The sequence below is a fragment of the Mesocricetus auratus genome, unplaced genomic scaffold (genome assembly GCF_017639785.1).
Source record: "Mesocricetus auratus isolate SY011 unplaced genomic scaffold, BCM_Maur_2.0 Super-Scaffold_100006, whole genome shotgun sequence".
Classification (NCBI taxonomy): Eukaryota; Metazoa; Chordata; class Mammalia; order Rodentia; family Cricetidae; genus Mesocricetus; species Mesocricetus auratus.
The window spans coordinates 70060122-70128385 of record NW_024429190.1 but is presented as its reverse complement, the minus strand read 5'-3'; the positions used below and the strand labels follow the sequence as shown (position 1 = coordinate 70128385).

The following is a 68264-nucleotide window of genomic DNA, read 5'->3' as shown; positions in this document are numbered from 1 at the left end:
TAGGGATGTTTTGGCTATCCTGGGCCTTTTGTTTTTCCATATAAAGTTGATTAATGTTCTTTCCAGGTCCTTGAAGAATTGTGATGGAATTTTGATAGGGATTGCATTGAATCTATAGACTGCTTTTGGCAAGATTGCCATTTTTATTATGTTGATCCTACCAATCCAAGAGCATGGGAGATCTTTCCATTTTCTGGTATCTTCTTTGATTTCTTTCTTTAAAGACACAAAGTTCTTGATATACAGGTCTTTCACTTCCTTGGTTAACATTATCCCCAGATATTTGATGCTGTTTTTGGCTGTTGTAAAGGGTGATGTTTCTCTGATTTCTTTCTCAGTCACTTCATCATCTGTATATAATAGAGCCACTGATTTTTTTGAGTTTACTTTGTATCCTGCCACATTGCTGAAGGTGTTTATCAGCTCTAGGAGTAACCTTGCTGAGTTTTTCGGGTCACTTATGTAAACTATCATATCATCTGCAAATAGTGAAAGGTTGACTTCTTCTTTTCCTATTTGTATCCCCTTTATCTCCTTTTGTTGTCATATTGCTGTAGCTAGAACTTCCAGTACAATATTGAAGAGATATGGAGAGAGTGGACAGCCTTGTCTTGTTCCTGATTTTAGAGGAATTGCGTTGAGTTTCTCTCCATTTAGTGTGATGTTAGCTATTGGTTTACTGTATATTGCTTTTATTATATTCAGGTACATTCCTGTTATCCCTGATCTCTCTAGGACCTTTATCATGAAGGGGTAATAGAGACCCTCAAAGAAGAAACGAGGAAATCCCTTAAAGAAACAGAGGAAAAAACAAACAAAAAAATCCATGAAATGGGGGGAAAATTTAAAGAAATAAACAAATCTCTCAAAGAATCTAAAGAGCACCAAGAACAAACAACCAAACAAATGGAGGAAACAACTCAAACAGTTGAAGGATTGAAAGCTGAAATAGAAACAATAAAGGAAACACAGAATGAGGGGATGCTAAAAATAGAAAAGCTGGGTAAACGATCAAGAACTACAAATGCAAGTATCACCAATAGAATACAAGAGATAGAAGAGAGAATCTCAGGTGATGAAGACTCATTAGAGGATATAGAGTCGTCAACCAAAGAAAATCTCAAAACCAACAAATCTCTAACACAAAATATCCAGGAAATATGGGACACCGTGAAGAAGCCAAACCTGAGAATAATAGGTATAGAGGAAGGTGAAGAAATTCAACTTAAATGTACAGAAAACATATTCAACAAAATCATAGAAGAAAACTTCCCTAACCTAAAGAAAGATATGCCTATGAAAGTACAAGAATCTTACAGAACACCAAATAGGCTGGACCAGAAAAAGAAGTCACCTCGCCATATAATAATCAAAACATCAAACCTACAGAGTAAAGAGAAAATATTAAGAGCAGCTAAAGAAAAAGGCCAAGTAACATACAAAGGCAGACCTATCCGAATTACACCTGACTTCTCAATGGAAACGATGAAAGCCAGAAGATCCTGGTCAGATGTCCTACAAACGCTAAGGGAACAAGGATGCCAGCCCAGACTACTATATCCAGCAAAGCTCTCAATTACCATAGATGGAGAAAACAAAATATTCCATGACAAAGCCAGATTTAAACAATATGTATCCATGAATCCAGCTCTACAGAAAATGCCAGAAGGAAAACCTAGAGCCAAGGAAGATAACTACATTCACAAAGACACAGGCAATATATAATCCTACTTTACAAAACACCAAAAGAAAAAGGGAGGAGAAACTACACAAAATAACTTCACTAACAATAAGTCAAGCACAAACAAGAATCATCAATCAATGGTCATTAATATCCCTCAATGTCAATGGCTTCAACTTGCCTATAAAAAGACGCAGACTAGCAGAATGGATACAAAGACAGAACCCTTCCATCTGCTGCATACAAGAAACACATCTCAACATCAAAGACAGACGTTATCTCAGAGTAAAGGGTTGGGAAAAGACCTTCCAATCAAACGGTCCCAAGAAATAACCGGATGTAGCAATCCTAATATCTAACAAACTAGACTTCAAATTAAAATCAATCAAAAGAGATGAAGAAGGGCACTTCATATTCATCAAAGGAAAAGTGCATCAAGATGAAGTCTCAATTTTAAACAGCTACGCCCCAAATACAAAGGCACCTACATTCGTGAAAGAAACATTACTAAAGCTCAAAATGCACATAAAATCTCACACACTAATAGTAGGAGACTTCAACACTCCGCTCTCACCACTAGACAGGACCTCCAGACAGAAACTTAACAAAGAAACAAAAGAACTAATAGAAGTTATGACCCAACTAGGTTTAACAGACATCTATAGAACATTCCACCCAAATACAAAGGGATATACCTTCTTCTCGGCACCACATGGAACCTTCTCTAAAATTGACCACATAATAGGAAACATAGCAAATCTCCACAGATACAAAAAAATTGGAATAACCCCCTGCATCTTATCAGACCATGCATTAACATTAGAATTCAACAATAACACAAATCGCAGAAACCCTACAAACTCATGGAGATTGAACAATGCACAATTGCACCATCCCTGGGTAAAGGAACAAATAAAAAAAGAAATTAAAGACTTCCTCGATTTCAATGAGAATGAAGACACAACATACACAAACTTATGGGACACTTTGAAAGCAGTGCTGAGAGGAAAGTTTACAGCACTAAGTGCCCACATGAAGAAACTGGAGAACAGTCATACTAGAGAATTAATAGCACAGCTGAATGTTCTAGAACAAAAAGAAGCAAACTCTCCCAGGAGGAGCAGACGCCAGGAAATAATCAAATTGAGGGCTGAAATCAATCAAGTAGAAACCAGGAAAACACTGAGAAGAATCAATGAAACAAAGAGTTGGTTCTTTGAGAAAATCAACAAAATAGACAAACCTCTGTCCAAACTAACCAAAAGACAGAGAGAGAGCATGCTAATTAACAAAATCAGGGATGAAAAAGGGGACATAACAACGGACTCTGAGGAAATCAAGAGAATCATCAGGGCATACTTTGAAAATCTGTACTCCACAAAATTTGAAAACTTAAAGGAAATGGACAATTTCCTGGATAGATATCACTTGCCAAAATTAAATCAAGAGCAGATAAACAATCTAAATAGACCTATAATCCCTAATGAAATAGAAGCAGTCATCAAAAGTCTCCCAGACAAAAAAAGCCCAGGCCCAGATGGCTTCAGTGCAGAATTACCAGAAATTCAAAGAAGAGCTAATTCCATTACTCCTCAAAGTATTCCATACAATAGAAGCAGGAGGCTCACTGCCAAACTCTTTTTACGAGGCTACAATTACCTTGATACCCAAGCCACACAAAGACACAACTAAGAAAGAGAACTATAGACCAATTTCCCTCATGAACATCAATGCAAAAATACTCAATAAAATACTCGCAAACCGGATTCAAGAACACATTAGAAAAATCATCCACCATGATCAAGTAGGCTTCATTCCAGGAATGCAGGGATGGTTTAACATTAGAAAATCTATCAATGTAATCCACCATATTAAACAAACTGCGAAAGAAAAACCACATGATCATCTCACTAGATGCTGAAAAAGCCTTTGACAAAATCCAGCACCCCTTCATGATAAAGGTCCTAGAGAGATCAGGGATAACAGGAATGTCCCTGAATATAATAAAAGCAATATACAGTAAACCAACAGCTAACATCAAACTAAATGGAGAGAAACTCAAAGCAATTCCTCTAAAATCAGGAACAAGACAAGGCTGTCCACTCTCTCCATATCTCTTTAATATTGTACTGGAAGTTCTAGCTACAGCAATAAGACAACAAAAGAAGATAAAGGGGATACAAATAGGAAAAAAGAAGTCAAACTTTTACCATTTGCAGATGATATGATAGTTTACATAAGTGACCCGAAAAACTCAGCAAGGGAACGCCTAGAGCTGATAAACATCTTCAGCAATGTGGCAGGATACAAAGTAAACTCAAAAAAATAGTGGCTCTATTATATACAGATGATGAAGTGACTGAGAAGTAAATCAGAGAAACATCACCCTTTACAATAGCCATAAACAGCATCAAATATCTGGGGATAATGTTAACCAAGGAAGTGAAAGACCTGTATATCAAGAACTTTGTGTCTTTAAAGAAAGAAATCAAAGAGGATACCAGAAAATGGAAAGATCTCCCATGCTCTTGGATTGGTAGGATCAACATAATAAAAATGGCAATCTTGCCAAAAGCAGTCTATAGATTCAATGCAATCCCTATCAAAATTCCATCACAATTCTTCAAGGACCTGGAAAGAACATTAATCAACTTTATATGGAAAAACAAAAGGCCCAGGATAGCCAAAACATCCCTATACAATAAAGCAACTTCAGGAGGCATCACCATACCTGACTTGAAGCTCTATTATAGAGCTATAGTCCTGAAAACAGCTTGGTATTGGCACAAAAATAGGCAGGTAGACCAATTGAACCGAATTGAAAACCCTGATTAGAATTAACCCACACCTATGAACACTTGATTTTTGACAAAGAAGCTAAAGCTATACAATGGAAAAAAGAAAGCATCTTCAACAAATGGTGCTGGCATAGCTGGGTACTGGTATGCAGAAGACTGTAGATAGATCCAGGTTTATCGCCTTGTACAAAACTTAAGTCCAAATGGATCAAAGATCTCAACATAAATCCAGCCACACTGAAACTTTTAGAAGAGAAAGTGGGAGATACTCTTCAATGAGTTGGTACAGGAGACCACTTCCTGAACATAACACCAGTGGCACAAACACTGAGATCGACAATTAACAAATGGGACCTCCTGAAACTAAAAAGCTTCTGTAAGGCAAAGGACACAGTCAACAAGACAGAAAGGCAGTCCACAGAGTGGGAAAAGATATTCACTAACCCCACATCTGACAGAGGGCTAATCTCCAAAATTTACAAAGAACTCAAGAAGCAAGTCTCCAAAACACCAAAGGATCCAATTAAAAGATGGGGTACAGAACTAAATAGAGAATTCTCAATAGAGGAGGCTAAAATGGCCAAGAGACACTTAAGAAAGTGCTCAGCATCCTTAGCCATCAGGGAAATGCAAATCAAAACAACTCTGAGATACCATCTTACTCCTGTCAGAATGGCTAAAATCAAAAACACCGAAGACAACTTATGCTGGAGAGGATGTGGAAAGAGGGGAACACTCCTCCACTGCTGGTGGGAGTGCCGACTCGTACAGCCACTTTGAAAGCAGTATGGAGATTCCTCAGGAAAATGGGAATCAATCTACAACAAGACCCAGCAATTCCACTCTTAGGCATATATCCAAATGAGGCAAGTTCATACAACAAAGGCATCTGCTCCACTATGTTCATAGCAGCATTGTTTGTAATAGCCAGAACCTGGAAGCCACCTAGATGCTCCTCAACTGAAGAGTGGATAGAGAAAATGTGGTACATTTACACAATGGAGTATTACTCAGCAGAAAAACCAATGAAATCTTGAAATTCGCAGGTAAATGAATAGCACTGGAAGAAACCATCCTGAGTGAGGTAATCCAGTCACAAAAAGACAAACATGGTGTGTACTCACTCATATATGGATTTTAGACATGGATCAGGATAGTGCCAGTCTGCACTTCCACTGATAGAGAGTCTGGGAAACAGGAAAGAACCTAAAAGATATGCATAATACCCAAGAGAAGAAGAATGAGGCAAGATTCTCTGAACAGATAGGGAACATGGCGAGGGGTGGGGGGGAGTGGGAACTGGGAAGAAGAGAGTGGGAGAAGAGGAAGAGAGAGTAGGTCATGGGGGAACAGGAAGGTTGAGTGGGGGGTAGAATAGGGGAAGAGGGAATCATAGGTTAGAAGACAGATCTGGCACCATTGTGACCTCTAGTGATCTAAAGGGATGACACCAATTGGCAAGCTAAGCAATAGTGAAGAGACCACCTCGTATGCCCATTCCTGATAATGAACTTGATGTCTGTAACCATCCGGAAGCCTTCATCCAGTGACTGATGGAAGCAGAGGCAAACACCCACAGTTAAGCACTGAACTGAACGCAAGGAACCCAGTGACAGAGAGAGAGGAGCAATGAGCAAATTGGCAAAGAATGGGCTGGCAAAACCAGCAGAGACAGCTGATCTGAACAGGGGAGAGCTCTTGGACCCCAGACCGACAGCAGGGAGGCCAGCATGGGACTGATCCGGCTGCCCCCCCCTCCCGAATGTGAGTGTCAGTGAGGAGGCCTGGGCAACCTATGGGGCCCTGGGCAGTGGATCAGTGTTTATTCCTGGAATACAAACAGACATCGTGTGCCCATAGCAAAAAGAGGGATGCTCTCTCAGCCTGGACTCTTAGGGGAATGCCTGGACCCTACCCTGAGTGAAATGACAGATATCCCCTATGTGGAAGGAATTAGCAATAGGGTGGGAGGCTGGGGGGAAGGGGGTGCGGGAGGAGGGGAGGGAGAGGGAACTGGGATTGATATGTAAAACAAGCTATTTAAAATTAAAATTAAAAAATGTAAAAAAAAAAGAAAACAAAGAGGCACCGAAAGAATAGTAAGAGTTAGGTGTGGTGGCACACACCTTTAATCTCAGCACTCTTGTGGCAGAGGAAGTCAATTTTCTGTGAGTTCAAGGTCAGCTTGGTCTACAAAGTGAATTCTGGAACAGACAAGTCTATTAGACAGAGAAAGCCTGTCTCAAAAAACAAACAAACAGAACAAAAACATAAGGTCAGATCTGGAGGAAGGATCAGAAGACCTGCCCCTTCCTCGATTGGACAGGGGCCCTGTGAGGGGATGCCCTGTCAGGAGTGGACATTGGCCAGCTGGTAGCTGTTGCTTCAGGAGTTTTGAATCCAATTTGTAGTTTTGTAACTTCTAGAACAGCTACTGGGGAGTTTGCCTCCCATTTAAGAATATGAAATTTGCAAGTCTTTGAGATGGGCTCTTCCTTTATCTAAGTGCTGTGTTTGTTTGTTTGTCTTGATGATATTTGTTGTTCTGTTGTTTAAATTTCAAGGCGGGAAGGAACACGAACCAAAAGATTTGTTAACTACATGGAGTTCATTAAAGGAGGAGAGGCAGAGAGAAAGATACAAAGAAGGGAGAAGGGAGAGAGACACAGAGAGAGAGACAGTGGGCAAATGGAGAGAAAGAGGACAATGGATACACCTGCTGTAAGGGGAAGCTTACCCATGTGTACTGAGTCCTTATGCAGCACCGTAATGCACGGCATAGCCATGAATTGGCCGCACAGCTCAGGGTTCTTTAAGCTGCCTAAGTATCTGCCCAAATGCCGATAAGGGCGTCCCACCCATTGTCGGGGGCCGATCATCATAATGCCGGGTTCCAACAATCTCACCTCTTATTAAAAAGGCATGGTAGGTTAGGGGATAATGATGTAAATTTCTCAAGACTACTTCCTGCTAATCTGGGGGATTGACCATCTTTGGGGGACCTAAGAAAGCTGGGATCCTGCTAAGTCCTGGGGTAGCTGGTTGTGTCATCGCAGTCCTGGCTGTATGGAACTCTGGTACTTCTTTAGACCCGGAAAGATGTTGGCAGAGCAGAAGACAAGCTTAAGTTTAGAAAAAAAATTCTTAGGTCCTAGTACTTTAGGAAAGATTGTAAGAATAGGGAGGGGTTCTTGAGGGGGTTCCAAGATGAGGGAAGGGAGTCCTGGGACCAGGGAAAGATTGAATAATATTTGGAATGAATCTGACCTGTTTGGGTGGGTCAAATTTGGCTCCCTGGAACTTACAAGAATTCTTCGAGTTTGTGAAAACATAAATTTTAGACACATTAGCAGTATATTCATGTCAAAAATGATTTGGTTGAAAGCATTAACATTCTTAAAACTGTCAGATATTTTTAAAATAATGGAAAGCATTTTAATTTTGCTCTTGCATTTACTGTATAGTGGTATAGTATGTAGTTTATTACCCTGTCAGAGTTGGAACTTTATTGATTAATGTTAAGACTATGAACAGTAGCATAATGAGAAAGAAATCTGATAACTTGCATTTGTATACCTTAAGTTAGTTTGTTATACCTGAAAATATTTTTTAAACAAAGAAATGATAAGAAGCTATACTGAAACCAACAGCCACCAAACTGCATGAGAGTTCTTGAGAGAGATAAAATTTTACCTGAATTAATTATTTGAGAATGAGAGAGACTTATTATCTGGCCTCATGGATAGCCACCTCCAAGGGTCCTCTACAGTTTTTGAGGGCAGAGGCTTTAAAGACACCTGCCTTCTACTGATAGCAGGAGACCTGTGAATTAGGAGCTGTAGAAAGACTTGCCTGCAATTGGCCCAAGCAACGTAGAAAAAATCGATTCCACTGTCCTCTTGTCCATGGTCCAAAAGAGTCCTTTGCAGCAGTTGAGGGGGTAGGATCAGCATAATGATGGGTTCCAACAATATTGACTGTATGGATGTTGATCAGATGCAACCTAACATGAGACAGACACCTTCCTGACTCATTGGAAGAACATAAAACAGAAAATTTGGGGTTGTGGTTAGAAATGTTGGGAAAAGCCCTCTGTGAAATGACAGACTCTGGATATCCCCTATGTGGAAGGAAGTGGGGATAGGATGGGAGGCTGTGGGGGATAGGAGTGCGGAAGGAGGGAGGGGAGAGGGAACTGGGATTGACATGTGAAGCAAGCTATTTAAAATTAAAGTAATAATAATAATAATAATAATAATAATAATAATAAGTGTTGGGAAAATAATTTCTTTCAGGAACACTGGCAGCCAAGAAAATTCTATCCTTCTCACCACCCCTCACCTTCCATCCTAAGCCAAATTCTTCTTCACTGTGACAACAGTCAAGATCTCTTCCGCTGGCCAGAAGCTTCACACCTTGACCCTTCTCTGTGCTGGTTCTGCTTGGAAAACAAAAATGTTGAATTATGCCAGCCTATATACTTTGGGAAGCTTTGACTTTAAAATAAGAGTCAAAAATATATTATGCTTGGAAAAAATTACACTTTTGTTTCCACAGCAAAAGAAAAATATATGGATTTTAGCCATTTAGGTCTAATGGGTTGTACTGCCTTGCCATCATTTAAGATGTTTCACACTGGTACAGGGTTTAATGTATGGATACAAGTTTAGAGTTATTAAAACCACAAGAAGGACTTTGGTAAAAAGTTTTTATGTTGAGGAAGAAATGAGAAAAATGTAGGAGACTAAAGAAATAAAGAGGGAAAGAGAAATTTGTCTAAAGTAATACTGCCTAAGGAAATCAGAAAAAGAGACTGAAGGTAATACAGAAAGTTATCGAGGATCAAAGAAAGTTGTTGAAGGTCAGAGGGAAATGTGAACTGTTTGCTATGGCTCCTCACACTTGCAAATACTAAATTTTAAAAATTGGTAATAGAAGTTAAAATTTTAAGCATTTTGAGTTAAATCTGGTTAAAAAGTTTATTTCTCAAGAAAATTATGTATGTTTGTTAGAAAGGTTTGTTTTCTGGTATAATCATAAGTTTTATAATTTAATAGTCACCTAGGTGATAATGGTTTTAAAGGCATAAAGGGTACTTTATTTTTGTTATTGCAAAAAGACATTGAGAGATTTTTAAATTAAATTTACAGGACTATAGGATACTTGTGCTCAAAAAATGTTTTTATTGTTCATATTTGTACTTAAATTAAAAAGCTAAAATTTAGCCAGGTAGTGGTGACGCATGCCTTAAATCCCAACACTGGAGAGGCAGGGGCAGGAGAATCTCTGAGTTCCAGGTCAGCCTAGTCTATGACAGCTCGTTCCAGGACAGCCTCCAAAGCCACAGAGAAACCCTGTCTAGTCAGAATTTCCTGTGGGGATTGGGAGCATGGTGGGAGGGGAGGGAAGAGGGAGCTGGGAGAAAGAGAGGGGGAGAAGAGGAGGGGAACGGAAGACATGGGGGAGCAGGAAGGCTGAATCAGGGGAAGAATGGAGGAGAGCAGGATGAGAGATACCATAATAGAGGGAGCCATTATAGTTTTGAGGAGAGATCTAGCACTAGTGAGATTTTTCAGAGATCTACAAGAATGACACCAACTGGCAATCAAAGCAATAGTGGAGAGGCTTACTTAAATGCCTCCCTCCATAATGAAACTGTTGACTACCTTATATGCTATCCTAGAGCCTTCATCCAATGACTGATGGAAGCAGAGGCAGACACCCACAGCTAAACACTGAACTGAACTCCTGGAACCCAGTTGCAGATAGGGAGGAGTGATAAGCAAAGGAGTTAAGACCTGGCTGGTGAAACCCACAGAGACAACTGACCTGAACAAGGGGGAGCTCCTGGCCCCCAGACTGGTGACTGAGAGGGCAGCATGGGATTGATCCAGACTCCCTGAACGTGGGTGTCAGGGAAGAGGCCTCAGCAATCTATGGGGCCTCGGGATAGTAGATCAGTGTTTATCCCTGGTGTAAAAAATGGACTTTGGGAGCCCATTCCATATAGAGAGATGCTCTCTCAGCCTGGACACATGGGGAGAGCCTAGGCCCTGTGCAGTATGATATGACAGACTTTTAAGATCCCCCATGGAAGGCCCCACCCTTCCTAGGGAGCAGACAGGAGATGGGATGGGGGGTTGGGGAGGTTGGGGGGGCAGGAGTGGAGGGGAGGGAGAGGGAGCTGGGATTAACATGTGAAGCAAGCTTCTTTCTAATTTAAATTAAAAAATTTAAGATCACAGGCACAAGCACTATATGCTTACCAGAGATTGCAGTGTTTATTTCTTGTGAGACAGTAAGACAATGACCTAAGTCTGAACAAAGGCTTAGAGAAGCTTCTAAGTCCATAGGTCACAATCCTTTGGGGATTGAAAATCCTTTTTATAAGGTTATCCTAAGACCACCTGCATGTCAGATGTTGGCACTGATAACAACTTTGTAACTGGGAAAACTTTGTAGTAGGAAATCGCCACAACATGGGAAACTCCTTTAAAAGGCCAAAACATTAAATTTTTAAATCTAAACTTGGAAGTGTAAAGTCCTAGTGTTATAAAAGCTGCTAACAAACTATATTGTAAAATGTTACAAAATACAAGTTAATAGCCATCCTTATAAATGATTAAGTTTGTTAATTGCAGTCATTCTAAGTACTGATATAATTAGTTACAGGGATATACTTTACTTGTCACCTGTAAATGTTTTCAAAACAAGTAACTGAAAACAAAGTTGTCTACTTAGATGTATCTATGCAGCCATCTTAATACTTCAGAGATCTGCAGAATATGACATTTAAAATGTTAATTTAAAAGCTAGTAATATCAGACAGATATCCCAGATACTGATAGTGACCAAGGTCTCCAAAGAACATTATGGGGCAAAGATGATAAAGTCTGCACCTAGATTACAATGAGGCTAACCAGTGGGCAAGGCCCCGCTATTCAATACCTGGTGCCAGGACCCAGCCCAGACTGTGAACAAGCTGCAGGACACTGGAGAATTGGTTGTACCACTTCTGCCTAGACAAAATAAGGTCAGTATTTTCCATGTCCCTCTTCCACAGAGAGAGCAGAAAAAAAACCTCTCACCTTATGAACCTGGTGAAGATTAATGCTGTTCTTTGATACTTCTGCCTCCAACACTATGGAGACTTGGGTATGTCTAACTGGTCCCTGTCTTTTTTAATAGATTTGGAAATTACGTAAATTTATAAAATTTATCCTTCTCAGATCTCTGATAGGAATGATGGTTGGGCTAGCTATAACTTTGTCAACTTGGCAACATCAGGCAACTAGATCCTTCCACAAGGCTATAGCCAGCTTGATAACTCAATTTATATATTAAAATCAAGCCTTGATACAGTTCCTAAATAAGGATCTGAGGATGTAAAAACATATACATTTAAGGACATAAAAATAATTTAATATATAAAAATGGTTTTAAATTGTTTTCCCTTCTATGCTATGAAAGTTCAGAGCTTAACATTTAATAGAGTTCTGATAAGCTGGTAGAGCAATGACTACCTGGTGTTCAGTTACAAGCTCAAGAATTTGTATTTATTTTGGTTGTCATGTAAGTATAAACCTAAAGGGCTTCTCATCAGGCCAAAGGCCTCTCTGTCCTATCTATACTTGGGCCTCTCTAAGCAAAAAAAAAGTGCAAATCTGTAGTTTTTGCTAGGACTCTAAGGTATGAGTCTATTACAGATACCTGATATCTGCTTTTCCTGCAATGTGGATTTCATACAGATTGATAATGCTAATGTGCCTAAAACTTTTATTTCCAGTTGTAAAATAAAGTTCATATAGGCTTCAAAAGATCAAAAAGTCATAAATCTTGAATCTACTTTTCACAGGTCAAAAGGACTCCAGATAAGTTTCTCACCTGTCTATTCCTGAGAATGAGATTTTCTCCCCTTCCTAACCACTAAAACTATGGGCCTAAGAGTTCCAATTGAGTACATAAGTTTTAACTTCTGTTTCTAGTTTAGATGTGTCTTAACAGGTCCCCCCAAACATCAGTTGCTGACTACAGACTGCTCCAAAAGACTATGATCTCTGAACTTGCAGTGGATATGGACCAGTCCAGCCAATGTGAACACTCCCCATATCTTCAATATAGTCTGCAAGCCAACTGCTTCTGATAAACACCCCCATGCCTACATTCCCCTTTTTACTTTTGACTAGCATTTCAGCCTGCTTGGACAACTAACAACAATACCCCAAAAGTCAGCAGGAAGTAGCACAGGAAAGAATACATCATCCCTTTTCACTGGTTGAAATGCTAAGACAAAAGAAAACTCCCTTAATAGGGGACAAGATGACAATAGAACCTGTACCCCAAACTTCCCCAAAATCTTTTCAATTGTCCACTATTAACCCAAGAATGGGTTACCTATAAGAAAAAGGGGGGAATGTAAGATCATGGTAAACTGCAGAGTATGAAGTTAATTCCATCCTCAGGAAAAGCCACCCTGAGAAATACCCTCTGTGGCATAAGGCTGATTCAGCTCCAGCAAAGGAAGCATTAACAGTTCCAAGGAGCACCTAAACTGTGCCCACTCTGGACAAAGTGACCCCATTTGGGTGGTCAGGCAATGACTAATTTTGGTAAATAATATCTGCTTGCCACAGCTATTCTTTTGGGCAACTGTTAGTAACAATTTGAAATTCCACTAGCCTCAGCCTACTCTTGCACAGTCCTGAAGAGCCAGGCATGCACCACCCTGCTTGCAGGTTTTTTCCTTTAGTAAACCCCTTGACTTTGAGGCTAGGCACCCTTTTCCTGTAGCTGTTGTGCCAGTTTGCTGGACAGAGTCCTTGGCGAGGCTTGTAACTTCACATTAAACATAAACATATGTGTTTGTATTAGTGAGTCGGCTCACAAACTTGGCATGACACCCTCAGATCCTGTACTGGTCAGTAATCATTGGAATGAGGCTTCTTTACTGATAGTAGAGGGGTATTCCAGGCAACTGTACAGGTTTTAGGACCCCAAGTTTTAAAAGCTGCCTTATGTGGGGTGTAATCCCTTTGCTTTGCTTCATAGGGCATGGGTACTGGTGAACCTTAACTGGGTCTGCCCCTGACTTGATTTCAGCATAGATATGGGTTTAGTATCCTGCCAAACCCATGCCCACTGTTTCTGCCCAAGTCATTGCAAATTTTGAAGCCTGTCTTTTATGTTTGGTTCAGGTTTAGTTGGCCCTTGGTACATTCTGTAGTCTGCAGCTAAATTGCATGTGACTAGGACTTGAACTGGCTTCCCGTCCTGAAAGAATAGAATGGTCCCTTTATCAGAAAAGTAGATCTGAGCTTTCATTTTAGTAAGCAGATCTCGGCCCAAGAAGGGGGAGGGGCTTTCTGGTATTACCAGAAATGATTGGGTTACCTGTCTGAATCCTAGGTCTACTGTTCTTCGGGTAGTCCATGAGTAGGGTTTTGTCCCTGTGGCCCCTTGGACCCAGGTAATCTTGGTACATATGGGCACTTCTGGTTTTAACAGGACTGAGTTTTTTGCCATGAAGTCAACTGCTTTCCACTCTATTTTTAAGGCTACCCTGTAATGGGAGATGTCATTCTGTAAATCTGTCTCCTATTGGTTGTTGAATAAAGGACTGTTGGCCAATAGTGAACAAGTGAAGCAAGATAGGTGGGACAAGGAGTCGAGGAGGATTCTTGGAGAGACAGGGGAAACACGATGTAGGCACCAGAGGAGTAAGAGGTCTGAACCCTTTTCTCTAGTAAGAAAAACACTTAGATTAACAATTATGGGTTAAATACTTAAGTCAGAGCAAACAGCCAACAGCTTTATATATAATATAGTGTCCCATGAATTATTTGGGGGTTCAGACAATGTGGCAGGGCCCAGGCAACTGGCAAGGAAGACAACACTCTACAAATGGTTTTCAGGAGTGGGATTGAATTTCCACATAGAATGACAAAAGCTTTAAAGGTATTTTAGAAACAAAAGAACAGAGAGAAGCACGGCTTCTTGTTAGCAGCATTTTTCTCAGGTGGAATCTGTTTTGCTAGAGACAAGCAGAGACTCATGCGGCTCACTTAAGGGAGTCTTCCTGACTCAGCATAAGCAGAAAAAAAAACCCAGCAATGTTCTTTTAAGAGGCTTTGTTAACAATTGAATGGTATGCACAAACATCAGGCAGTAGCAGTGACCACATCTCCAAGCTGGCACCACCAAGCTGGATGTCAGCATAGACTGAGGCGGTGAGCTGGAGTCAAATTTACACCTGCCATGTTGGAAAGCCAGTGACTGACTCCACTTTAATTTTAGCAATATTCTTCAGCCTATATAAGACACGAGGCCAGAGAAACATAAAGTTTTACAGTAAATTCAGATTCAGACGAAGAAGAATATAGGTAAACTTGGGAGAGTAAAAGAAACAAGATACTGGAAAAATAAAAATAAAGTAGCTGGGTGTGGTGACACATGCCTTTAATCTCAGCACTGGGGAGGAAAACATAAACAAAGAGAGTAGCTGGGTGTAGTGACACACACCTTTAATCCCAGCACTCCAGAGGCAGAGGCAGGTAGATTTTGAAAGAGATACCCTGTCTCAGAGAAAAAATAAAGTAAAATAAATATAGTAATAATAGATAAATAAATAAGCTACGTAAAGATGGAAAATACACAGAGTCTGGATACTGCATGCTATTGTGTTTTTCAGTTTTTTGATTGCTAAAGAGGGAACAACTGCTAAAGTACACTTGACTATCAATGCTGTTGAATTAACCCAACCTATAACTTTTGAAAATGTTTTGACTTCAAAATTTAAATATAAGGACAGGTTACTTGGGAAAAGAGATTTCATTTGTGTTTCCACAGAAAATGAAAAGCCATGGATTCCTTCCAGACTAATATGGTTTGATGAAGCAAGACCTCCTGAAGCAATGTCCTGTGCGATCCAACATCTAAAACCACTGAGATAATGCAGCCTTATGAACTACAAACACAAGGACTTTGGCCAGGTTTCTGAGTTTTATCATGATCCCAATGGTATGGACGGTGCCCCCTATCAGCAGGAAGCAGTTTGGAATGAGCAACATCCAAATTCCCATATTGTTTATCAATCTTTGTATTCATTTGAATGGGGTTGCTTATAATTGGTTAATGAATACTTTTTAAAGGTAAAAGGGTAATTATGGTATGGAAATGAATACTTTGTATTGGCATGGTTTTTCATTTATTGATACAAATTCAAGGTCAGTTTTGTGTTGTGTATATACTGATCTTTTAAAACATAATGAATAATTAAATACAGATGATAGATAGTTACTTATAATAGTCAGAATTTATAGCTAGGTAAGTTAGATTTTCTAGATATACAGAAATATATTTGAGATAGATAGTCTTCAAACCTTTAAAGGCCAAAAAGGAGACTTTTGGCTCAAGTTGCATATTCAGCTGAGGCTAGTGACGTTAAATCAACAAACTGCATCACCACAGGAACAAATTGGTGCTCTGTGGATAGTGCAACAAGCCTCTTGTTCATATTTTTTGTAATGCTACATGTGTAACATCAATGATTGTGCCTAATGTATCTGTGTAAGTGCACTTTCTAAATGCTTTCCTGAGCAGATCTTAGAACGATTGTAAACTTTATCACTGTTTTGACCATCAAATTGTAAATGTAAATAACATGTAGGTTACCCTTGTAACAGAGGAAGGCTGGTAGAATGTTATGGCCCAGATCTGGTGATGGGTATGGTGATGTAGAGGTGCTATGTCAATGGGGGTCCTGGAAATGGTGACAGTGGCGGTCAGCATTCTGGCTTTATGCCGAGCTCACACGTGCCTTGTTCCAGAGGCAAGAGATCCGTAACCAAGTATTGCTTAGCTTAGCCCATGGCAATCCCGATAGCCATGAAGGTTGGTTACAGATGATTTAAGGATGAGGTTCTTCCATTGACGGACAACCTGTGGGGAAGACACCTCCCACCTAAGACAGGGGTTCAAGGTCCCCCAAAGACGGGCAAGGGAGGGTGACCCTACTTGACCTAAGCCAGGAGTGCCTCATTAGAAAATAAAAAAGGGGGAATTGTGGAGACACTAGACCTTGAGCAGAGACCCACTTCCTCATCGGCCTGGGAGTAGGCAGCTGTAAGACAATGTTTACTAAAAACATGTTTACTAAAAACAATACAATGCTCAAAGCAGTAATTTCCTGAAAAGGGCTTGCCCACGGGAACCGCCCTGACCTCGACCTTTTCCAAAGACTAACCAACTCTTCTGACACACCCACCTCCACCTCTGGTGTCAGGCTATATAATAACCAGCCAGAGTAGGAATAAAGGAAAGCCTTCTTGAGGAACCTTGGGGTCTGTGTTGTCAATCCCCGACACCCTCTGCACATTCTCAGACACAGGTTGCACAGCAGGCACGGCAGTCCCAGTATCTTGGCGAGCCCCCTTTCCTGTCTCTTTTCCTTCTCCTCCTCCCTTTGGTCTGCTGTTTCTCTCTTATCATACACCTTTTCTGCCACTGCTACCAGATCCCTAGGACTTTTATCACCTACTCCTTCTAATAACTGCAACTCTTTTTAATATCTGGAGCATCCTGTGTCCCTCCCTGGAGAATAGTTCCAGCTGTCTCCTTGGTCTTTACAGCAAAAGCATGTGAAAGTGAGATGGGGGGGACAAAGAAAGTGGAGCAGGTATCCAGAGTAAGAAAGGATTTAACCCAAGGGAGGGGTCCATCCATCTGATTGATGAGTCCCCAACAGGTGACAGTGTAGAGGATTTGATCAGTGTATCCCTCTTGGAGCCTGAAAGTGACTTCTTCAACCCTGGAAATGAGATCCAAGTGAGAGGACCCTCCAGATGGCCAACCAACATCAAAGGTGGGCCATTCAGAGGAACACAAAGTAATCCATTTGTCCTTCTTTAGTTAACACTGTTATTATGGGATGTCTCTCAAACATCTTTCCAGTGTGCCAGAGTCAAATCAAGAGTTGAAGATGGAGTAGCACCGATTCTCTGTCTAGTCAGTGAAGTCGTCAGCAGAAAAGCAAAAACACATGACACAAATGAGATTAACATGAAAGTCACATGTGGGAACAAAAAACCTTGGCAGGAGGCCCGCTTCCCCATCAGCCAGGGAGCAAGTAGCTGTAAGACAATGTTTACTAAAAACATGTTTACGGAAAACAATCCGGTGTCCATAAGAAATGTTTACTGGAGCAATAAGTTCCTGATAAGGGCTCGCCCATGGGAATGGCCTGACCTTGACCTTTTCGAAAGACTAACCGCCTCTTCCTGACCCCCCCCCACTGCTGCCTTTGGTGTCAGGGCATATAATAACCAGCCAGGGTAAGAATAAAGTGGAGCCTTCTTGAGGAACCTTCTGGAAGCCACCAATGGGTCTCTGTGTCATCAATCCCCACACCCTCCGCACATTCTCGGATACATGCAGTGCAGCAGTTCTGGAATTGGAGATCCCACCAAGATCGTGAAAGCGAGGTAAGTGGACGGGTTGTCCCTTTTGCTGGCCAGGGACAGATTTGGGAGAATAAGAAAAGAAACAATGGGGAATAGTCCCAGGAAGCTTGAATTACAGTATCAAGTAAAAAAGTTACTTGAAGGACAGGGGACTACAGTCAAGGCTAAAACCCTAGAAGGCTTTCTAAAATCAATCAAACAAGCAAGTCCATAGTTCGTTACTGGGGGAGCTTCATCGACTTTTATGAAAACAGGGATCTGAGTCCCTGCCCCCATCCACATTCCCCTTATGGAGATTAGTGAGGGGTGCACTTTTGACAGATAAGGTTAGCTACCGCCAGGTAGTTCAGGCTACAAAAGAGCCTTTTTCAGAGTTACAAGAGACTGAGACTCAAGCCTCCCTGAGTTCAGAGGAAGAGAGTGAGGATGAATCATCTGAAGAGACCCTGCCCGAAACTAGAGGCTCCATTGTTAGTGAGGATGAGGAGGAGTCTCTTAGCAACAACAAAATATGGGTAGAGATCTCAGGTCGCCACCCAAAAAGAAGGACTCTGGTCAGAATTGGTTCTCTGTCACACCTAGAAAATGGAAGTAGCTCAGACTCTGACTTCTCAGACAAGTCAGTGTCTGAGAAGGAATGGTTACTTGCTGAGATCTCGGCCCTTAAAAAAGCACTAAAAAAGACTCGAATTAAGAAAAGACAGGACAGGGAGAGAAACCCTCCTCCATACTCTGAAAAAAGGGACTCCTCCTATGATATGACCCAATCCTTCTTTGACCTTGAGGGAAGACCCAAAGGAGGGGTCTAATACTGCCTGGTGGTGGCCCCGGTAATGGAAGTTCCAGACCCGAACAATCCCGGGCAGGTCATTTGGCATCATGACCCTTTAAGTTTCAAAGACATAAAACAACTTAAAGAGGCAACTCTAAATTATGGAGTGCCAGCTCCCTTTACACTTTCCTTAATGGAATCTTTTGTGTCTCTTAACTTTACACCTAGTGATTGGCAGCAGCTTTGCCAAGCAACTCTTCCTCCAGGTCTACACGACCTGTATAAATATAAATACAAATCCCAAGCCAAATGCCAGAGAAAATGAAAGAAAGAAAAAGAGAGAGAGAGAGAGAGAGAGAGAGAGAGAGAGAGAGAGAGAGAGAGAGAGAGAGAGAAAGAAAGAAAGAAAGAAAGAAAGAAAGAAAGAAAGAAAGAAAGAAAGAAAGAACAGAAAAAGTAACAGGGAATGGAAGGCCCGAAGATCAGCTCCAAATTACCCAGCAGGATGATAAAACCTTCCAAAGTCTGACTTGGGGGAAGACCCTTTGGGGACTACAGATGAGCCCCCGAATGCAATGCCCAGATCATGAAGATCCCTGGTTCTCACCATACAAAAGATCCTTCTGAACTGCAAGAAGCAAGGTTTTCATTGTATACAAGTCGGCAGGGACGTCTACTAGAAAGCTGATGCAACAGCAACCAGAGGGGTGCCTTAAAGCATTTAGCCAAGTTCTTTTAAAGGGGGAAAGTTGCAACATTAGACCAATGGGTGAGGATTGTTTCTGGTTGGTTGACACTCAGCAGGGTCAGATGAATTCAAAGTTTTGGCAGCACAACCTGTTATTTTACATATTTTCAATGTTTGTCCTGTGGAGCAGGGGGGCATTCCATGTTTTGTGGTTACACCATGACATTTTCTCTCTTCCCAAAATTGGTCTGAGCTTTTTTATTTAATTCCTTGGAACAGTGTGGAACTGGGTAACTCTGACGTCAATGTGGAGTTGCTCTACTCTGAAAAGATTGCTGAGGTTCATTTGATTTTTAACCCTTTCATCATAAATGATCCATAAGAAAATTTCCATAAATGCACTATCCCCAAATTGTACAAACAGGAAAGTCCCCCAAGTATGCAACAGGTGGAGATGAAAACCAAAGGTGGCACGGTGGCCATCATGCAACTCAGCTTTGCTGCATCTTTGTCAAGCAGCTGTGCTGGCTTTACGACTTTGCTGTCCCCATCAGATATGGCTGTGCCAGGATTAGGATTGTACAAGTAAATATGTTTGCCCCACAAACAGATTCAAATCATAACTGATACCAGTGGTCAGAAAATGTCCATGATCCTGTCAGCTGCTGTTCTGCTGGTTTAGTTAGCAAGGAAGAAAGGACTCTTGCTCTGTTAGCATGGTTCATACATTGCTTCAGAATAGTTTTCTACCAAGGCAGTGATTGTCATCGTTTTCATTCTGTCACTCTCTTCATAAATACCGTCCTTGAATGTCAGGTAAATGGATGGAACTAGAAAAGGCCCACTGTTGACTCTAACTCAAAAAGACAGCCTGACTTTCTCTGTGTATCCTTCCTCCTCAGTTTCCTCCTGGGATTCTCAGCTTTCCTGTTGTCCTCTCTCACTGTTACAACTGTCCTAGAGCATCCTCCTCATTGCTTAGATTCCTCACTGCATCTCCATGGTGAAAGGTCACCTCTGTGTTGGTGACATATTGTTAGTGACATTCAGACCTAAAATCATAACAGATTAAGGGATAAAACTTTTGGAATAGATGAATTTAACAACACCCAAGTTCCACCAATGAAAGTCTCAGAATTAGCCCTGATGCCACCAGAGACCTAAGGCAGAGATTTCTCAGCTGAGCTGACCTCACATTAATGTTTCCAACAATGTACTTACCTTTGATTTTTCTTCTACCCATGTGTCTAAAAAGTGCCTTAATTTAAGATGATCTTTGTTCTGTTCCATAAAAATTTTATAAAACTGTTACCATGTTGAAATATCAAAGGTGAAGTAACATAAAAGTCTTTCCAAAACGTGGTCACTCATATTTGGTCCCAGAAGAAACTTTCTTTTTTCCTTTGACGTCTGTTTCCCAAAGCTATGTTTCAGTATCAACGGAGGGAACACTTTCTCAAAAACATGTTATCTTAAAAGGGAAGGAAAAAGGGTTGCCAGCTATTTGAATTCCTTGATATACTGTGTCCTATGCATATGTGCAGTCCTAGGTTCCATTAAAATAAAATGATAAAAATAAACCATGACCTCCAGGGATTTTGTCTGTTTTGTTTGATTTTTCTTTTCTTTTTGAATTTTTGTTCTTTAGTTAGTATTTAACCTATGGGCACCATCATATTAAGTTAGAGGTCAAAAGCCCTATAATTTTATTGTAATTAATTAATTTATGGGTTTTTGAGACAGCATTTCTCAGTGTAGCCCTAGCTGTCGTAGAACTACCACTGTATACCATACTCCTCTCAAACACACAGAGAGGCCTGCCTCCACCTCCTGAGTGCTAGGATTAAAGTCATGTGCCACCCCCTGACTAATTTCCTTTTTATTTTTTAAATAAAAGAGCCACTGGCACAATACTTTCTGAGATGACACTGGTCTTGAAATAGCAGAGATCTAAAGAGACATTACTAAAATTCAAACCTCACACACGTATAGTGTGAGACTTCAACACCCCACTGTAACCCCTAGACAGGACTACAAGACAGAAACTTAACAAAGAAACAAAGGAACTAATAGAAGTTATGACACAATTGTGTTTGACTGACATCTACAGAACATTCCATCCAAACACAAAAGAATATACCTTCTTCTCAGCGCCACAGGGAACCTCAAAAATTGACCACATACTTGGCAGCATATCAAAACTCAACAGGTACAAAAAAATTAGAATAAATCCATGCATCTTATCAGACCACCATGCTTTAAAGTTAGAATTCAACAACAACACAAATTGCAGAAACCCTAAAAACGTATGGAAATTGAATAATGTGCGATTGCACCACTCCTGGGTCACCGAAGAAATAAAAAAAGAAATTAAAGACCTCCTAGAATTCAATGAGAATGAAGACACAACATACCCAAATTTATGGGACACTTTGAAAGCAGTGCTAAGAGGAAAGTTCATAGCACTAAGTGCTCACCTGGAGAAATGGGAGAATAGTCACACTAGAGAACTAACAGCACAACTGAAAGCTCTAGAACAAAAAGAAGCAAACTCACCAAAAAAAAAAAAAAAAAAAAAGGCCGGGCAGTGGTGGCACATGCTTTAATCCCAGCACGTGGCAGGCAGATCTCTGTGAGTTCGAGGCCAGCCTGGTCTACAGAGCGAGTTCCAGGACAGCCTCCAAAGCCACAGAGAGACCCTGTCTCAAAAAACAAAAAAAAAGAAGAAGAAGAAGAAGCAAACTCACCCAGGAGGAGTAGACGACAGGAAATAATCAAATTGAGGGCTGAACTCAATAAAGTAGAAACTAGGAAAACAATACAAAGAATCAATGTAACAAAGAGTTGGTTCATTGAGAAAATCAACAAGATAGACAAACTTTTATCCAAACTTATGAAATGGCAGAATGTGAACACGCAAATTAACACAATCAGAAATAAAAAGGAGGACATAACAACAGACAGAGAGGAAATCCAGGGAATCATCAGGTCAACTTTGAGAATCTGTACTCTACAAAATTGGAAAATTTAAAGGAAATGGGCAACTTTCTGGATAGATATCACCTGCTAAAATTAAATCAAGAACGGATAAGCAACTTAAATAGACCTATAACCCCTATGGAAATAGAAACAGTCATCAAAAATCTCCCAACCAAAAAAAGCCCAGGGCCAGATAGCCTCAGTGCAGAATTCTACCAGAAATTCAAAGATCAGCTTATACCAATTCTCCTCAAAGTATTCCATGCAATAGAAGCAGAAGGGTCTTTGCCAAACTCTTTTTACAAGGCTTCAATAACCTTGATCCCCAAGCCACACAAAGACACAACTAAGAAAGAGAACTTCAGACCAATATCCATCATGAACATTGAAGCAAAAATACCCAATAAAATTCTGGCAAGTCGGATCCAAGAACGCATCAGAAAACTCATCCACCATGATAAGGAAGGCTTCACCCCAAGAATGCAGGAATGGTTCAACATACAAAAATCCATCAATGTAATCCACCATATAAACAAGTTGAGAAACAAAAATCATATGATCACCTCATTAGATGCTGAAACAGCCTTTGACAAAATCCAGCACCCCTTCATGATAAAGGTCTTGGAGAGATCTGGGAAAACAGGAACATACCTAAACATAATAAAAGCTATATACAGCAAACCAACAGCCAACATCAAACTAAATGAACAGAAACTCAAAGCAATTCCTCTAAAATCAGGAACAAGACAAGGCTGCCCACTCTCCCCATACCTCTTCAATATTGTGCTTGAAATTCTAGCCAGAGCAATAAGACAACAAAAGGAGATCAAGAGAATACAAACTGGAAAGGAAGAAGTCAAACTTTCACTATTTGCAGATGATACGATAGTTTACATAAGTGACCTGAAAAACTCTACCAGGGAACTCCTACAGTGAAGTGGCAGGCTACAAGATCAACTCAAGAAAATCAGTAGCCCTACTATATACAGATGATAAAAGGGTGGAGCAAGAAATCAGAGAAATATCACCCTTTACATTTGCCACAAACAACATAAAATACCTTAGGGTAACCCTCACCAAACAAGTGAAATACCCATATCACAAGAACTTTGAAACTTTAAAGAAAGAAATTAAAGAAAACACTAGAAAATGGAAAGATCTCCCATGCTCTTGGATAGGTAGGATCAACAGTAAAAAACGGCAATCTTGCCAAAAGCAATCTACAGATTCAATGCTATCCCCATTGAAATCCCAGCACAATTGTTCACAGACCTCAAAAGAATAATTGTCAAATTTATATGGAAAAACAAAAGACCCAGGATAGCCAAAACTACCCTGTTCAACAAGGCAACGTCCAGAGGCATCACCATCCCTGACTTCAAGCTCTATTATAGAGCTATAGTCCTGAAAACAGCTTGGTATTGGCACAAAAATAGACAGGTAGACCAATGGAATCAAATAGAAAACCCTGATATTAACACACACACATGTGAACACTTGGTTTTTTACAAAGAAGCTAAAATTATACAATGGAAAAAAGAAGGCATCTTCAACAAATGGTGCTGGCATAACTGAATGCTGGCATGTAAAAGACTTCAGATTGATCTATGTCTATCGCCATGCACAAAACTTAAATCCAAATGGATTAAAGACCTCAACATAAATCCAGTCACGCTGAACCTGTTAGAAGAGAAAGTGGGAGGTGCCCTTGAACAAATTGGTACAGGAGACTGCTTCCTGAGCATAACACCAGTAGCACAGACACTGAGATGAAAAATTAATAAATGGGACCTGCTGAATCTGAGAAGCTTCTGCAAGGCAAAGGACACAGTCAACAAGACAAAAAGGCAGCCCACAGAATGGGAAAAGATATTCACTATTCCCACATCTGACAGAGGGCTGATCTCCAAAATCTACAAAGAACTCAAGAAGCAAGTTTCAAAAGCACCAAAGAATCCAATTAAAAAGTGGGCTATAGAACTAAATAGAGGAGACTAAAATGGCTGAGAGACACTTAAGAAAGTGTTCAACAGCCTGGAGTTGGTGGCACATGCCTTTAATCCCAGCACTCAGGAGGCAGAGGCAGGCAGATCTCTGTGAGTTCCAGGCCAGCCTGGTCTACAAAGCGAGTTCCAGGACAGCCTCCAAAACAATACAGAGAAACCCTGTCTCAAAAAACCAAAAAAAGAAGAAGGGGGGGAAGAGGAGGAGGAGGAGGAGGAGGAGGAGGAGGAGGAGAACAAGAACAAGAAGAACAAGAACAAGAACTAGAACAAGAAGAACAAGAAGAAAAACAAGAAGAAGAAAGTGCTCAACATCCCTAGCAATCAGGGAAATGCAAATCAAAACAACTCTGAGATACCATCTTACTCCTGTCAGAATGGCTAAAATCAAAAACACCAATGACAGTTTATGCTGGAGAGGATGTGGAGAAAGGGGAACACTCCTCCACTGCTGGTGGGAGTGCCAACTCATACAGCCACTATGGAAATCAGTATGGATTTTCCTCAGGAAAATGGGAATCAGTCTACCACAAGACCCAGCAATTCCACTGTTAGGCATATACTCAAAAGATGCACATTCATACAACAAGGACATCTGTTCCATTATGTTTATAGCAGCACTATTTGTAATAGCCAGACCTAGAAGTAACCTAGATGCCCCTCAACTGAGGAGTGGATAGAGAAAATGTGGTATATTTACACAGTGGAATACTATTCAGCAGAAAAAAGCAATGGAATCCTGAAATATGCAGGCAAATGGATGGCACTAGAAGAAATCATCCTGAGTGAGGTAACGCAGTCACAAAAAGACAAACTTGGTATGTACTCACTCATATATGGATTTTAAACATGGATCATGGCAGTCCCTGTCTACAGTCCCACTGCCAGAGAGGCAAGGAAACAGGAAGGACCCTAAGAGAGATATACATGTGAAGTGGGAAGTCCTGTGATTATGTCAATAAAGCACTGTTGGCCAATAGAGAAGTTAGATAGGTGGGACTAGGAGTCCAGGAGGACTCTGGGTAGGAGAAACACAGGGAGTCAAGATATAACGCCATGGGGTAGGAAGCCCAGAAACCTCTCCGGTAAGAAAAATACTTAGATTAGCAATTATGGGATAAATACTTAAGTCAGAGCTAGCCAGTAAGAAACTAACAAGGCCAACAGTTTCATAATTAATATAGCCTCCTGTGTGTTTATTTGGGACTGATGTGGCTCTAGAACCAGGCTGGCGGGAAGGCTTCTCTCAAGGAAAAGATTTCTCTTTACATAATGGTGATCAGGAGTGGGATGATGAATTTCCACTTAAAACGACAAAAGACTTACGGGAATTTTAGAAACAAAAGAATGGAGAAAAGCATGGGTTCTTGGTAGCAGCGTTTTTCTCAGGTGTGCTCTATTTTGCTAGCGACAAGCAAAGACTCACGAGGCTTGCTTAAGGGAGACTTCCTGACTCAGCATTTAAAAAAAAAAGCAAGGTTGTTTTAAGAGGCTCTGCTAACAATTAAAAGGTGTGACCACATCTCCAAGCATGGACTGAGGCAATTAGCTAGAATCACGCTTACGCCCGCCATCTTGGAAAAACTGCAGTTTAAACAGTGGTGGTTTTAACAGATAAGACACGTGGCCAGAAAAACATAAAGATTTACAGTAAAGTCAGACTTGGGTGAAGAAAAACTTCTAAAGGTTTACAGTGTGTTTAAAAATATATGTAAGATTGAGAGAGAAAAAGAAACGACAAAGTGGTAAATAAGTAGAGAAGCCGGCTGTGGTGGCGCATGCCGGTAGGAATTGCTCCAGAGGCAGAGGCAGGCAGGTTTCCAAAGAGAAATCCTGTCTCAGAGAAAAATAAATAAAAGTAAAAATAAAGTAATAATAGATAAATAAATGAGCCACATAAAGATGGAAAATACACAGAGTGTCTGGATACTGTATGCTATTGTGTTTTTCAGTTTTTTGATTGCTCAGGAAGGAACAACTGCTAAAGTACACTTGATTATAAATGCTGCTGAATTAATCCAACTTATATCTTTTGGAAATGCCTTGACTTCAAAATTTAAATATAAGGATATGTTACTTGGGAAAGGAGTTTTTGTTTATGTTTCTACAAAAAATGAAAAGCTGAGGATTCCTTCCAGGCTTCTGTGGTTTGATGAACCAAGACCCCCGGAAGCAGTGGACCAAGTATTCCAACAACTGAAACAGCTAAGATGATGCAGTCTTACAGACCCCGAAAATACGGACTTATACAGGTTTCTGAGTTTTGTCATGATCCCCATAGTATGAACATCACCCCCTTCTATCACGAAGCAGTTTGGAATGAGCAACGTCCTAATTTCCATCTTGTTTATAAACCTTTGTTTTCATTTAAATGGGATTGTTTATAATTGGTTAATGATCACAACCAATCTCTTTTTAATGCTTAAAAGGGGAATTATGGTATGGGTATGGTTTTTCATTTATTGATACAAATTCAAGGTCAATTTTGTGATGTGTATATTTCTCCTCTTGATTAAGTATTGTGCTTATACTGATCTTTTAAAACGTAATGCCTAATTGAATACAGACTATAGATAGTTACTTATAATAGAATTTATAGTTAGGTAAGTTAGGTTTTCTAAATATACAGAAATAATTTGAGATAGATAAACAGTCTTCAAACCTCTCAAAGACCTTCAGAAAATGGCATTTAAAATGGTTTAGGGTTTTTCTTGACAATGAGAAATGTCTGCTCCTGGCAGCACCAATTACATCTGAGAGGAAGATGGGCATTGAAGAAACTTGTTATGGAGTTTGCTTTCAACATAGCAAGATTAGCCATTTGGGCAAGAAACTGCTCTTGCCTGTACTGCTTGACTGTTGTTGTATAATCTGGACATGCAGGACCCACAGGAAAGTGACTGCTGAACTCAGTCTTACAGGGTTCCTACTTCATGGAAGAGTCTACGAGACTTTCTGCAGGACAAAGAAAAATGACTGACAGGCTGCCAATGCAGATGGACAGTTTGAAATTTCCTGCTTTCCTGAGAAATCTTCTGGACACGTTGTGGCCTATAGGCTAAAGATGGATGCCCCAACATTACAGAGGAACTTCAGGTGACTGTTCAGGCAATAAGATGTCTCTGTCAATCCTAGTGTTTATATATTATCCTTCTGTGGTCTTTGATGGAGTTGAAAACAGATAGTTATAATTATAGTTTTCCTTAGTTATGATAAAAGATAAGCTACATATAGGACTTTGGACTCACAAGAATGAGATAGATGTTATTTTCTTTAAATCTTGCTAAATGTTGATAGACAAAATATTGTAACTATGTTCTTACTTGATAACTATTCTTTTATATATAATTTGACTATGTTAAAGTTCAGACATTTCTTTTTGTTTAGACAGAAAAGAGGAGATGATGTGGGAAGTCCTGTGATTATGTCAATAAGGCACTGTTGGCCAATAGGAAAGTTAGATAGGTGGGACTAGGAGTCCAGGAGGACTCTGGGTAGGAGAAACACAGGGAGTCAAGATATAACGCCATGGGGTAGGAAGCCCGGAAACCTCTCCGGTAAGAGAAATACTTAGATTAGCAATTATGGGATAAATACTTAAGTCAGAGCTAGCCAGTAAGAAACAAGCAAGGCCAACCGCTTCATAATTAATATAGCCTCCTGTGTGTTTATTTGGGACTGATGTGGCTCTAGAACCAGGCTGGCGGGAAGGCTTCTCTCAAGGAAAAGGTTCCCTTTACATACATGGTACCCCAGAGAAGGTGGAATGAGGCAAGATCTCCTGAGCAGATTGGGAGCACAGGGTGGGGGAGGGGAAAGGGAGCCAGGAAAAAGAGAGGGAGATAAGAGGAAGGAAGAGGAGGACATGGGGGATCAGGAAAGTTGAGTTGTGGGAAGAATAGAGGAGAGCAGGATGAGAGGTACCATAATAGAGGGAGCCATTCTAGGTTTGAGGGGAGATCTGGCACTAATGAGAACTCCAGAGATCTACAATGATGACACCAACTGGCAAATTAAGCAGTAGTGGAGAGACTACTTTAAACACCCCTCCCTAATAATGATTTTGATAACTATCTTGCATGCCATCCTAGAACCTCCATCCAGTGACAGACGGAAGCAGAGGCAGACACCCACAGCTAAACACTGAACTGAACTCCTGGAGCCCAGTGACAGAGAGGGAGGAGTGATGTGCAAAGATGTCAAGACTGGGCTGGTGAATCCCAGAGAAACAGCTGACCTGAACAAGGAGGAGATCTTGGACCTCAGACTGATGGCTGAGAGACCAGCATGGGACTGATCCAGACCCCCTGAATGTGGGTGTCAGTGAGGAGACCTAGGCAATCTGTGGGGTTTTTGGATAGTAGATCAATACATATCCATGGCACACAAATGGACTTTGGGGACCCATCCCACAATGAGGGATGCTTTCTCAATTTGGACACTTTGTGGAGTGCCTGGGCCCTCCATGGAACGAAATGACAGACTCTAGAGATCCCCCATGGAGGGCCTTACCCTTCCTGGGGAATGGAGTGGGGATTGGGTGGGGGGCTAGGGAGGCCGGGAGGAGAGAGTGGGGGGGAGGGGAGGGAGAGGGAGCTGGGACTGACTTGGGAAGCAAGCTTGTTCCTAATTTAAATATATAATAAAAGTGTAAAAAAAAAGAAAAGAAATAACAGAGATCTATCTGTCTCTGCCTCCTGTTTGCTAGGATAAAGATACATGTCAATCTGCCCAGGCAATTTACTCCTCCTGAGGTAGAGTCTTCCTTAGTGCTGAGGGAATATTGAGCTACATGGAAAAGGATAGCGTCATGGGCACCATGACTTGGACAAATTCTATTACTACTCTGGGTGACACGGCTCTCACTTATGCAGGCCTGGATGCCTAGTCACCTGCTGTGGATGCCAAAGTAACCTTCCCTTTGGGTTCGACTCTGCCTGGAAAACATCTGTAAATAAAGTGTGTTTTGAGGCTCATTCCTGTAACCCAGCACTCAGGAGGAAATGAAGAAGAGGAAATGGCCTGAGTTGAGGCCCAGTTTCTGCTATACCCGGAGTTCTAAGCCAACCTGGGCTACATAAAGGCCCTCACTAAAAACAAATTCCACCAAGAGGGAAAGACAACAAAAGAAAGAAAGAAATGACGGAAAAAAGGAAGGAAGATCTCAGTGTTCGCGCACTTAGTCTCAATTCCTTCCGTTTCCTGCCTGAAGATCTTATCTAGACACACCCCAAAACCATAAACCAGTTAAGCGGATGGAGCTCAACCATCCAATCAAATTGCAGCTCGTGATGGGGCGGGTTTCAAAGGGGAGGAGTTAGGGGGAAGGCCTGAAAAGCTTCAGAGGAGTCAGAGAAGGTACCAGGGTCGAGGAGCAGACAGCCTCTTCCTGTCCAACTGGAAGAAGAAACGCAATCGCCAGTGTCTGCCTGTGGTAAGTCACCCTCCTCCATCAGACACCACGTCTCACCCAGCCCAGCCACTCTCCACAGTAGACCCAATGGCACAGGGAGTTTGAATCTCTGTCTCCAAATGAGGAGTTCCGGGATGGTTTGGACTCCAAATGCAGCTTTGCCTTTATCTTAAATACTGTGAGGGTCTGAGAGAAGTCCCAAAAAGTCCACCAATCACTATGCCGTCCCCAAGGGCGTTTATATGACACCACGCACACGTCGGGTCGCTATACATGGACAAAATGGCTGCCGCGCTGAGCCTCTGAAGCCCAGCTACAGGAATTTTAAAAGCTGTGTGACCATTCTACTTAGGATTGGCTTACACAAGTGGCAATCACATTAGAACAGTTCTAATTGGTTGGGGCTAGCAGGAGGTGGGCCATGGCTACAGTTTTTCCATTCCAGGGCAGCTCTGGACTAGAGCCAGGCTTTGTACTGTTTTCGTCATCCCCTGTGGGGGGCGGAAGGGGTGTTGGCCCGGGAGTGTGTGCCTCCTCCAGAGTCAGGGTCCCAGGTGATTGAGTGTCCGTTGTTTGTGAACTCTGGCCCGTTCTTACTGAGTTATTAGCGGCCTTCATGATATGTGCCTGACCCTCTCTAATACCACTTTATTTCTGATTAATTTGTGACTTTTTTAACTTGTGACACAAGGTTTTACCTCGTTGCCCAGATTGTCCAGAACTGTCTGAGTAGCTCAGGCTAGGTAGACACCCAGCCTCAGCTTCCAGTCAGTGGCTGACATTGCAGACTGTTACTCAAACATCTGCCGATGTTCTGTTGTTATTCATTTCATTTCCCTTTCTGGTTAGTTTGCTTCTTTCGTTGGGTTTAGTTTTGGTTTGGTTTGGATTGGTTTGGTTTGGTTTTGATTTTCAAGACAGGTTTTTTTCAAGTAATATCCCTTACTGTCCTAGAACTAACTTTGTAGACGAGACTGGCCTAGAGCTCAGAGAAGTCTTCCTGCCTCTGCTTCCCAAATGCTGGGATTAAAGACTTGCTCCACCTCGTCTCTATGGAACTCTTCATTAAAAAGTAACAGTAAATGCCTTGCTCAGTGGCACATACCTGTAGTCCCAGTTCTTGGGCGACAGAGGCAGTCAGATTTCCCTTAAATTCAAGGCCGGAGCCTGGTCCACGTAGTGAGTTCTAGGACAGCAAGTGATAGAAAAAAAGACTGTGTCAAACAACAACAATAATGATAAAACATTTACTTTTATAGCCAAGGCTAGCCTAGGAACTCCATCAGTATCTTAGATGACCTCAAACAGTGACCCCTCTGTGCCCATTTCCTGAGGGCTGGGTGTAAAAAGCCTTGAGTCCTCTTTATCCAGTGCTGGGGATCGAGCCCCCAGAGACTCTTGCCTGCTAGGCCAGCACTCCAAAAGTTATTAAAGAAAAATGAGAAAATTCTGGAGGGTTAGAGGATTGTAAAGGAGAAATACCTTCTTAAAATTACTTAGGCTTCCTTTGTTGCTTTGACAGAGAAATGCTGTTGAATTGGAATTTACTTTGTGTTTGTTTACTATGATGTCCTGGGAGGCCTGGAACTTGCTATGTGGAGCATGCTAGGATTCATAGAAATCCTCCTTCTCTGCCACCAGTCCAGGAAATGCATGCTTACATGGGTGACTGTGTTCCTGTGTGAGTCTATTTAGTATTAGAAAGAGAGAGAGAGACAGAGAGAGAGAGACAGAGAGAGACAGAGAGAGACAGAGACAGAGACAGAGAGTGTGTGTGTGTGTGTGTGTGTGTGTGTGTGTGTGTGTGTGTGTGTATTCAGGTCTTCTCCTGTACCACAGCTGGTGGTCTGGAAGTTCTTGTCCTCTGTCTTTCACACACCACACGCTGGGATGAGAGGCCAGACGCATCATGTCTGACTGGATTTGTTTTCTTTTCTTTTTTATTTTTGTGAATTGGTGTTTTGCTGGCATGTATTTTCCTGTCAGACCTTGGAGTTACAGACAGGTGGGAGTTGCTATGTGGGTGCTGGAGTTGAACCTGGGTCCTCTAGAAGATCATCCAGGGCTCTTTACTATTGAGCCATCTCTCCAGCCCCAGGATTTGTTTTCTTGTAACTTATTGAGTTTGATATCTTTAAATGATACTTCCTAGAGATTGATTTCTATTTATATGAATTGACATCTCCTTGGAATCTCTCTTGGAAGTTTCGAGGATCCAAGAAGATGAGCACCAGGACCCCACCCACCCTGGAGGATCTGGCAAGGCAGGCGATGCTGAGAAATGAGGCCTTGACCATCTCTGCTCTGGAAGGCCTGCCCAAGATGCTCTTCCTACCCCTGTTCCAGAAGGCACTCAGTTGGAGACTCACAAAGATTGTGAAGTCAATGGTTGCAGCCTGGCCTTTACCCTACATCCCTGTAGGGGCCTTTTTATCCTCCGGCACCCTGGAGTTTTCTCAGGTTGTGGTAGAAGGACTGAGGGACCTGCTGAGACAGGAGGATCGCCCTGTGTAAGTAAGATTCATCTAGGGTCACATAGAGGATTCTGGGGTGCAAGGTATTGATATTTGAAGTTGAGATAATGTAGTCAGAGGAGATCAGAGGCCTTGGAAGCATCATCTTGTTGGACTGCAGCAGCCTTGACTGCCATTGATCTCTGATGGAGAAGGACAGTTGGGTGTGGGGAGGAAGAGAGAAGATGTGGGCACAGTGGGAGGAGCCTGACCCTGTCTCTTCCACAGGCACTAGTTGTACCAGATCAAGAGTAGCAGTATGGAGGGAAGTGAGACAGAGGACTACTGATGTAGTGTAGACAGAGCCATTGCCTGGGACCATGAGGTTGTTGGAGACTCAGAGCTGGGAAAACTCCAGTCCTCATGGGAGAAAGGGAGAGCTGACATTAGAGATGTGTGGAAAGGCGCTGGTGTCTGTGGAATCTTCTCTCTTAGTGACCCTTCACCTGTTTTACTCACAGGAGGGGGAATCTTCGAATACTCGATTTTCGGAGGTTGCCCCATGACTTCTGGACCCTAAATGCTAGAGCAGAAGATGGGGACAGCTCAGCAGTGACTGTGAGTGAGAATCAGGCAGTGAAGCCCCCTCCCAGATATGAACAGAGGCAGCGTGTGAAGGTGATAACTGACCTCTACTCCAGGTTCCAACAGCATGAAGAAGAAACAGACTTCTTGCAAGAGGCTCAGCCTAGAAAAGACTCTCTACAGCTGTGCTGTGTGAACATGAAGATTTTGTTATTGTCTGAAGATCGTGTCATTATGTTCCGAAAAATTATCAGGCTGTGGGATGTTGAGGTGTTAGAATTAACCATAGATTGGAGTTGGAGTTCTCTGTTACAATTTTATCCCTACTTCGCCCATATGATAAATCTTCACACACTTTCTCTAGTCTGGATCGAGAAGAACACATCTGACCATGCCTATAAATCAGAGTACAAGTGGTTTGTCCGCACTTTCATATCTGAGCTCTCCAGAATCAGCAGACTCCAACATCTCTATATGAATGGCATCTGTTTTCTCAGTGACAACATGAAACACTTGCTCAGGTGAGGATGGATAGAGAGCTTTTTCTGCTGCCAAAGAAAAACTTTGCATTTTATATTAAAGATAGTGGTATCTCCCAGTTCTTGGAGAATGAATTGTGAATGAGCCATTAGAACATCTAACCATGGTCTCCTTTCTCTGTAAACTGAGACTAAGACTCCCACGACCACTCTTGAAGCAGAGATCTGATTTGGGGTAGGACGTGTGTGCATAGTATGTCACAAATGCAGTTGGATTGGTCAGATTTAGTGAGAATGCTGCACTTTCTCCCTTAGAATCCTGGCTAATCTAATGGAAAGTGAACAGAGAAAGAATGGTACCCAAGAGTAGAGGGTCAGAATACCTGCATAGCTCCCCAGGTGGTCTGTGCTCACAGTGTGTGAACAGACACCAGGATTTCCCTTGTAGGAAAAGCTTTGAACAGTGAGGGACTCAGAGGATGGGAAATGGTGACAGTGGGATTGAGGGTCAATGTCATGTAGAGACTGGGATTCCCCACAGAGGTGGTGGCAGGAAGCAGAGAGCAGTGACAACTGTCTGAAATGCTCTGGGGTCTTTCATGGGCTGGTCCTTGTGTGCCCTAGGGTATAACAGGTGCACAGGAATTCTGTGTCAGTGAGGAAAGGATGCTGCAGAGCTGTGCACTGAGCCATCCCACAGTGACAGAGAAAGGCAACTGTGGGTGTGGCTTGAGTGATCAGATTCCAGCAGGCAGCACCATAGGTATTGACTTCCATCATGTGGTCCAACTGTCCCGGGGACACCTGTCCCCTTCTACTGCTGTGTGAAACCACCACACGCCCTCTCCAGCATCATTTGTCTGAACTAACCCCTTGGTCTCTGCCTAGGAACTTGAAGAATCGCCTGGAAACCTTCTCTGTCACTCACTGCCAGCTGTTTCGGACAAACTTGTATCATCTGTCCCAGTGTCGGCGCCTCTATCAACTAAAACATCTGGACATGAGTGGAGTCCTACTGTCAAATTTCTGTATGATGCCTCTCAGGGTTCTCCTAGAGAAAGTGGTAGACACTCTTGAGTCTCTGGAGTTAGAGGGGTGTGGGATAAAGGACTCTCAGCTCAGAGTCCTCCTCCCTGCCCTCAGCCAATGCTCCAAGCTCACCAAGGTCAACTTTTATACCAATGACTTCTCCATGAATGTCTTGAGTGACCTTCTCCACCACAGAGCCAACTTGAGCAAGATGACCATGGAGCAGTACCCTGCCCCTCGAGAGTGCTATAAGCTGGGTGTGGTCTCCATAGAGAGATTTGTACAACTTTGCCCTGTGCTCATGGATATACTCAGGGCGGTAAGGCAGCCCAAGAGCGTCTCCTTTGCTACAGATGTGTGCAGTAGATGCTCTAAGCGCTGTGTGTATGAGCAGGAGACCAGGCTTTGCTCTTGCTTGCAGTAAAGAGTGGAGTGTTAGTTTTGGTTCTTGCCTTCTCAGGGTGGGTACATAGGAGGCTTTGGACAGAGATTTAAACTAAAGTGAGCAATGCAGACACATCTTCTATGAAGGTTTTCAATCTGAGATGCTTAGTATAGTAGGCAATACTGTGTGCAGATCAAAGATTACACTAGGAAAAAGCAATGCAGAGCAAACGGACTGTGTTTTATCCCATGCTATGATCTTTATTTTTTTCTCTGTCACTTAAAAAAGATGTCTGTAATTTGCTAGCCTTGAATTCTTATAAAAGTTACTTTGCATTGTTTTATTTATGTTTATGTGATGACGAGGTACATGCCCCCCTGGTGCAAGTACCAGAGGCATCTGATTCCTTAGTCATTTGCCTGACATGGTTGCTGGAAACTAAACTTGGCTGCTCTGGAAGAGAAACAAGTGCTCTACAGTCCTGAGGCATCTCTCTCTCTCTCTCCAACTCCAGGCCTTGAGCTCTTAATTCTCTTGTTCTGATTCCACCTCCTAATTGCTGAGATTTGCCATATCAATACCATATCCAGTCTGCACCCTACATGGCTCCTAAAAGCTAGGTGGTCACTGCTATATAAGTCTCCTGTACAAGATCAAAATTCCTCTAGTGTCCTTCCTACACCAGATATAACTATTTCCACTTTTCAACTATAATCTTCATCTTCTATTTTTCATTCAATTAGGCCTTAATTATTCTCATATTTGTTGGTCAGATCTGATAGCCACAGAATAATTTTGAGTCACACTCTCTTTTTTTTCTTTTTTTTTTGGGGGGGTGGTTTTCGAGACAGAGTTTCTCTGTATTGTTTTGGAGGCTGTCCTGGAACTCGCTCTGTAGGCCAGGCTGGCCTCAAACTCACATAGATCCACCTGCCTCTGCCTCCCAAGTGCTAGGAATAAAGGTGTGTGCCACCAACGCCCCACTTGGGTGATACTCTTATATGTCATTTTTGTATTTATTAAAACAGAGATCCAGGCCGGGCGTTGGTGGCGCATGCCTTTAATCCCAGCACTCGGGAGGCAGAGGCAGGTGGATCTCTGTGAGTTCGAGACCAGCCTGGTCTACACGAGCTAGTTCCAGGACAGCCTCCAAAGCCACAGAGAAACCCTGTCTCGAAAAACCAAAAAAAAAAAAAAACAGAGATCCATTGCTTCCATGTTGGTCACTATTGTTGACTGACTTCCATACAGCAACTGGTTGTAAGGTTTTATATCAAGTATACTCTGGAAAGAAAGAAAAACATGAAGTGGTGTGATTTCCATGACAGTACCATTTGAGGAATAATCTTAAAATTAGCCCTTGCTAGGAAACAGAGTGTTTCATAATTCACTTGACAGCATACTCATACTGAATATTACAAGAATATGCACACTGACCATAGACCTTATCATGTGCAAATCGTTTTATATTTTACCTACAGTCAGTGCTCACAGACCAACACATTCTTAGGAGAATACACTCTCCCTGTTAAATGACTGCCTTGTGATTTTCTGAACCAATGCACATGCAAAGGGGGAGGACACTGTAAGCAGGTTCTTCATGTCAGTCTCTCACCTGGGCTCTAAGTCTTCATATGCAGCAGGGTTTATTATTATAGAATGACACAGCAGGGCCACAGAGATGAAGTTCTACATAGAAGCGATTGCATCCTCCTGCCTCTCTGGTTCATCTCCTCTAGGTACAGTTTCAATATGAGGCCCTGAACATGCAGATTCTGGTCACCGGTTTACAGGGGACAAACACTGATCTCCTACAACACATACTATAAAACACACACAGGGAACATGGCCAAAGGTCAAGGAACTGAAGAAGAAAAGGTATCATTACATACAAGGCACATGCTTCACCTCGTAGTCAAGCCCCAGAACGTTAGAAAATGTAATTGGTTATTAGTGATGCTGCTTATATTTTAGAGCTATGGTTTCTATTTATAGAACAGATTGGTTTGAAACCCACTTGAAGATTATTCTGCTCTCAATCTCCCAGCCATCCTCCTGTCTCAGTTGGGGATGTAGCTCAGCTGGTTGAGTGCTTGCCTATGTATCAGGAATTCCCTGGATTTTAGCCCATGCCCCCAGCTCCACTTGACAGCAGCTGTGGTTGTCCGTGCCTGTAATCCAACACAAAAGTGGAGGGGGAAGGAGGATGTGAAGTTCAAGGTCTTCCTCGGGTTTATAGTCAGAGGCCACCAGGGTAAGTGAGGTCCCGACTCAGAACAGCTAAGAGCTAAAGACACTGCAGGAACTCCAGTAGACCTTACTAAAGCAAGAACAGCGCTGAAACAGACGCAAAGACTGCAAGAGGACAGCAGCCTGTCCCGAAGTGGTTGCTGCTCTGCAGAGTTGAGTCAAGTCTGTTGACATAAGCACCAATGGTCTGGTGACATACCCCCATAGGCCTGGTGGGTAATGTCTGGTTGTCTTCCTTCAGGATCTAGGTTGAAAACTTGAGTGATCTCGTGGTGAATAGCATTACAGGTGCTGCCCGTCTGATTTATGATTTATGCCACCTCTCCATTTCCTTCTGGTTGAATTAGCCAATCTCCTAAGTGGTAAATCCTAAGGTGTTGGAACTCTCAGTTCTAGAAGGGATGTCTCCATCAAATCCCTCCCCTCAGGGCTCAGGTACCTTGTGTAAATGAGAAAGAAAGAATGTTAGAGCCCTAGGGGAGGGTGGACATTAGGAAACCTTAAACACCTCAGGACTGATGGATTTACTGTGCTATCATGAACAGGGCCCACATGGCTCTGCAACACAAGGGGCTCTGGGTTGAGAGGACTGACACAAGCTCCAACCAGTAAGCAAGAAGCTATCTCCAATTGATAAGGATGACAACTGAAAAAGTTGTTCTCTTGCATGAAGACACACACACCTACCTTACAGGTCCCCTCCTTCCATAATATGGCACCCAATTCTGTGTGTTCATGGCATTCCTGTATGTGAACATGTCCTACATCTACATGTGTTCCTCATGATTTTGTTTGCTTCTTGTTCCTCTGTTATTTAATTTTACCTATTCCAGTTTCTGTTTTGTTCATTTTTTGAGACAGGGTCTCTCTGTGTAACAACTGTGGCTGTCCTAGAACTCATTTGTAGACTAGTCTCTTGAAGGTTGCACCCGACCCTGGGTCAGCACTCCTTATGTGTCTTTGATGATTAATGTGTTTGCTCGTTTGTGTGCTGCTGCTCTGAGAGGAGAGAGTGCATGCTGGGACAGGAGGACTAGACACTGAGGTCTCGCTCACTCCGCCTGGTGGCCCCTCCCGAGCCATCTCACTGGCTGCTAAGCTCCCTTAATTTTTTTCTTTGCAAAAAAAATTTGAACCCTGACGTTGGTGGCACACGCCTTCATTCCCTGCACTCTGGAGGCCAAGGCAGGCAGATCTCTGTGAGTTCAAGGACAACCTGGTCTACAGAGCAATTTCCAAGACAGGCTTCAAAGCAATACAGAGAAAATCTGCTCCAAAAACAAACCAAAAATTTTTTTGTTTTGTTTATTTTTTGGTTTCCAAGGGAGGGTCTCTCTGTAGCCCCTGCTGTCTTAGAATCTCTCTGTAGACCCAGATGTCCTTGACTTTTGATCCACCTAACTCTGCCTCCAGGGCACTGGGATTAAAGGCGAGTGCTGACACCACCCTGCTTAAAATAGTTTTTAAGACAGATCCTTACTCTGTTTGCCTGACAGGTTTGAAATTGGCTACTTACATCAGGCTAATATATTGAACTCACTGACAACCACCTACCTCTGTCTCTCAGGTGTAGGTATTAAAGGCAACTACCACCATTCCTTGTACTCTGTCTTTAAGATTCACACTAGGTGTAGGATTATGTTGCCTGTATGTTTCAATGTGCAAACATTTATATCTGTTGCCCAGGTCAGAGGGGGCTTCAGATCTCCAGGAACGGGAGTTACGGATACTTTCAGCCACCACCACGTGGTGCTGGGAAGGGAAGATTGACAGGTGCTCATTATTGCTGAGCCACTCTCCAGCCCCCAGGTCCACTCTTGATATCATGGCCTTGAGCAAGTGTGCTGGCCTGATGCATCCTTTGAAGCCCCTCTGTATCTAGGGAACCAAGGGTGGCATCACAGACAAAGCAAGCTTTATTGTTCTGTTCTGTTCTGTTCTGTTCTGTTCTGTTCTGTTCTGTTCTGTTCTGTTCTGTTCTGTTCATTGGTTACAAAGCAGGTATCCATGGCTCGGGCTGTTCTTCAGTTTACAGTATGGCTGAAGATGACTTTGAACTGATCCTCCTGCCTCCAATTCTGGAATTCTGGAGTTACAGGAATGCTCAGCAGGTCTGCTGCAGTTAATGCAGGGCAGAGGGCACAGGGTATGCTGGGTTGGTCTCTAGGAACTGAGTGCATTCCGAACCCACATACATGGAATCAAGTCATCCTCCTGCCTCACCCTTGAGTAGCTGCTACTTCAGTCTATTGACAGAGCATCCAGTTCAGGCTTGAGCTCCAGAACATATTCCCAAATGACTAGGTGTTTGTCCTAGGGCCCACTGACAAAAAATATTTTTGAATCATTTTTATGACAGTTATCCACAACAGATTAAATCCCAAACTGACTCAAAATCAGACTGATTTTGGCCAAATGAATCAAATTCATTTTGGTTATTCATAACAATACTCCTAACCAAAATGATGCTGGGCAGGAAGATTTCTCGGAGTTAGAGTTCCAAAACAACCTCAGCATCAGTGCCTGTAACAAATTCAAAGCTGAGTAATAAAGAAACCAATAAAGAACAAATTATCAACTCAGTGTTGTGTAGATAATAAGCAAGTTGAATGTTATCTATCCAAGACTTTGAGGGGCAGGGTGGTGTTCTCACCCTGAGTTCTAATTCAACGAAGAAATGATTGAATATTGTCCAGAGAATTAAAATGGTGCATATTGAACCATCCAATCAAATTGCAGGTTGGGGTTGGAAGGCGGGGTTGCAGTAGGGAGGGTGAGCAGAGAGGTGTATAAAAGCTTCAGGAGAGCCACCCAAGACACTCAGAGACCTGGAGCTGAAGGATATTTCTGGCACGGCTGGAACACGGAGGCTATCCTCAGTACTCAGAGCTGGTGAGTAATTGTCCTCCTTTGGTTCGTGCAGTTTGATCTGGGGACTTTAAGATCCACCATTGGACAGAAAATTTGATTCCTGTCTCTTCAGATAAACACACTGAACACACTGGGTTTAATTCTAAATGAAGGTTTACCTTCATCTCAAATGTCATTCTAGGAGAACTTGTTGATCTCAGTGTGATTGTTGATTGCTTTGAGACAAGGGTGTCGTAGTTGTTCACGCTGTCCTAGAACTGTCCCTGTAGTTTTGAGTATGCTGGAAATCAAGACCCTCCAGACTCAGGGTGCTGTGGTCCCTAGCATGATCTCTCCTACTGTGCTACATTGATATTGGTTTTTCTGTGAAACAAGGGCCCAAGCAGACCTGCAGAGCACACGGCTTGGTTCCTTGGCACTTGCTCTGCTTCAGACTCACAGATGCTGGAATTGCATTTGTGGCGTAGGTCTGGACTCAGGCTTTGGTTTCCATCTTTTTCAAACAATTTTTTATTGTTTGTTTTTTTGTTTGTTTGATATGGTCTGGTTTGGTGACCCAGGGTGACCTGAAAACTTCAGGAACCCACTGCCATCATCTTCCATGGTAGAAATATACTGAACATTGAACCACAACACAAGGGTTTCTTTAGTTTTGTTTGTTTTTTTGAGAAAGGGTCACTCATGAGATCTTTTGACCTGGAATTAATGAGTCATTAAGGGATAGAGAGGCTCCCATGCTGCCAGTGAGGGACTCTGGCTTCCAACCACCAGTAAGGACCAAGGTTGTTGACTCTACCACTGCCAGAGCAAATAAACTCTGACTTGAGTGGTTCCTGTGCTGGGTGAGGAAGATTTCTAAACCATGTCCTGAAAGAATGTTGTTCTCTGAATTCATCCCCAGGACCTTTCTGACTGCAGACCCATCATGATGAGCGTTCGGACCCCAGCCACACTCAGAAAGCAGGCAAGCCAGGCTCTGCTGAGAAATGAGGACTTGGCCATCTCTGCTCTAGAGCAATTGCCCATGGAGCTCTTCCCAGAACTGTTCAAAGAGGCCTTCAAAGGCAGACACACTAGGATTGTGAAGGCAATGGTGGCAGCCTGGCCTTTCCCCTGCCTCCCTGTGGGGACACTGATGAAGACCCCAAACTTGGAAACCTTCCAGGCTGTGTTAGATGCAGTAGACATGCAGCTGGCAAGAAAGTTTCACCCCAGGTGAGCAAGAACCTCATACTTTAGACTGGAGCACAGGGTACACAAGGAAGACACCGTGGGGTCAGGGAGAAGGGTGTGGAATTGGCTCAGAGATGTCTCATGGGATCATCACACAGGGATGCAGGGCCTTTATAGGTATTGATTCCTTGTAGTAAGGACAGTGAGAGTGAGGATTTGAGCTTAGGGAAGATGGAGTCACAGTGCGGTGAGACCATCCCTGGCATTCCCACAGCCACTAATAACGGGTCTACGGAGGGAACAGAGAGTAACTTAGTGGAAGGAAAGCAGTCAGGTCTCAGATGCAGCCCAGGGGAAGCGTCCATAGCACACGAGTTGCCACATTGGACCTTGGTGCTGAAGTGACTTAGTCCTTGGCAGGGGGAAGAGCTGATATTGGAGATGTGCAGTGAAGTTGTCTCACTGTTGGGTCCTGTCATGTCTGCTGACCCTGGACTCCATTTTACCCACAGGAGGGAGAAAATTAAGGAGCTGGATCTCAGGAAGGGGCGCCATGACTTCTGGACCATATGGACTGGAACAGAGGATGGAGACTGCTCAGAGAGTGGGGATGAGGAGCGAGTAGTGAAGGTTCTTCCCAGATACGCAATGAGGCGGCGTCTGAAGGTCCTAACTGACCTCTGCCTCAGACTCCGACTGGATGAAGAGCAAGCATATTTCTTGCAGTGGGCCCAGCAGAAAAAAGGCTCCGTTCAGCTCTGCTGTGTGAAGATGAAGATCTGGGCTCTGCCTCTGTGCACGATCAAGGAGGTCTTGAGTGTTTTCCATCCCCGGCACATTGAGGAACTGGAAATGAACATGGGGTGGGATGTGTCCACTCTGGCATGTTTTGCTCCCTGCCTTGGCCACATGAGAAGTCTTCGCAAACTCTCCCTGGCACACGTCTACAAGAACACTATCGGGACTGGCAATAGACAAGAGAAGTGTGTCAGGAAGTTTGTGTCTCAATTCTCCAAACTGAACTGTCTGCAGCATCTCTCCCTGAATGCCGTATACTTTCTCAAACACCACATGAAACAAGTCCTCAGGTAAGCAAGGATAGAGATCTGAGTCAGCTACCAGAGTAATCCTTTGTCTTTAACTTTAAGGACTCGTGGATGGATGGTGCCTGCCTTTCACTAGGTCCAATTATGGTGAAAGTTAGGTGGGATTTGATGTAGTAGGCTCCAATAGGCAGTACCTGGTACTCTTCATTTTTTTTGTATGGTCAAACTGACATTGAGCCATGTACCCCAGCCACGTCTTTGTAAGCCCCAGAGTGCACACTCTTCTTTTGCTTGAACTAACCACGTTGTTTATCCCTAGGTGCCTGAGTAGCCCCTTGGAGACTCTCTCCATCACTGGATACCGCCTGTCACAATCCGACTTGAATTATTTACCCTGCTGTCACAGCCTCTGTCAGCTGAAACATCTGGACATGAGAGGTGTGGTGTTATTGACTTTAGATCCCATGCCTCTCCGACTTCTACTAGAGACTGTGGCACACTCTCTGCAGTCCCTGGACTTGGAGGGTTGTAGAATGGAGGACACTCAACTCACTATCCTCATGCCTGCCCTCAGTCGGTGTTCCCAGCTCACCAAGGTCAACTTGTATGGCAATGCCTTCTCTGTGGCCATCCTGAAGGACCTCTTGCTGCACACAGCCAACTGGAGCAAGATGAATAGGGAGCAGTACCCTGCCCCTGTGGAGTGCTATGATGACTTTGGTTACATCGACACAGAAAGGTTCCTCCACATTTGTCCTGAGCTCATGAATGCAGTAGAGGCCAAGAGGCAGCCCAAGAGGATTGTTTTTGCTACAGATACCTGCCGTAAATGTGGAGTGCGTTGTGTCTATGACCTGGGGCCCAGATTTTGTCCTTGCTAGTAGTAAATAAGGAACATGGCTTCCAGATTTGGGTCCTCTTCCTCTGAGTTTTTCCTTAGTCATTAGCCTCCATGTTAGGTTCAGGGTCTAGAAAGTTTCTCAGCTGGCTTCAAGGATCTACTGAAGCAAGGAACTGTATTTGAAGTCTTCAGCTGTGATCTCTTTATCAATTGTGTTTTTAAAATGTCCCCATTCTTATCCATTCCATTCTCAATTTTCTGTATAATGAAACAGCAATAAAATAATTCTGTATCATTTTTCTTCTGCATTGGTATCTTTCCTAAACACATAGAGTGATGGTCTTCTTTTTATTTATTTATTTATTTATTTGTTTGTTTATTTGTTTATTTACATGACAGGGTTTCTCTGTTTTTGGAGGCTGTCGGTCCAGCCTGGCCTTGAAATCACAGAGATCCGCCTGCCTCTGCCTCCGGAGTGCTGGGATTAAAGGCGTGTGCCACCACCGCCCGGCTGGTCTTGTTTTTAAATGCCATTATTGTTTTCTGGCTCCCATCCACCTACTGATTGTAAGGACTCTGGACAGAAATAAAAGTGGGAACAGCTACATGTCTATAATGACTCTATTCCAAATTGGGGCAGGTAGATACAGTTAACTGCTAGGGCTGACTACATTTGCCGGCCAGACTGGGACACAGACCCCAGAGCCAGAGGGATGGCCCAAAGGTTAAAAACACAGGCATGGTGTTCCAGAGGGTTCAAGTTCAGTTTCCTGTACCCATATCAGGTGGCCCACACCTGCCTGTATGTCCAGCACCAGGTGATGGAATCTGCATGGACACCTGCATTCAAGTGCATCAATCTATACAACGTATACATATGTGTCCCTAAATGAAAGTAAGTTAAAAAGCAAAGTTTACAAGTAAACAAAAAAGTAACCCAATAGCTAAAATAGACATATACTCCGTGGTGGGGTGCTTGCCCGGTACCTGTAAGGTCCTGGGCTCCACCTTCAGCTTCACATGGTAACAAAAGACCATGGAGCTTGAGACTGGGTTTCAGCCTGTGTTGAACACTTGCACAGCTTGCATTGGGCTCCTGGGTTTGCTCTCCAGCACCATGGATAAACTAAAGAGTATGAGGGGCTTGAGCACATAAAGTACTTGTAGATATAGAGTCAGAGTGATCAGGTGTGTATTTCACATAAACAGAGTACTATTTAAGGGTCATTATTCGAGTTTTAGGTTTCATATATATTCTTTTTTTTTTTCCTGAGAACCTGCCACTCACTACATAGCCCTCACATAGCAATTCCTGGGTACCTAGCTTCCTGGGATGTACCTCACTTGACAATGCTTTCCTACCATACCTGAGACTCTCAGCTGGATCTGTAAAGTCCATTAAATGGGGCACAGTAGTGACACTTGTAATCTCCCCATTCTGGAGGTAGAGATAGAGAAAAAAGATAACCACGGTCACCCTTCCTACATAGCCTAAGAACTTATTTTGAAAAATGAAGACACTGAAGAAAAGACCAATAAACTTTTTTACAGAAAAACCCAGAGCTATGTATTTGTTTGTTTACATGTTCCTGAATATTTCATAATGCCGAAATTTTGTTTATGAGGCTATTCTCACACTAGAAACAGTCCTCTGTCTCAGCCTTCTGTGGGATGGGATGACATATATGAACCACCATGCCCTGTTGGCTGGTAAACTGTGATACCCCCATGTAGGGAGAGATCTTAAGCACTTGCACCGCTGGCCACGCCCGAGCTAAGTAGTAGGGAAGGGAGATAAGAGCTTGGGGAGAGGAGGGCATTCTCTTGGGCTCAATCGTAGTCAGAGATTGGAGAGCACTGACCCTGGTTCTCGGCTTCTCATGTAAGTGACTTCTCTCTCTCTCAAATGAAATATAATATTCACACCCCTTTCTGGTATCACTGGCGTGGCTCGTTTCCATCATCACCCGCAACCAGCATTAGCTGTAATTGACTTCTACTGGGGAAGCAGAAGAAGGAGGGTCTCAAGCTCATGCCAGCCCAAGAAACGGTTGTCTGATTTAAAACAAGCAATACAGCTGGGTGTGGTAGCACACACCTTTAATTCCGGCACTGAGGAGGCAGAGGCAGGTGGATCTTTGCGTTCAAGGCCATCTTGGTCTTCAACACTAGTTCCAAGACAACCAGGGCCTACATAGGGAAACTTTGTAGCAAAAACAAACAAACAAAAAGAGTATTAATAAGGATTGAGGACTGAGGGAAGAAGTCAGTAATGGAGTCCTGGGTTCTAATCCAGACATCAGGTTTAAACTAAATTAAAAAATCCAAAAACGGCCGGGCATTGGTGGCGCACGCCTTTAATCCCAGCACTCGGGAGGCAGAGGCAGGCGGATCACTGTGAGTTCGAGACCAGCCTGGTCTACCGAGTGAGTTCCAGGACAGCCTCCAAAGCCACAGAGAAACCCTGTCTCGAGAAACCAAAAAAAAAAAAAAAATCCAAAAACACAGCTGAGATGGAGTTCAGTAGAGGAGGCTGGGCAAAGTGTTCATGGAGACCTGGTTGCCTGGGCTCAATCTGAGTATCTAAGAGCAACTAGTACATGCATGCAACAGCACACATGCATCCTGAGGACAAATGTCACAAGTAAGCTCCCTCCTTCCATCTCTGTTCAGGGATCATACTCAGGATGTCACCATTGGTAGCAGGAACCCTTACATTTTGACTCATCTCACTAGCCCAGGAATTGGAGCTTCTGAGAGATGTTTGCCACACAAACTTCCTAAGACACTGTTTTGCTTGGGTGTTTGTTTTGTCATGGAGAGTTTTGTACCAGGCTTTCTTTTAGGCCACCAACCAGCTCCCAAATCGTGACACAGAGACTTCTTACTAATTATGAATGACCGGCCTTATCTTACCTCTTATTTTAATCTGTTTCTCTTCTCCACGTTTTGACTTAGGGCTTTTTACTTTACTTTTCTTTCTTTCTGCATGTCCTCCTTTTCTGCCTCTCCCATTTCTCTGCTGGCAGCTGCCTGGCTTCTGACCTCAGGTGTGTCTCTCTCTTTCTACACGTTCTTTAATCCCTCACCAGCCTAGATTTCTCCTCTTACTTAGTCTCTTTGCCTGCCAACCCCACTTCTCCCTCTCCTGCCTAGCAATTTTACACTCAGCTTTTTATTAATGTGCCTTAGGCAGGCAAGGTGAAACAGCAAAGCATCTCTTCATAATTAAACAAATGCAGCATAAGCAAACGTAACACACTTTACATCATTAATAGACACAGCATAAACAAATGTAACACATCTTTGCCTAGTTAAAATAATATTCCCCAGCAAGGCTTTGCTGTGTTCTAGTTGTGGAGATACAATAACCTGAAAATATCTCTTTCATTCTATGTAGAATGCCTGGGATTGTTTGCTGGGCCTCACAGTCAAAGTTAACAATACATGCTGAGTTCACTTAAGAGTCAAGTCAGCTAGCCTACTATTAAACTGTTTTTTTAACCTGCCTTAAGAGAACAATGTAGTTTTAAGGTAATTGATAATCTAGACATTCACATAGTTAAATAACTAAATTCCTATAACTTTTCAACTTTCAATGAACTTTGTTATATGATTGTGTCCAATTTCCATGCATTTAACAAAAGTATCTTTATTACTATCTGCACATACAACCCTGTCTGGGATTAAAGGCGTGCGCCACCAACGCCCGACCGAAACCAACTTTTAAAACCTAAACAATCATTTCTTTTTAATTGAGAATAAAATGTTTCTCATATATTATATCCTGATTGCAGTTTCCCCCTTTCTATTCCTTCTAGATCCCCTCTCCTCCCCTCCCATCCTAATCCACTGCTTTTTTCTTACTTTAGAAAAGGAACGGATTTCCAAGGGATAGTAGTAAAATAAAACGTAATAACACAAACAAAAGCTAACACATAGCAACAGGACAAAACAGAGGAAAACAAGCCCAAGGAAAGTCAAAAGAAATAGCTACAGATGCAGAGGTCCCCCCCCCTTCCCACACTCAGGAATCCCATAAAAACACTAAACTGGAAACTACTATATACACAAAAGAGCTGTTGGGTAAAAAGACAGAAAAACAAAAAAATAGGTAAGTAGAAATTTTAAAAAGAAGATACATTTTTAAAACATTATTAGACAAGGAACCTTCAAAGATGTTGAGTTCTTTTTCAGGTAGCCATCTACTGCAGGGCATGCAGCCTACCCTTAAGAATAGTTTGTTTCCCCAGTGAGACTCCCATGCAAAAAAATACATTTTCATTGCCAAGTGGTTATAAATTGGAGACAGTTTCTGGGCTAGGGGTAGATGCATGCTCCCACTTCTCCTTTTAGCTCGAGAGCCCATCTGTTGCAGACCCAGGCAGGCCCTGCGCATGCTGTCTCAGTCTCTGGGACTTCAGATATGTCTTGCTGTGATAAGAGGGCCTTCTTTTCTTGGCGTCCTGTGTCCCCTCTGGCTCTTACATTCCTTGCATCTGCATTTCCACAGGGTTCCTTGAGCTTTGGGGTAGAGATCTGATGGAAACATCCTATTTAGAACTAAGTATTCTAAGGCCTCTCATTCTCTGCATATTGTCTAGCTGAGGATCTCTGTATTTATTCTCATCTACTGCCAGGAGGAAGCTTCTTTGATGCTGTCTGACCAAGACACTGATCTATGAGTATAGCAGAATGTCATTAGGAGTCATTTATTGCTACATTCTTTTAGTAGAACAGTGGAGTTTGCTTTTCCTTTAAGTCTCTGTGCTATTTAGTAGCAGGTTCTGGGTCACCCAGGCAGTGTTGGGTCCATCTCATGGAGTAGGTCGCAAGTCAAATCAGATAGTACATGGTTACTCTCACAAGCTTTGTGCCAGCATTGTCCAAGCATATGTTTTTGGATTAGGTTTATGTTTTCTTGTATCTGTTGAGACTTGTAATGTGTGCAGTTTTGGAGAAAGTTCCAGGAGGTGCCCAGAAGAAAGCATTTACTTTTGTCTCTGGGTGGAATGTTCTGTACATATCTGTTAGGTCCATTTGCTTTATATCATCAGTTACTCCAGGACTTCTCAGTTGAGTTTTGTCTAGCTGACCTGTCTATTGGTGAGAATTCACCCAGAATCAGTGTGACAGTCGGTATGTGATTGAAACTGTAATAGTGTTTCTTTTATGAACTCTGGTGCCCTTGTGTTTGGTGCATAGATGACAAGAAGTACAAAGTCTTGTTGGTGGATGTTTCCACTGATAAGTATGTAGTGTCCTTCTCATCTCTTCTGGTTAGTTTTGGTTTGAAGTCTATTTATTTCATGTATTAAAATGGGTACACCATCTTTCTTCTGAGGCAGTTTCTTCCACTGCCTTGAAATATCTGTTCCTCTGCTTTTACACTGAGATGATGTTTATCCTTGATGCTGAGGTGTGTTTGTGGGATGCAGCAGAATGATAGATCCTGTCTTAGCATCCATTCTGTTTTATTGAAGAACTGAGATCATTGAAATTGAGAGCTATCAATGAGCAGCACTTTTGCTTCCTATTATTTTGTTTTGTTGTGAATGTGTGAGGTATGATGTTTGCTGTGGTGTGAGTGTGTTGTACGATGTTGGCTGCAGTGTGAGTGTGGTTGTATGATATTTGCTGTGGGGTGAGTGTGTTGTACAATGTTGGCTGCAGTGTGAGTGTGGTTGTATGATGTTGGCTGTGGGGTGAGTGTTTGTTGTATGATGTTGGCTGTGGGGTGAGTGTGTGTTGTACGATGTTGGCTGCAGTGTGAGTGTGGTTGTATGATGTTGGCTGTGGGGTGAGTGTTTGTTGTATGATGTTGGCTGTGGGGTGAGTGTGTGTTGTACGATGTTGGCTGCGGTGTAAGTATGTGTGGTGTGATGTTTGCTGTGAGGTGAATGTGTGTGGTGTGATGTGTATGCCAGTCTAGCATTATCTATTCTTTGTGATTTCCTGGCTGTGGTTAACTTCTTTAAGTTGGAGTTTTCCTCCTAAATATAGCCTTCTGTAAGGATGGATTTCTAGAGAGTGTTTAAATTTGGTTTTAACAGTATTGTATCATTTTCCCCAACTGCCGTGATGTAAAGTTTGGCTGAGTATAGAGTCCTGGGCTGGCATCTTTGGTAGGACATCCGTCCAGGGCCTTCTGGCTTTAGAATCTCCATTGAGAAGCCTTTATCTTTTCCTTGGTCTTTTCCCATTGCAGCACCTGTTCTTCAGTTTCAAGCCAAAGATGCAGTGCAACCCAACGGCCTGGAGGGCACACCCAGGAAAGATCAACAGTGAGAAACCTGACATCCTACTTTCTCCAAAGCCCACTCTGCCTTCAGAATCCTGGCATGACCTCTGCATCAATCCAGTCTTCCCCACAGACATTGGCCTTCAACCTCACTGTCCTCCATGCCCCGTTTGCTCAGCTTCTACCTGGGTTCAAACTATTTCATGCACAAGGAATGAGAGACACAATGGTAGCTGCTCACACAGATCTGAGCAGAGTCACCTGAGGACTTCCCTCTCCGTTGCCCTCCTCTCCTTCTGTTCCCTTCACATTAGATTGCTTAGACAGAATGCAAAGGAGCACACAGCACATCCTCACTAGATTTGTTCCACACACCTGGACTTCTGACACGGTATCTAGATGTACAAATCCTATCACAGCTAAATCTCTGCTCCCTGAGTGATGTGAGTCCTTGATTCAGTTAACATGGAAACAAGGAGCCTCCACTGTACCAAAGACTCTCAGTGTTTATGCCACAGAGACCAGCACACATCAGGTGCCTACTAATCCTGAATGTAAGGGAGAATGGTTTTCTCTGGAAATAGGAGCAGCTCTCCCGCCTTTCTTACCTGAGTAACTGTTTCTTCTTGTCACTGAGAAGATTGTTGTTTGGTAATTTAAATGTGCTCTGGCAAATAAGCTTGCTTGGCTGAGAGAGCATCTTGGCCCTATTGGATGGAGGGACAGAAGATGTAGAAAACAACAGGTGGCCACCCCGTTCGCTGATATTTCAGGCTCTTACCCCAGTATTTGTCTCTTGACTTTTTATGGAAAATGATTAACTAGATTAACATTTCATAAAGTACACACCATTCATGCAGACAATTGAGCTTGGAATGTTGAGAAATGGACTTGGGGATATGCTTCCCTGTGTCTACTGTATTTCCCGTCATGGGGCTGTCACTGTGGATCCATGCTAGAGGGAAATTTTGAAAATTTCTCATCTGGCTGAAGCAGGCTGAAGAACCTGACATGCTTGTTCAAATTCAACTCCTGTATGTACTCCAACTGGAAAGCATCTAAGAACTTGACCATGGTGTTTACTGCAATGACACAGCTTCCATTTTTCAGAGTACAACTATAGGGAACTTTTTTGCTAGGCCCATTACAACATGCATATTTGGTATCCATCAAGATGGAACTAGAGGCAAAGGTCAGCTATCGCCGCCGCCAAACACTGGCTCAATGGGCATCTGGGAGGACCTTCACTACTTGCTTTTCACTCATTGTCTCTGTTGAGCAGCCTTCATGCTGTGTTCCAACCATGCGTTCCACATAATATCATGGTGCACATTCAGCAAATAGAGAGCTAGAAGTTTTCAGGTCCTGTATGTAACAGGTGAAATTTCAGCTGGCAGTCTTGACCACACATCTCTAAGGCTTCCCTGCTGGGACATCAGTCTTGTCAATGCATTTTTTTTTTTTGGCAGCTCTGAGTCTGAGTCTCCAACAAAGTCCTCATGGTCCCAGGCAATGGCTCTTTCTGCAATGTAGCAGTAAACCTCTGTCTCGCTTCCCTCCTTGGCCTGGTAATCCTAGTGCCTGCAGGAGAGACAGGGACAGGCTCCTCCCACTGTGCCCACATCTTCTCTCTTCCTCCCCACACCCAACTGTCCTTCTCCATCAGAGATCAACAGCAGTGAAGGCTGCTGCAGTCTTCCAAGACGATGCTACCAAAGACTTCTGATCTCCCTCTGATCACAGTCTCTCAAGCCCAGATGTGTTCTCTTACTTGGGATCAACCTTCTGTGTCAACAGGATACATAGTCCTTCCAGAAGATCCTGAAAGGTATCTAGGTTGAAGATGTTCATCAGAGTCCCTACAGAGAGGTAGGGGAAAGGCCTCTAGGATAACCTTCACAACCTTACTGATTCTGTCAGTGAAGGCCTCCTGGAACAGTCCTGGGAAGAGCTCCATGGTCAGGTCCTCAAGAGCAAAGGCAACCAACACCTCATCCAGCAGCAGTAGTTTCCGGTCTGCTCCAGGAGTGTGGGTGGGGTCTGGAGACTCATTCTTTTGCATCCTGAGGAATCTTGAAGGAGAAGGCACCCAAGGAAATGTGAATTCCTACCAACACAGTCAGTATCCAGGAGTCCCTAAAGGTCACAAACTGATTAAAGTTCCAAAAAAAGGAAACCCTTTCAGACTTGGTGATTCTGGTCTCTCATTCCACTGTGTGGTGGGTGTGTGAAGAGCCAGAGGGTAAGTAGTTCCAGACCAGCTGTCATACTGATGTATACCTGAAAGCAAACCACACACGGAGAAAGGAAGGAGGTAGGGAGGGGAGGAAGGGAAGGAGGAAGGGGAAGGTAAGGAAGGAAGAAAGGGAGGGAAGGAAGGAGAAAGGGAGAGAGGAAGGGAGGAAAAGAGAGAGGAAGGAAAGAAGGAAGGAAGGAAGGGAGGGAGGAAGGGAGGGAGGGAGGGAGAGAGGGAGGAAGGGAGGGAGGAAGGGAGGGAAGGAAGGAGTTACAGGCCTGGTGGCATATGCATTTCATCCCCCACTCTCTCAGGAGGCAGAAGCAGGTGGATTTCTGTGAATGAGTTCCATTCTTGTCTATGTAGCCATCCAGGACTACATAACAAGACCATTAAAAAAAAAACCAGCCTAAAGTAAATTCCAATCCAACATCCAAAAGCACTTATCACTTGAAAACAATGAAGGAAACCTTCCTCTTTAAGAAACGTTAGGGCATTTCTTCGTTTGAATCCTCCAATTCTGTAGAATACGGCATTTTCCCTTCATTAATCTACATTCACTATGATTTCATTTTAAAATAAGAGAAACAAATATTTAAAGCTAGATGCTATCGATGTAGGTGCTATCTTGCAGTGCTGGCCTAGTATGCAGAAGGATCTGGGTGCCCCATTGCCTGTACTATGTAAAGAAGACACAGAGTTAGGACTTTGTGTCCCTGGCCTTAGGAGGAAGAGGCAGAATGTTCCCTCACTGCTCAAGTTCATTGAAGATACATAAAAACAGTTCCAGGCTAGCCTGGGCTAAAGGTGACCCTGTTTCATAACAGCAAAAACAGACAACAAATAATAGCCAGGAATATTAAAAATGAAATGAACCAAAAATTACCAGACGATACTTGAGAAGCAGCCTGTAATGTCAGCCAAAGGGAGCTGAGAATGGCTTTGGTGACACATGCTAATGACCTTATCAATCAGGAGTCAGAGTCAGGAGGACTGCATGTTCCCGTCAGCATGAGACACATGGCCACTTCCAGGCCACTCGGGGCAACATAACAAAACTCTACCGCAAAAAAACAAAACAAACAAACAATGACAAAAACAATCCAAGAATTAATAAATAAAAGTGCCATATTTGATATAAAGACAAAACTGCATTTGGACTCAAAAGGAATGTCTAATCTACTCCTATGGACACAGATATTCCAGCTCCCTGTGCCATCACTAATGTCCTCAGTGGAGAGCAGATGGACTGGTGAGAGAACATGTCATGACAGAGGTGGGTGACTCATCAGAGAGGTGGACACAGGTGACGGGGTTCCTCGCCCCGTGTGTCTTCTCTGGCCCCTCTGAAGCTTTTATGTACCTCATCCACACCCCTTCTCTGTTAACCCTCACCACAATAAGCTGCAATGGGAATGGATGATTTCAGCTCCACCCTCTTAATCCTGGTTGGGATTGTCGGTGTGTCCTTTTAGGTTTTCCTTCAGGGACAGAAACACTTAAGACTGTCCTATAGTGAATGACAAAGTCCAGCTTGTGGATTCACCATCTTTCTATCTTCCTTTTTCTCACTCTTGGTAGCATTTTGTTTTTAAACAAGGACTTACTTTATGGATACCAGGTTAGCCTAGAACTGGAATGAACCTCTACTCCCAGCTGATTCATTGATATTTTGAGAAGAGTCTCATCAGGTTAGGATGTATAACCAGAGCGTAGTTTAGCATACAGTCCGGGGCATCAGGTGGTCCAGGACTAGAAGCCACTAAAGTGGGGCCTGGGGCACTCTAGAGTGGGCGGAGCAAGTTATAGGCAGAAGGGTGGTGTCTTTGGTGCCATGGTAGTGAGCATGTTACAGCCTTTGCCTTTTCCGCCACTGGTTCACTCCGAAGTGGAGACCACACACGCAAGGCTTGACCTATGTCCCTCTGGCACATGTTCTTAAACCTTAACCCCACAGTCATTGCTGCTTCCTGGAGGCCTTGCTCTTTTATTCCAGAAGCTTCTGACCATCTGCTGCGACTACAGCTCCAGGCAGACCATTCACCTAGCATGCACAGGGCTCTCAGTTCAATCCTCTCTCTACTGGAAAACCTTCTGTTTGGATTCTTTATTCAGCTTCACCCACTCCCTGTCTCAGAATGTCCTGTATGGAAAACATTATATTCTGCCTGCCCCTTATGTCCATTCTAATTGAAGCTGCTGGTAAATTCTCTGGGCAGAAAGTTCTGAGAATCTGCAGCTTAGTTCTGCTGGAAGGAGCCTGTGTGTCTGCAGCACCCATGTTTGTTCTCTGAGATTCAGTTTCTGAACATGGAGCAAAGAATGACTACCTGTCACCTCCAAACACAAAGAGAGATGTCTGTGGGTTCCCACCCAAACCTAGAGAATACAGGCGCGGGCACTAAGAGGGAGAACCAGCTGGACTGGACAACCTTGGAGACACATGAGGACACTGTAGCTTCTTTCCCGTTGCCAGAAGGATCACCCTGAGTACAAGCTCAACTTTTGTGAATTTTATTGCTAATAAATTTCCATCTAATTATATTATGAACATAAATTAGTTATGAAGGGGAGAAGACAAACAAAACAAACAAACGCAAGCCCTCCTCAGCCTAGGTGAGAGACTAGCACAAGTAAACCGGGAACCACACAGCTTTGCTGTGTGTCAGTACAACCCCCTGCTGGCCAGCACTTGCATGTCATTCACACGATGGTTCGGAGTCATTGGCCTCTAGGATCTTACTGCCTGCACTCCAAGCCAGGCAGAATCACTCCACAAAATAACCTGTATTCTTTGGGGATTTTGTTTGGTTACTTGTTTCTTTGTGTTGTTGCTTTTCAAGACAGGGTTTCTCTGCTGCTTTGGAGCCTGTCCTGGAACTAGCTCTTGCAGACCAAGCTGGTCTGGAACTCACAGAGGTCTGCCTGCCTCTGCCTCCCGAGTGCTAGAATTAAGGCTTGTGCCACCACCACCCGGCTAACCTGTATTCTTTGAGACAGAAACATCATAATCTGCTACTGTGTTCTATGGACTTGAGAAGATCCTGTGGACCAAACTAAGTGTCTTGGTTAGGGTTTCTATTGCTGTGATGAAACAGTATGAACAGAGAAACTTGGAGAGGAAAGGGTTTATTGATTTATACTTCTACAGCACTGCTCATCATGGGAGAAGATCAGGACAGAGTCTAGAGGCAGGAGCTGATGCAGAGGCCATGGAGGAGTGCTGCTGTTTTCTGGTTTGTTCCATTCCACTACCCCTGCTGTCCTTATTATTCATCCCATGGTACTGTTATCTCCAAAATGCTGGGTTCTTCTTCTGCAACTGGACTGCACTTTCAAATAACCCTGAGGAAGTCATGTGGAACAAGCCAGTCAGCAGCCTTCCTTCCTGGCACTTTCTCCAGTGAATTTCTGCAGGGTCCTGCCTGAGTTTCTCCCCTGATGTCCTTCAGTGATGGACTGGGACCTGAGAGCTCTAAGAGGGAATAAATCCTTTCCTCCTCAAGTTTCTTTTGGTCACAATCTTTTGTCACAGCAGTAGAAACCTGTCTAAGCAGGATGTGCAAATTCCAGGTCCCATGTGTGTATTGACAGGATGCCCATGTTCCTACATTCCTTATAGAGAGTCCAGAACTAAGAAGTAAGAACACAAGGGGCCTGCTTTCCCTTCATAACCATTCAGCCATGGTACAATTGTGAGTCTTGTCTCAGGAAACACACACTGAAGCAAAGGGACAGAGCTGTGTTCGTACACAGGGCTTTGCAAGAGTAAGGATGAAACACGTGAATCTTCTGGGAATTCCTTTCTGCAGCTCCTTCTGATACTCCCTTCCCTTGTTGTCACTCATCCTGGATTCAGCATCTTTCAGGATGATGCTTGGTGTGACAACTAACATAAACCCATGAATCCTAAGTGGAAGTGATAGTTCCAGGGGAAGGGAGGTGCTGGGGAAGGCAATAGCTCCAGCGATGGAGCTGTCCTCACACTGCTAATTCCTCCTTTTCCTCTCCACTCTGGAGCTGGATGAGAAGTCAACACTCTGAACCTGTGCAGCACAGGGAAACAGCAAAGGCCCAGGTTCCACACGGGACTTCAGTGACTACAACTACAGAGTCTGAATGTGCTGCTGGCTCCGAGTGATGCTGGACAAGAGGCTGCTTGGGCAACAACTAGATTCTCTCCTTGATTCTTCTCCAACCTCCACAGCAATAGATTCATGCTTATGGTTCGGCCTATATTTGAGACCAAACAGGTGGCATTTAAGAATACATGTGTATACCCAAATTCTTATATACAAGCAATAATAAGCGATGAACTAAGTGGCCATGGATTTGAAGGTGAGTGGAAAGGATTATATGGGAGTCTTTAAAGAAAGGAATGGGAAGGGAGAAATGTTGTAATTTAAGAATTTTGAATAATAAACAAAAATGTTATATTGTCACCCCTACTAGATGTTGCACCCTTCCCCTATGGGGTCTGCTGACCAGCTTGTGACTAGGAGCTTCTAGCAAAATACCTCTTGTCCCCTCCTTCCAGTTAAGCCTGAATGCAAGCTCTTGTTTTCTGTCCATTCTTATTGTCTAAATGCTAATTCCTGTTATCAGCCCATCCTTTTCCGGAGGACCCTGGGAATGTGAGCTCCTGACCTTGGTAGACCTTGGTAGTTTTCCACCATGCCTGCTGTTGGTATTTAACTCTCCACTCTTGTTAAAATAAACGCCATTCTCCTTGCAAGAATGAGCCACTGTCTTTGTCTTCATTTACATCCTTAGCCCTTCGCTCGGATCTTTGTGAAGTGTTGTAGCCCCATAACCAAACCGGTTGCTACAGATGGAGGTCCCACCAAGATCGGGAAAGAAGGGAAACTGCTGAAGAATTACACTCGAATGCTGGCCAGCAAGTAAGGTATGAAGGTGTGACTGGATAAGGGTACCAAGTTAGGGGTACTGTGTTATCCCCCAGCCTTCGCCCAGTCTGCTGGGACTGGGAAAGCAAGGTGTCACTGGGGGGAGGCTCTTGTTGAAGGGCAGTTTTGAGTCAGCCCCTACAGAAAACCAGTCAGCATTCTCATTAAGATTAGGAGTGAGTGTATTAAATATGGGTGCTACTAGTTCCTATCCTCTTTGGGAGGACCATTTGATCCAACTGTTGAAACGTCAGGGCACAAATATCAAACATAAGACAGCCAAAGACTTCTTTAAAAACTATACATAAAGTCAGCCCTTGGTTTTTGGTCTCTGGTGATCTTAATTTCCTTGATTGGAACCAGGTTAGAGTGGCCCTGCAAAGAACTTTACATAAGAAAGGGTCAAATACCATACCAATTGTTACCTTTTCTCTCTGTCGTCTTGTTAGAGATAATAAAGCAGTGAAAAAGCAGGTCAAAAAAGCTAAAGATGCCTTCACAGAGGCTCAGGACCAAGAGTCTGTTAGATCAATTCAAGCTTCCTTCTTCTGAGTTCTCTCCCTCTTCTTCGGGGGATGAGACCAAGGAACACAAAGAGCCTCAACTTGAGAAAGGCATCCTCAAGTTAAAACATAAGCTTAAAAAATGCTCCCTTAAGCCTCATCCCCCTGCCTGTAATCCTAAACATTCTGGTTCTCTGTTTTCATCCTGGGGGCCGGGGTCAGATAGAACATTCCCTTCTTGGCTTTGGGGGAAATGGAATGGTTGAGGGTGGCAGTTGCGGTGTGTGGGCCCCATGCCCTTTTCTATCTGGCCGTTTTTTAATCCTTTGCAGCCTTAGTTTGGGCCCCCAATGATTGGCAGCGATTATGTTGCGCTGTGCTGTTGGGGGGCGGGTTGTTTGGTCTGGAGGGGTGAATGCCAGGAATTGTGTGGCCAGGCAGCACGCCATGGCACGGCTGCCAGTTTCCTTGGTGGGAATTTGGAGGTGCTTGCTGGCACGGGAGCCTATGTGGCTCTGGGTCAGCAGGTCTTTACGACCCAGCTGTTTGTGCGCAGACCTCAATGGCTGCTGGCCACACATTTGAGGATCTTCGGACCGCCTTAGGATTGGCTGGCTTGTGGGTGACGCCAGAAAAGGTACAAAAGGAGTGCTAATTCCTGTTATCAGCCCATCCTTTTCCGGAGGACCCTGGGAATGTGAGCTCCTGACCTTGGTAGACCTTGGTAGTTTTCCACCATGCCTGCTATTGGTATTTAACTCTCCACTCTTGTTAAAATAAATGTCATTCTCCTTGCAAGAATGAGCCACTGTCTTTGTCTTCATTTACATCCTTAGCCCTTTGCTCGGATCATTGTGAAGTGTTATAACCCCATAACTGAACCAGTCGCTACAACTAGAAAAACATAGATACAGAATATACAGATACATAGTTTGAGCTTCTATGCTACATTCAGCAAGGTCTTAAAAAGCTGTCCCTGTCAATAAAACACATTGGGACAAAGAAAGAGACCAGGCTTACAACCCTCAGCATCTTAGCTGTTTTCCGTGGTTGTGTGAGTCGAGAGAAGATGCAGCTCAGGGCCCATGGGCCGGAAAGCTGCTGACTGGTAGCTCCAGCTGCTTCACTAGAACCAAACAGAAAATAGTCCCAGCCTAGGCTCCTTACTCCACCTAGCCCTGGCTGTGGCCAGGAGCCTGCCAACTCCTCAGTGGCCCAGGTGGCAGAGGTACACATCGAAAGCCATGAAGCACATCACAATGGGTGCTAGTTTGTGCCATGAATAAATGGTCCTTTTATGTCTTCTTGGGAAAGCCAAACTGGATGTTTTCCCTCAAGACTAATCCCAAATCACCAGTTTTGTGTCTTTTTCAAATGTCTTGAGCAAATTATAAATAGGTCTGTATGTAGAAGTCTTTGCAAAGAGATGTAAACATACATTACTTTCCCAGTACACACCTCCTTTCTCCCTGGAGGAAAGGAGAGTGCCACCCAGCAAGGCAGCCCCTCCAGAGGATACAAGACACACTTACAAGCTAAGCGGGGCCACCTCACCTACAAGGGCCACAGAGAGGAGCACTGAATGACAGGAAAAGAGCCAACCAGGACACAGTTACCAAAAGTTGAGTCCCCAGAACAATAAGCACTGGTGTCTAGAGCAAAGGCCATTCCTTTTGGAGGTATTTACTGATCCAGTGTGGCTACTTACCATCTTTACGAGTGTAAGGAACCTGGCGCTGTGCTGGACACAGATGATGGCCGAGACTGGATGTGGTCACACCACAACAGGCACTACCCAGGGTGCACTACTCTCACCCAGACCAGCCCTCCCACACTGTTACTGTCTGGCATATACAAGGCACCTGCTGCTACTCACCCAGTGACTCTTCAAGTTGGTTGGAAAACTTTTTCCCGCTTTTTCATGGAGACACCATAGTTTAGCATATAAGAGGATTTATTTTCGTAGAATAAAAACATTTTATCATCATTCTCTATTTTTACACTGAGGTGACAGCCTTTCCCTCTAGTCCTCCCAGAAGAGAAGAAGACACCAGTTGCAAATGGCAGGTGAGGTGAGGTGAGAGGAACTTCAAGGTGGACTGAACGATGACCTGCTACACGCTCACCAGGGGATGCTGAGCCTCCTGTCCAGGGTCTCCTGTACTCATCATGCTCAGACAACCTTCTGAGAGTCATGAAATTCATGATCTTCAAAGTGCAGTCTTTTACGTTGATGATGAATATGTAGTTATCTCACACCAGGGTTAAAACAAACAGACCAAAAAAGGCTTCCCGTTATCTCATCCAGGCTGCCCACCCTAGGCCCCTGACAGGGGGCATGTGAGGTCGGGAAACGAGGGTGGGTACAGGAGGCTGAATCCCAGGGGAAATAGCTGCAGGTGACAAATTCAAACCTGGAGGAGGGTGAGGAGGGACTGCATGGGTGGGGGGCAGGTGTGAAGGTGGGGGCAGAAAATTGGGATTATAGATAGGGCGAGGGGGAAGATAGCCTGGGTTAGGGAAAGGAGTGGTGGGTGGACAGAAGAAAGCTGGGGGTGTAGGAACAGGATATGGAGGGGGGCTGGGGGGGTAGACATGGGGGCGGAAGGGAAGGTGAGCAGGTGGGCCACGGACTGGGGGCAGGGCACCATAGGAGAGTCCCTCGGTCTCCATCATGGACTGAAGGTTCTGGTAGCCATCTCCTGACCTGAGGGAGCTGGTGGTAGACATCCCAGTCATGCACCTGGGAGGTGGTGGGAGTGGGGGCCAACATAGCAATGGGGGAGGTTTGTGCACAGGGGCCAGATTCAATGGATGAGGAATCTGGATTTTGGGGAAGTCGCTTGCTTCCACTGAACCAGTTGCTTCAGCCTCAGCTAAGGCAGGAGAAAGGGGAGGCTTCCGGTCTGGAGACAATGGTGAGTGAGTGGTCTCAAGTTTGGGAATTTTAGGTGGTGGTTCTATGGTTTTGTTCTCTTCCTTTGGAGAAACCACCAGGGCTTGCTTAGCCTGTCCTGGAGCACTGGACTGTGGGGACTCTTTCCTGGGCTGCCAGTGCTGCTGAGCTGACTGCTGGGAGTCCTCCTGCTGGGGCAGCGCTGCTTCAGAGCCTTGAGATGTCTGTGACTGAGGTACTTGCGGCACTTGTGGTGTAGGCTGAAGACACGGGGGCTGCTGCAGCTGATGAGGGGTGTGATGAGGCATCTGTTGTTTCCCCTGTGAGTAAAGATCCAGGATCTGGTGGCAGATGTCTTCCAGAACATCAACAGGGACATCCTGAACAAACTGTTCCCACCACCTCCTGTACATGGGTGTGGAGGTCCACTCCTGTATTTCATATTTGTGCAAGCGTCCCGCAAGATACATCGCTGCTACAGCTATGATCTCCGGCTCCCACTGTAGGGACACAGTAGTGCAGAGACTGTCATTTACAAATGTCCATGCCATTTGAACCAACTTTTCAATTTTGCTTTTCTTTCCTCTGAGCTGCTTTGCATATCTGAGCAGGAACTGGTAGGGATGTTCCACTTGTAGATCAAACTTTATGGTCTGCAGTAAGATCCTCTCCAGCACCAGGACTTCTTCCTGTGGGTCTTCTCCAAACTCAACGAACTGGACATCATTTAATAAACTTCGAGCCGTTTTGATGATATCTTTACATTTTTTGGGTGTTTCCTCTACTTTTCCAGCCAGAAACAGACAACAAGTTCCAGTTACATACTGCGGGAATTGCTTGAAGGAATGAAACATATAGAATCGATGAAAATAAATGACTCCAGTTGCCAGGGTGTCATAGTGTAACCCCAAACATGTACCCACATCAAAGATGAAGCGAGCCCCCTCTCGGCGGTACCGGGCCTCAGTGGCTGGATCAAGTCCTTCAAGTTGTGATGGTGTATGCGAAAAGTCCTTCTTATCCCAGTACCAGCATGGGCTTGTGTGGTCCAGGTTTGCTGATGTGACTGAAGGGCTTGAATTTTCTTTGTTCTCCTCCATTTATTGAGTAGACTTGTTCTTCCCAAAATGGCCTCTGGAATGTTACAATCCTCTGAGAATCTTTCTTTAGCACAACAGCAAGCCCCTGCCTCAGGCAAACCCCTTAGAGACATCTCTCCTTCCTGACAGCAGCCATCTTGGATGCCCTGGGTCAAGTTCTATGATAATGACTTCTCCACGGATGGCCTATGACATTTCTACAGCACACAGGGAACATGAAAAAGATGGCCATAGAGCATTACCCTGCCCCTCTGGAGTGCTATGACCCTTGGGGTTATGTCCGCTCAGACTGATTTCTTCAACTTTATTCCGAGCTTATGGATACACTTAGGGTTTTAAGGCTGCCCAATAGGGTCTTATTTACTACAAGAGTCTACACATGTCATCGACTATGTATGTATGACAAGCAGACCCATCTTTGTGTTTGCAGTAAAAAGGGAAATGTCCTTTGCCTCCTGTCACTAGTTATATCCCTCTTATGTGTCTGTTCAGCATCCTGTGTGCACAGACATGTTATACTGGAGTGAGTAATGGATACGCGTGTCCCCATAAGGCATGAAGGAGATTTTGGCTGAGTTATTGCCAGGGAGTCAAAAATATGTGATCTATAGGTCTACTTGAGCCCTATTTCCACAAAACAAATAAAAACACTTTTTTTTTTTTTTGGTTTCTCTGTGTAGCTTTGGAGGCTATCCTGGAACACTCTCTGTAGACCAGGCTGGTCAGGAATTCACAGAGATCTGCCTGCCTCTGCCACCTGAGTGCTGGGATTAAAGGTGTGAGCCACCAACACCCAGCTAAAAACACTAACTTAAATGTAGCACAGTATAAGGGAACATGCTAGTTACCTCAGCACCCTGAGGCTAGAAGGTGTTGATTTCTAACCTACCCAGAACTACAGTGCCAGTTCTAGGACAGCTTGAACTAGGAAACTCTTATCTCAAAACAGCAGTCACACTGAGATCAACAAGCTATCATAGAAAGACATTTGAGATGAAGGCAAACCTTCGTTTACAATTAAACCCAGTGTCTTGAATGTGTTCATCTGAAGAGACAGAAATCAGCATTTCCTGTTCATTCTTAGGTCTTAAAGTTTCCCAGATCAAATTGCCGGACCCAAGACCCAAGGGAGGACACTTACTCACCAGTTCTGAGCACTTAGGACAGGTTCCTTTATCCCAGCTGAGCCAAGCAACTCCTCCAGCTCCAGGTCTCTGAGTGTCTTGGCTGGCTCTCCTGGAGCCTTTATATACCTCTCTGCTCATGCGCCCTACTGCAGCCCCGCCTTCCAACCTCAAGCTACAATTTGACTGGGTGGTTCAATCTGAACACGGTGGGTGGTTCTCAGTGAGTTCAATACTAGCCTGATCTAAGTAGCCAATTCCAAACCAGTCAGGCATACAGAGTGAGGATCTCCCTTTAAAATTTTAAGCTGGGTGGTATCAGGAAACATCTCTAATCCCAGCACTCAGGAGGCAGAATTAGGTGGATCATAAATCAAGGACATCTGAGTCTACAGAGTGAATTGTAGGACAGGAGAAGCTTCAGAGGAACCCCTCCTGGAAACCAAAAAATAAACAAAGAAACCATTTTTTCTTTTCTTAAAAAAATTTTTTTGAGACAGGGTTTCTCTGTGGCTTTGGAGAAGCTCTTGTAGATCAGGCTAGTCTCAAACTCACAGAGATCCACCTGCCTCTGCCACCAGAGTGCTGGGATTAAAGGTGGGCACCACTAACACCCAGCCTCTTTTTTTGTTTGTTTGCTTGTTTTGTTTTTCAAGACAGGGTCTCTCTGTATTGCTTTGGAGATTGTCCTGGAACCGGCTCTGTAGATCAGGCTGGCCTAGAACTCACAGAGATCCGCCTGCCTCTGACTCCCAAGTGCTGGGATTAAAGGTGTGTGTCACCACCAATGCCCGGCCCAAAACAAACAAAAAAAAATTTTTTTAATTTAAGGGAATTTAGCAGCCAGTGAGATGGCTCAGGAGGGGCCACCAGGGGGGAATGAGCGAGACCTCAGTGTCTAGTCCTCCTGTCCCAGCATGCACTCTCTCCTCTCAGAGCAGCAGCACACAAACGAGCAAACACGTTAATCATCAAAGACACATAAGGAGTGCTGATCCAGGGTCGGGTGCAACCTTCAAGAGAGTGAAGAATGCTCAATGAAACTCCATTTCTCCAAGGTGCAGTGATGACAGCTGGGCTAATGGCAGAAGACAGAAATCTCTGAGCCTGTGAGTTCCTGCAAGTTTCTTCTGGTTCTTTTCTGTGGTTGTGCTATGTGCCTTTGAGGAAATAGATGTTTTTCCATCCAGTGTGTTCCGGTTATGGCTTTCCCTCCCCCAACTCCTCTGAGACCCTCCCACCTTCCTTCCATCCAATCCATACTCTTTGCGTCTCTCCTAAAAAAACAAAGAGACACCGAAAGAATAGTAAGAAAGAGCCGGGCAGTGGTGGCGCACGCCTTTAATCCCAGCACTCGGGAGGCAGAGGCAGGCAGATCTCTGTGAGTTCGAGGCTGGGCTGGACCAACAGCCTCCAAAACAATACAGAGAAACCTTGTCTCGAAAAAACAAAAAACAAAAAACAAAACAAAAAAAAAAGAATAGTAAGAAAGATCTGGTGTGGTTGAACACACCTTTAACCTCAGCACTCTGGTGGCAGAGGCAGGTGAATCTGAGTTCAAGGTCAGCTTGGTCTACAAAGTGATTTCTAGAACAGCCAACTCTATTACACAGAGAAAGTCTGTCTCAAAAAACAAACAAAACAAAAACAAATTGGAATAGGAAAAGTGAATAGCAGAGGAAAAGGAACCAAACAAAACGCACGAGGAAGACATAGATTCAGAACACCCACAGGAATCTCCTAAGAGCACGAAGTTGGTAGCCATAACATCTAAGCAAAGAACCTATAAGGTATGTGTTTTTGGAAGTATGTGTGTATATACACGGTCTAACAAAACATTACAAGACAAAGAACCTCCAAAAATGCCATGAGTCTATTTAGTGTTGGCCATCTACTGCTGGTCATTGGACCTGTCCTTAAGACTTGTTTAATTCCAAAAAAAAAAAAAATTGAACTGGGCGTTGGTGGCCCAGCAGAGGAAGAGGCAGGTGAATCTCTGTAAATTCGAGGTCACCCTGGTCTACACAGAGAGTTCCAGGACTGGCTCCAAAACAATACAGAGAAATCATGTCTCAGAAAACCAAAAAAAAAAAAAAAAAGAGTTGTTTGATTCCCAGGGAGACAGCATTTGAGAGAACTAATTTTTCATCTTCCTCCTTATCTATTGGAGATTGTTTCTGGGTTAGGGCTGGGAGCTTGTGTCCATTTCTGTCAGCACCAGCACCCCACATGGTACAGACTCATGCGGGCCCTGTTCAGCCACAGTCTCTCTGAGTTCATAAGTTCATCAGTCCTGCTGTGTTTAAGGTTTCTTGATGCCCACCCTCCCTTCTGGCTCTAACACTCTTTCTCAATTACACAGGGTCCCTGAGCCCTGAGGGGATTAAAGGAGTGTGGATCCCCAGGGCTGGAGTGAAACACAGTTGTGAACTGCCTGACATGGGGCTAGGAGCCAAACTTGTCTCCTCTGAAGAGAAGCAGTGCTCTTCAGGGCCTGGCCATCTAACCGCCTGGCCTTGAAGCCTTGTTCTCTTATTGATTGTGCCTCCACCTCCTAATGCCTGAGCAACAACACGAACCAACACATCCAGCCTGCATGCCACATGGGTTTGGGGCCACATCCTCCTGGGCTCTTAAACTTAGCAGGGCTAATGGTATATAAAGGTGTCCAATGTAAAGCAAAAGTCATTCAGCTATCCTAAAGTACTCCCTGGGTCCAATGCCTGTATTTTAACTCCTCAACTGTAATATATATTTCATTATAAAAGTCTCCCAAGTAATCAGTTATATTTTTCATGGACCTAATATAGTAAGAATAAAAGATTTTCCTCATATTCCTTTATCTATTTTTGGTTTTCGGGACAGGGTTTCTCTGTAGGTTTGGAGATTGTCCTGGATCTCTTTTTGAAGACCAGGCTGGCCTGGAATTCACAGAGATCCACCTGCCTCTGCCTCCCAAGTGCTGGGATTAAAGGCATGTGCCACCACCGCCCGCTAGCCCACTGAGTCTTGAAAACCTTTTTAAAGTTTAGTTTGTTTTGAAAATCTTATTCCTGAGTAAGCACAAGAACAGATGTTTCAAGAATATCTCAGAGCCTCAGGGCTGGAGAGATGGCTCAGAGGTTAAGAGCACTGACTGCTCTTCCAGAGGTCCTGAGTTCAATTCCCAGCAACCACATGGTGGCTCACAATCATCTGTAATGAGATCTGGTGCCCTCTTCTGGTATGTACAGACATACATGGAGGAAGGATGTTGTATTCATAATAAATAAATAAATCTTTAAAAAAATAAATAAAAATAAAAAAAGAATATCTCAGAGCCTCATAAAGAGATCTCTGGCTTCTTTTTTGTATGTTACAACATCCAAGGCATGAGGAAGAGCTTCACATAGCTAAAAGCAGGAGGGATAGTGTGTTCAGGACAGTCCTGGGGAAGCTTAGAAGCAATAGTCTTGGGAGACGGCATGAATGATTCATAAGAAAATTTCCACCAATCCCGTATCCCCAAATTGTACAAACAGGAAAGTCCCCCAAGTATGCAACAGGTGGAGATGAAAACCAAAGGTGGCACGGTGGCCATCATGTGACTCAGCTTTGATGCATCTTTGTCAAGCAGCTGTGCTGGCTTTACGACTTTGCTGTCCCCATCAGATATGGCTGTGCCAGGATTAGGATTGTACAACTTCAATACGTTTTCCCCACAAAACTCTCATCAACAATTTCCAAGTCAGTATATAAAGTTCAATGTTTCTTAAAACTAGATGTCATGAGTGATACACAATTAAAAATTATTTCCCATGTAAGGAAGCCTTTGTTAACTACTCTGAGCTCCTGTAACCATTCCAACGAAAGGAATTACAGCCTTACACAATTTTGTAAGTATTTCTGTTGACAGGATATCTAGCAGTACAATAGAATCCTATCAAATGAAGGAACTATGGTTCAGAGGGTAAAAATCTTATCTGAGGCTAGATTCAAACCGTAACCGATGCTAGTGGTCAGAAAACGTCCATGATCCAGTCAGCTGCTGTTCTGCTGGTTAAGTTAGCAAGGAAGAAAGGACTCTTGCTCTGGTAGTATGGTTGATATATGCTTCAGAATAGTGTTTCAACGAAGGCAGTGATAGTCATCATTTTCATTCTGTCACTCTCTTCATAAATACTGTCCTTAAAAGTCAGGGACATTTTTCTTGGCAGAATGAACACTTTAAATACTTTTTGCAGAATAGAATTGAGCCCCTAGGACTTCAGGCTCCTTCTTTCCTCTTCTTCATTTTTTATTCACTCTTCCCATACTCTCCAAAGACATCGTTTAAGTGCTCAACCAGTGTAGCCCATGACAATGGATGTAACAACACTGACCAAGTGGGGGAATAAATGCTGTTAGAGAAACGAGGCTAAATAAATCACAGTACTGCAAAAATGAATGTCAGGTACATTTGGGGGTTCACATGGTATGTGATATTGAATTGGACTTCATGGATGTGTTGATAGTCATCTAGCGAGAAAGGCATATAGTCAAAGAGAGCTGTGTGTAGAAGGGCTCAGTGTTCTGAAAATGATTGGTGTGGTCAGAAAGAAGTCTTTACCCCGAGACTGACCAAAGCTGCAATGGGAAGTGAGGACCACATCACAAAAGGCCTACCCCCTATCACATGTGAAGTTCCTATGCCTCAAACTTGTCTTGAGTTTCTGTAATAATCTAGATGAGAGATGATGACCTCAACTATGGTTCTGGGCCATGACATCTTTGAGAGATACAAAGATACCTACAGAAAGAATATGACATTTATGATGTTTTAATAACATAAGGCCTTTTATGACAGTGAGACATGTCTGTTCCTAGCAACACTAATCTACTTCAGAGAAAATGATGGTCACCAAAGAACCTCCACAAGGAGTTTACTTACATTATGAGAAATTTAGCTACCAGGTAAGAAACTGTTCTTGCCTCCATATGTTCTCCAAGTTAAACAAGCAGGATATAAAGTATTTTTGCCAAGACAAAGTGGGATAGTCCTTCAAAAATTCCTGCTTCACAAAAAAAGTCTGTCATATTCTAGGTCTATAGGCCAAAGATGGATGCTCCTATGTTACAGAGGAAGCATGGGTGACTGTCCAGGCAGTAAGCTGTCTTTGTCATTTCTATAGTTTTGGAAGTTGCTTGCTCTACACTTCCTATTTACTCAGGTGATATTATATCCTTCTCAGGTCTCTGATGTTGTTGAAAACTGAATAGTTATACCCTTTTCTTTGTTACAAAATTCAGAAAAGAAACTTACAAAAGAGTTGTATAGTTTATAAGGTTGAGAGACATAAAAGTTTAAGTTGTTTATCTAAGAATTTTTTTCTTTTTGTTTATTTTGAGACAGGGTTTCTCTGTGTAGCTTTGGAGCCTCTCCTGGTACTCACTCTGTAAACCAGGTTGGCTTTGAACTCACAGAGATCCGCCTGCCTCTGCCTTCCAAGTGCTGGGATTAAAGGCACACAACACCACTACCCAGCCTAAGAAAATGTTTTAAGGTCTAAAAACATATTTTAGGTTGGTAATACAAGTTATGACAGACAATGGTTTAGGTATAAAATTGGATTAACCAAGATAGGATAAACAATAGAGTAATTTCTCTGGACTTGCCAAATACAAATGGACTGGACATTGTAAGCTAATCCTTACTTGATAATTGTTCTTATTGTATATATTTTACTGTGTTAGAATTAAGACCTTTCCTTTTTATTTGGACAAAAAGGGAGAAATGTTGGATATTTGTACACTGTGTGGAGATGCATTGCTGCAACTGGTTTAATAAAAAGATGAATAGCCATAGCTACGCAGGAGAGAGTAGGCAGGACTTCCAGGTACAGAGAGGAATGCAGGGTTAGAATCTAGTTGGGAGCGGGGATGGCACACCAGGGAGACATGGACCAAGTCATACATGCAGAAGGAAGAGAGGTAAAAAGCCATGTGGCAGAACACTGATTAATAAAAACAGGTTAATTTAAGTTGTAAGAGCTAGTTGGGAACAGACCTAAGCTAAAGGCCAAGCTTTCATAATTAATAATAAGTTTCTGTGGCCTTATTTGGGGGTTGGTGGTCCAAGAAAGTCCAACAAGAAAGATTCATTACAATAGTTTGTATTAATCAGGGTACCATACAAACAGGATGAAAATAAAGGACTATAAACCTTCTTCTAAGTGCTAATAGCTTGATTTTCCTGGAAATATCAGAACTGGATCCCAAATCAAGTAAGAAAAGGTCAAACTAAAGCTACATGAAACCCAGAAAGCCAAGTTTGGAAGAAATGACCCCCTGAGTTCCACCATGAAGGGGTGAGGCCCTGCTCGGTAGATGGTTCTC

General features: G+C 43.3%; 3 protein-coding genes across 3 annotated transcripts; 2 read left to right on the top strand and 1 right to left on the bottom strand.

The window, feature by feature from the left end:
* Nucleotides 1–29639: 29639 nt before the first annotated feature.
* LOC121140882 (PRAME family member 9/15-like) lies at nt 29640–35062 on the top strand. Its single transcript, XM_040747442.1, has 4 exons — nt 29640–29812; nt 31997–32301; nt 32766–33350; nt 34197–35062. Exons 2-4 carry the CDS (start codon nt 32015–32017, stop codon nt 34759–34761), a joined length of 1437 nt encoding a protein of 478 aa, XP_040603376.1. The 5' UTR covers nt 29640–29812; nt 31997–32014; the 3' UTR covers nt 34762–35062.
* Nucleotides 35063–38963: 3901 nt separating this feature from the next.
* Nucleotides 38964–43200, top strand: LOC101831208 (PRAME family member 8-like). Its single transcript, XM_040746606.1, has 4 exons — nt 38964–39864; nt 40745–41058; nt 41529–42104; nt 42382–43200. The coding sequence occupies exons 2-4, from the start codon at nt 40769–40771 to the stop codon at nt 42941–42943; spliced, it is 1428 nt and encodes a 475-aa protein (XP_040602540.1). The 5' UTR covers nt 38964–39864; nt 40745–40768; the 3' UTR covers nt 42944–43200.
* Nucleotides 43201–59085: 15885 nt separating this feature from the next.
* Nucleotides 59086–60825, bottom strand: LOC101830677 (cyclin-K-like). Its single transcript, XM_040746605.1, has one exon. The coding sequence runs from the start codon at nt 60784–60786 to the stop codon at nt 59086–59088; it is 1701 nt and encodes a 566-aa protein (XP_040602539.1). The 5' UTR covers nt 60787–60825.
* Between the last annotated feature and the right edge of the window lie 7439 nt (nt 60826–68264).

Bases quoted from the DNA above. Each gene is read 5' to 3' on its own strand.
- LOC101831208 (XM_040746606.1), top strand. From the start codon at position 40,769: ATGATGAGCGTTCGGACCCCAGCCACACTCAGAAAGCAGGCAAGCCAG. The intron at 41,059-41,528 runs GTGAGCAAGAAC...TTTTACCCACAG, and splicing joins GCAAGAAAGTTTCACCCCAG to GAGGGAGAAAATTAAGGAGC. The intron at 42,105-42,381 runs GTAAGCAAGGAT...GTTTATCCCTAG, and splicing joins CACATGAAACAAGTCCTCAG to GTGCCTGAGTAGCCCCTTGG.
- LOC121140882 (XM_040747442.1), top strand. From the start codon at position 32,015: ATGAGCACCAGGACCCCACCCACCCTGGAGGATCTGGCAAGGCAGGCG. The intron at 32,302-32,765 runs GTAAGTAAGATT...TTTTACTCACAG, and splicing joins AGACAGGAGGATCGCCCTGT to GAGGGGGAATCTTCGAATAC. The intron at 33,351-34,196 runs GTGAGGATGGAT...GTCTCTGCCTAG, and splicing joins AACATGAAACACTTGCTCAG to GAACTTGAAGAATCGCCTGG.
- LOC101830677 (XM_040746605.1), bottom strand. From the start codon at position 60,786: ATGGAGGAGAACAAAGAAAATTCAAGCCCTTCAGTCACATCAGCAAAC.